The sequence below is a fragment of the Carassius auratus genome, unplaced genomic scaffold, assembly GCF_003368295.1.
Source record: "Carassius auratus strain Wakin unplaced genomic scaffold, ASM336829v1 scaf_tig00004674, whole genome shotgun sequence".
Taxonomy (NCBI): domain Eukaryota; kingdom Metazoa; phylum Chordata; class Actinopteri; order Cypriniformes; family Cyprinidae; genus Carassius; species Carassius auratus.
The window spans coordinates 123-72,211 of record NW_020523614.1 but is presented as its reverse complement, the minus strand read 5'-3'; the positions used below and the strand labels follow the sequence as shown (position 1 = coordinate 72,211).

The following is a 72,089-nucleotide window of genomic DNA, read 5'->3' as shown; positions in this document are numbered from 1 at the left end:
CAACATTTTGCAGGAAAAAAAAAAGCCTAAGTTTGCACAAAGATTTGTGATGCACTCTTTACCGCGATGAGCCTGTTCAAGTGACTATAATACACGGTTTCTACTTCACTGTACAAAAAAAAAAAAATGTCTCAGCTTAAAATGACACCAATTTTATTCCGAAATTCAAAGCTAAATGACATTTTGATACTTTAATGTGGTATGAAAGATCACTGTAGCTGCCACAGTTCAAACACGAGAAAATACTAAAGAGCACACACAAATAAAAATCTGTATTTACATATATATATATATATATCGTTTTTTTATTATTTATGTAAGATTGAATAAATCACCTAACTGTCAAAAACTGTTTTTTTTTACAGCCACCATAATTATATCTCTACTATATTTTAATTATTATTTTTTATTAGAAATATAATTATGCCATTAGAAGGTAGAGTGTTTCCTTTTCAATCGGTGCATAAAACTTCAAATGTGTTTATTTGTAAAAATATATATTTTTTTTTTAAATGAAGGACATTTGGAGGTTAAGAATATGGTCACATTTACTGTGAATAAGAACATTTAATGACCAATACAGTGGATTTCCACTTTACTTGGCATGTTGCATTCACCCAGAAATGTTTATTGATATGTTTACTGTCATTTAAGTATGCAATAAATGTAATTTGATTCAACACTTCACAACCCTCTGGTCACTTTGTGGTCATCCATGTTTAACATTTACAGCATTAACTTAGTGCCAGTGATCATTTACACCCTTAAAACAAAAGTGAAATCATTAATAATCATGTCATGTCCCTATGCCTCAAGTGCTGGACTTTTTCTTTCTTGCTGATGATGGACTGTGGCCAAATGAATACACTGAGCCAATGCCGCCGGTGCTCACCGAGTGTTGTGCAGCCTGTGTTCAGTAACTATTCTGGATATTGACATGCATTATAAATCAGGGAGGATGGATGTCAAGCTACTATTTTTACATGCTGTGACCTCTGACCCGCTTGGATAGCTGCATAGATCCTAGTGGGTTGAAAGGCCTTGGTTTGGAGAGAGGAAAGAGATAATTTGACTGGTTCTGTTGGCTCCAGGCATGAAAAATAATCAGACTGTTTTTCCGACTGACATTACTGTAGTGGAAGTGTGGTTTGGTCATGCTGGGTGCTGCATTGTTTTTGGGTATCGAATTCATAACTCATTCCTCTAAAGAACTGATTTGGTATCATTTAATAAATTAATGAATAAGCATTAACATTATACATTTGATATATATTTATATATTTACTCAAATTTAATTATGGTTTTATTGCTTAAATTTAGCTGAAAACCCATAATAGGCCACTTAGTATAACAATGATTTTTGAAAGTGTAAATAAAACTATAAATACTATAAAATAAAATAAAATATAAACTAACAATTTTATGTTTTATTCAATTTGTTACTTGACACAAAATTATTTTTTTAATTTACTAGCAATTAAAAAAAAAAATACAGAAACTGTCTTGCCAAAATAAACCCACAGTCTCCCATATTTATTTACAGTTAAATTTCATCATTTTATTGTGTTAATAACAGCGAAACCACAGCTAGCCGTAGCGCATAAGTGTCTGTCACACACAAAGAATATTTCTAGAAAAGGATTAAATCTGAGCACATTGAGGATCATTCCTCTCAACCCTCCCTCTCTCTGTCAGTTCACTCCATCAGCTCATTATTCAATGGAAATAAAAAGCAGAACTAAAGTGAGAGAGCTCCCCTCTGTCTGCTGTCATTATGCTCTGCGTTAGCTGCAACGACTTCATTTCCTGAGAAGTGAGCTATGGAACGCGCTGTTGCTCAGTGACAGGAAGAGACAATGGACTGTCACATGTCCAGTCCGATATATGTTATCCACTCATCTATTTTCATTAGGGCCGTCAAGAGATACCCTGAATTTATTTATTTATTTAGTTATTTTTTTGAGCTCTCATTATTTGAACCATATTAACAGAACGAAAAAAAACAGTTAGCAAACAGAATATAGAAATACAGAAAAAAACATAAAACAATATTTCTGTTTTTACCTCCTTCTCTTTGTGATTTCAAATGCTATTTTAATTGCTTAAAATGTTTTTAAATTCTAATTAAAAATTCTTACAAAATTATCCATCTATCTATCTATCTATCTATCTATCTATTTATCTATCTATCTATCTATCTATCTATCTATCTATCTATCTATCTATCTATCTATCTATCTATCATGACTTAACTAAGATAACATTGAAATATCATATAGATTCTTCATAATATTTTCTGATTATAAACATCTGAATTTCTTTCTTTTTTTCTGTTCTTTTTTTATTTTATTTTTACTTTCTTCAAAAAATTATAACATACTTATCTTGCATGTGTATTCTAAGAATCTCTGACTTTTGTAAACAGTCAGAAATATAGTAGAAATCTACTTACAGAATCCAATCCAAAGCTACTACTTCAGGCCATAATTTTTTTTCCCCAGTATGTGTATTCCCTGGGAATTGAACCCACAACCTTTAACACTGCTAACGCAATGCTAATAATAGGTCAGATGAACTTATTAAAATGATCTAAGGAAAAACAAGATGTTTTCTCTGGCACCTCAAACATAACAGCAGCAGTCAATCTCAACAGAGCATGACAGTTAAGCACAACCGTGTGACACAAAATGAACTGTTTTCAACAGACCCCCCCCCCCCTTTTCTTTTCTTTCCCCCCCAAACCCACAGCTTCCTAATCAAATGATATAATGCTTCATTAGTGGCCCAGAACTGTCAGTTTTTAGCCCTCTTCTGCATTTGTCATTATCTCAGCTCTATGAGAGAGTGCAAATTGATCTATTCATCATGGCTGAGAAATACGAGGAAGAAACTAAGGAGAATGTGAATTTCTCCTGAGTGCCGCACTCCTATGCTGGGTCGTAGAAATGTCAAATGATACTCTTCCCTTCTGTCTTATTGTTATTTATCCATATTTCATTCAACTGAGCTGAATTACAATATCATAATAGCAGTCGCTGTACTAGTAGCACAATCATCAGACTTTTTGGAGCACCACTGCATACATGCATACATGCAATCCCTATACTGGCTTTCTGAATTGTTACCATAAAATCCCACCACCATAAAAAAACAGTATAGTGAAAAACAGTATCATGGGGCAAAGACTGTGTGGGCACTCTGGGTTAGACTGATGTATGCATGGCTATTGAAGGAAAAGATATATAACTTGCAAATTCATGAGACTTCTCTGTAAACACAATGAAGAAAGGAATGAGAAATCTTTAGCTATTTCATCCACTGGTCTGTTTCTGTGGATAAAATTGGGATGAGATGAAATAATAAATGACATGCAGCACCAGAGATAATGTTTGTACACTGACAGACAGATGTAAGAAAACTGATATAATCAGATCGTACAGCAAACATTCTCATATGACTAAAAGAAATAAGTGGAGTCTCAGTCTGCCCATTAGATAGAAACTAGCTTACCTGAGACAAAAAGAAAAAGGTACGTATGTACAAGATCAATGTATCATTGTACAAATCATTTTAACTAACTAAATAAATAAAGATCTAAGCATATATTTATGTACTTATTTATGCATTTATACAAAAACTCCTGTAGGATGATAAACGCCCTGATCATTCTGGAATAATCTGTTTCTTTCTAATTTCTTCTCACCTATTCAAATAAGTTAAAAAAATCTATATTTAAGCATATATTTATTCTTTCATACAGACTTATTTGTACACATTAAATATTTTTCCATTTGAATAATTAAGCATACGGGTTATTTATTTATATTTATGTAAACCAATCTTATATATTGTATTATATAATCTTAAATCTTATATATTAAAGTAATTAAACAATTAAGCATATATTTATGTACTTCAGGATCTTTATTAACATCCTGATACTGATCTGTATTTTGTAAAAATTAACAGCTGACTAGCGCACATTATTCAAGTAAATAAGTTCATCAACTTATTTAAGATATTAAAGAGAGAAAGAGAAGGATAGAGTAACATAATTAAATAAAGAAAAGTGTCTGTGTGCATGTGTGCATCTATGTAGAAATTTACTCACATGTGACTCTATCCACATACAGTTCACAAAGCAGAGGGAAAACTATGACCCCTTGTGTGAGGAGCAGGTTTTTTAAAAGTACTCCACCTCAAACCCTCAGGAGACCTATTCAAATTCACAGTTGAGTTTAAAATCAGAAATTACACCGTTTTGATCTGCAGTGAAGACCATTGATCTGATCATGCTAAAGGAATGGTTGAGAAACAGTTGTAGAAGCACTTCTGAATGCAATAGAGGAACAAATGCAGGATATGATGGGGTATATAAGGTATTGCAAGCCAGATTCAACCTGCATAAACTTCACATTTGTGCTAACTGCTGAATCATATTTTCATCAAAAAGGAAAAAAGAAAATGGCATTATCGGGAATATTTCATCATGCATGTGAGGGCCTGTTATATCTTTTATTTGGAGTCTCAAAATGCCACTCAGATAGAAGTTGAAATCGGGAGATCAAATTAAAACCTCAATAGTGGACACAGGAGACAAGAAATTTGTTTATGGGTTAATTTTGTTGGTCAGCATGAGGACAACAAATATCAATACACCAATACGAGTGATGCATAAAGGTACAAAAGTTTTCACATTTTCATAAAATGAAATCCAGTTTCAGCTGTTCTAATGATCTGCAAAAAGTGCTGTGCTAAAAAACAGAGCTTGTTGTTATTGAGATTCCATGGTCAAAATGCATGAAACTTTATGAAAACATCACAGAAAATAGTACTGACAATAATTTCAATTGTCTTCACATTGCAACATTCAGGTCATTATTACAAACACAAAACTGTGTAGTCATGTAATCAAGCTGGCCTCAGGAAGTGGTGACTGATCTGTGCCTGTGACATCTATTGATTTGAAACAAGACATAGTGAGCACAATTATATCTACATTTTTCCTTCATTATCTATAACAAGGAAACTAATTGCTTGATCAATACCCTAAATTAAACAAGCTCAATTTTTGCAGTGTATGCTGTTCTTTTGCTCCTTCCATGTTGACTGATTGACTGAAACATTACTGGTTGAAACTGATTTTTAGCAAGCAAAGAATTAACCTCTTAAATGTTTTTATAGGAATTTATTTAAGGGACAATTAGCAAAGATCTTATGAGATATGTCATTGTGTGCAGCAGAAATATACATTAAGATATCTGACACTCAACTATTATACCTTCTGAAAGTACTTCAAGTAAAATATTGTAAAATGCAACAATTTAAGGCAAGACAATTGGTTCCTGTTCTCAAATCTGTATTCAACAGAGTGATATGGTAAAAAAAATAAAAAAATAATAATAAAACGGTCCCGCGGTTATCACTGTTTTTCTTTATCATTAAATTGACAAATCTCCATAGCTGAAGATAAAGTATTTACTTGACCTGCACAAACCAAAATAAATGGCATTCCAATTTATTTTACAATCAAAATATTCTGAAATTTACACGATCGAACCATAGTTCATAGTCATGATAATCGAACCGATAATCGTTTTGGTGTGATGTGTTCGTTTAGTTTAAATTAGACGTAAAGCATGTCTTTTCAATAGAATAGAATAATACAATATGAATTTTCAAGAATTGCTTGAATAAACTCCAATAATAAAATAAAATCCATATTACGTCAATTTGAAATTGTTCCCAAGTGACAAGATGATTTCATTTAAAATTTTAGTTAATTTACACTACTAGTGGCTAGCATGTATACAGGTTTCCAGTCTTTTTAGCAACATACGGCATTGCATTTGTGTTGTTAAAGTTGCATCATCATTTCATCTCTGTTGGAAATTCTGCAGTTGACTTTCAAATAGTCTCAGTATTGGTCTCTGTAATACTATTTAAATTGTTCAAGAGCCAACACCGTTGGAAAGAAAAAGAAAAACTTGCAATATTACAGTAGCCTCAAGGGATTAAAGCATAATATTATATTTGTTTTTACTGTAGTAATTTTTTTAGCTTACATGAAAATTGACAGAAATCTTGCTCATATTCTAGATGTTTCATGTAAATTATAAACTGTTGCCCTTTAGCTATCTCACAAAAATGTCCATGAGAAAATAGTTTTTTGTCCAGTTTTTATTATCTAGATTTATACACTACAGTAATAAGTTTTAAGTAATATGACTGACTGATTTAACATGTTATTCTCTACTTCCTTCATAGACTAACAAGCAAAAACATTTTCAGAGCAGTTTTATGCTTAAAAGGTGATACTGGAATATTGGAATACATAAGTCGTTGTGTGAAATTATTTACATAAATTGTCATTTGAAATATGCAATACTGATCACAATTACCTCCTCCAAATTACAATTAAATGAACTAGCAAGCACAAAAAAGCAAATATTCTCATCGACTAAAAAGACGATTTGAAGCACACAGAGGAGCAGAGCATGTTTACCACAAGCAATACAATCAGTCAGGAGGCTCAAATCAGTTCTGCTTGGGTAAGACAAGACTTTGGTAATGGAGAAGTAGTATTTTGACATTCCAATCAGGTCTTTGCTTAAATTGTGTGGAACTGTGCAAACCCAAATCAATGTTCTAAGTACAATAAGCCTCTCAGCGATGTTATGAATATTTAATATGGAAGATTACCTTGTGAGGCGAACTCTCTGATTAGCATTAGCAGTATTCACTGAGTAAAACTGGCACTTTTCTAGACAGGAAAGTGGATGGGGATAAACTAGGCTGTCCTTGGTGAGGACGAGGACCTTGAAAAATAACTAAAGTCTATGGAAGCCTGTTTCTGCCAGGGGATAAAAAAGAATTAATAAATCACAATTTTTTTATATCTCGCAATTACTTTTTTCTCACAATTGTGAAACTGTATCTCACAATTCAGACTAAATTTTTTTTTTTCTCAGAATTACGAGTCATAAACTTGCAATCCTGAGAAACAAAAAGTCGTAATAATGAGAAAAACTCGCAAATATGTGGGAAAAAAAGTCAGAATTGTGAGATGTCATAATTAAGATTATTTATTTATTTTTATTGTATTTTACATGATCAAATAAATGCAGCCATGGTGAGCATCAGAAGCTTCTTCAAAAATATAAAATAATAATAATAATATTCATTACAAAAGCATGTTTTAAGATGCTCTCATTTTGCAACATGATCTCATTAGTTATCATGGGTATTCGTACATTAAAAAAATAAATAATTGGGAAGCACCAAAAAGTTATGAAATGTAAACTCAGAAATCACAGTTAATTTCTCACAATTCTGACTTTAAACCTTGCAATTCTGAACGTAAAACACAATTACTCCCCCCATGTGGAAATGAATTTCCATAAGTCCATATTGTAATCCAATTTAAAATAAAATAAAAAAAGAAAAATCATACTTTTATGAGACTATAGATATGCTCATGATGGTTTACAATTTACAGTATATTTTAATGTCAGCTTTACTGGTTTAAAATGTGACATGAAAGGAAAGCATAAGGATATTATATTAAACTTTGTTGTTCGGAAACATAATTATTATATGCTCTTTTTTAATTCATCAAGATCCGTTTTCAAACTGTCACAACTTACATCTAAATCGAGAGTGTTTTCACTCCTTCAACCTCCATGGTGCATTGAAAACCAACCTCACCCACTTTATCTGAGAAACAAGAGAGAGTCGCACTTCTGACAACTCACTGGCGATGACAAGAGTCACCCTGAGGCATCAACAGGAACTCGAGACTTGAGAAGATTAATGTCCTTAAATGCACAGTCTGTTGCTAATGTAAATGCGTTCGCTGTCGATCTCGCTGTCTCACCGCTGAACTTCCCCATGACGTGATGAGGGAGACAAATGCCAAGTATTACAGACAGATTTGATCTTTGACACCCCACGATGACAAAACACCAAACTATACACACGGGACCGGTGCACTATATGACATGCTGTTTTAGCAAACAAAGCAATTTCCTTAAACACACACACTCTTGCTCAGACTGACAGTCTCTTCTCATTTCACTCTCACGGTTTGGATTCCTCAAGAGTGACAGCAGCAGTTCTGGTTGAGATTAAGGATAATAAGAATCAGACCGCATAAGCTGAAGATGAAACTGAACTCTCCGTCAAACGTCAGTAAACGTCTGTGCTACAACAGCTGTCGTGTTATGGAGGATGTTTTGTACAGATATTAACTGATATTAACCCTTCAGTGGACAGATCTTTAGGGAGAGATGTACATGCCACCATTGGTGATTATTTTTGAGCCATTCAATATGTCTGTCCATTCTACACCATTGTGCTTTTAATTTGTGACAATACTGTTCAAAAGTATAGTGTAACTATGATTATTTTATTTTATTTTATTAATACTTTTAATAAATACTAAATTTATAAATACTATTAATACTTTATTCAGGAAAAATGCCTTAAATTAAGAAAAGTGTCAGTAAAAACATTTATAATGTTACAAATGTTACATGAATGTTTGATTAATCACAAATTCATTAATATGAATATATATATATATATATATATATATATATATATATATATATATATAATGGTTTCCACTAAAATATTAAGCAGCACACTGATGATATATGTGTGTGTGTGTGTGTGTGTGTGTGTGTGTGTGTGTGTGTGTGTGTGTGTGTGTGTGTGTGTGTGTGTGTGTGTGTGTGTGTGTGTGTGTGTGTGCGTGACAAAATTCAGCTTTGCCATCATAGGAATAAATAAAAAATAACATTTATTTGTAAATAGAGTACAGTTATTTGAAATTGTAATAATATATCACAATATTAAAGTTTTACTGTATTTTATTGTATATTGTTATTGCATTTTGCATGAATTTTATTGTATTTTTTTACATGATCAAATAAATGCAGCCTTGGTGAGTATAGTAAATTTATTCCAAAATATAAAAACAGTTATAATATTTATTAAACAATTACAAAAGCATGTTTTAGGATGCTCTCATTTTGCAACATCTCATTAGTAATCATGGGTATTCGTGCATTTAAAAAAAAGAAGAAGAGATCTGACTCCCCAAGCTTATTTGAAAGGAGTGCTAGACGTCTAACTGCATGTAACCTTTGCTTGCTATATGATTAACACATTTATCCACACACAAAGAAAGAAGGAGGGTAAAGTTACCCACACAAACAGACACACAAAGACACTCATCATTCACATATGCAAACATACACCCAAATAAACAAATGTAGGTAAAGCTGCGAGTAACTCGTCATATAATGTGCTTCTGAATAACCACAATTGTATGTAGCTTAACAGGAGTCTGAATATCAGTTATGCCCGTGTTATATTGGTTTAAAGGATAACCCCCCCCCCCCCATCCTACAGTAAACATTTTGTAATTCCTCAGCTGATGCAAAGCAAACACATATTTGTCTGAAGTCTCACTCCGACTGTAATGAAAGATATGTGTCAGGGATGAATAGATGAGATTTAGCACTGTTTAAAGAGCGCTGTGAATTCAGTAAAGCCAGTTAAACCTTTCACCAAAATTATACTGCTGGCACTGTGCTCAAAGCTATAGCACGAGCGCTGAATATGTGCCAAAGACAATTTTTTATGTCATACATTCCATCAGACCTGCAGATTACAAAATGTTTTTTTTTTTTTTTTTTTTTTTTATCCCAGCTAAGCCAATTCATTGTAAAACAGAAAAGCACCTTGACACCATTTGTTCACAACGGTGTGTGAACACATCAAAAGACATGAGATATAAAATGTTTCATATGTATTGTATTTTTTATTATTCAAATGCCTTTAAGATTATAAATAATAAAAATTATGAAATTCAAATAGATTTTGTTTTTAATTAAATATATAAAGATGAATTATATATTAGAGTATATCTATCTATCTATCTATGTATCTATCCCCTCTATTTTATACACAGATAGATAGGACACAATTAGAATATTAATTGTAATTGCCTATAAATCTGTGTTTAAACAAATAAAATACTCTTTAAAGTCATTTTTAGCAGTTTTCACTGTATTACACTTCAGTGTTTCAGATTGTGCCTCAAAATCTTTGCCGAACAAACAATCTGTGAATGTGTGTGTGTGTGTGTGTGCGTGCGTGCGTGCGCGCGCGCGTGTGTGTGTGTGTGTGTGTGTGTGGCATGGTTATGAAAGAGCATGGTTATTATTACCCAGCTGTGTTTTAGTCAGATCAGGGCTCAGGAATAGCTCTGCAGGAGAGAGAGATGCATGCTGGGAGCTTCCTTCCTTTCCCATTGACAAATGTTACATAAAGTATTCAGCCTAAAATAAACACCTGGATCATCTCTGCCAGCATCATGAAACAGTTTAGTTTGTGTCTTATCTATTCAGTGTTTTAGAAGCAGAGATCACCAAGAGATATTGCCGAAGGATGGTATTTCCACTGCTGGTAAATTACACCAGTAGGACTGACAAAAGGCTTTTCACATTCAATAAAAACCAGCCGGTTTCATGCATATATAACACACATAACTTATCATGCTGGATTAGGAGAACAAATTCTAGTTGGAATGACTGAACTCATCTTTTATTTCTGATAATGAAGTATATGTTGGGTAAGAACTGAAAAATGAAATTATGTAAAATATAGCTAAATAAATGGGACAATTAAAACTTCTTGTAGGGACACTTAAATATGTATGACAGAATAACTCTCTCAATTAGTTAGTTCCTAAAGGCAAAGCAGAAAAACTCAAACATTTTAAATCCAGAGGCCAGAAAGAAGATGCTAAATTTTATAGGAAGAACTCTGAGAGAGAGAGAGAGAGAGAGAGAGAGAGAGAGAGAGAGAGCACACTTTATCATAAAGTGTACGATTTGAACCTTTTAGATCTACAAATGAAAAAGACAAAAAAAAATGTTTTTTTTAAATATAATACAGTTTGTCCCTAAAAAGTCTGATCACAAAAACAATATGAACATCCTGTACAAGTGATTAATGAGCGAATCACAGTTTGTTGTAAAAGCTTTGAGAGCCTTTGTTGTTACAAAAGCAGATGCATTTTTAATTGTTATGCTTTGATGCTTTAGAGCTTTCCTAAAAAGTCAGCATGACAACTTGCAAATCAAGGTCTGTTTCAATTGGACGGCTGACTTCACGCGCTGGTGGCGTCCAGCTGGTTTTGGTAATGTTTTATTCTCGGGCAAATTTAAAAGCTACTGTATACATGTCAGTCTGAAACCAAAGAGCCTAATTAGTCTGCTTGATTTTTGAAAACAACAATGAAATCACTTTATCTCACCAGCTCGGTCTGATTGGCCAATAATAGTTACAAACCATAAATGTGCATATCACAGCCCAATCATCAAACAAAATAAAAGGAGCCTTATCATACTTCCGTTTACAGCTAATCACCCTCAGTCTTGTGTTTTATGTGTCAGCAGTATTAATGTAGTTTAGTTGCTTATTCCATAGTTTGCTTTGATAATGCTATCAGCAGCCTAATAGGCTAACGTGGGTCGGCCTTTGGGAATGCAATCTTAAATGTCTCTATTAGGAAAATTATTTATTATTATTATTATTATTATTATTCTGCCACTCAACTAAATGCCTCAAACATTCCTTTTGACAACACCCACTATCAAAAAAGACAAAATTTTGTCAGAATATCGAGAATATGTCAGAATACGTATGTTTTTTGAGGTCAAAATTGTGAGATATAAACAGAATAATGAGTTTATACTTTCCAGTTCTGATTTTATTTATCGAAATTGGGAGTTTATATCTCACAGCTCTGAGAAACAAGTCAAATAGTGAGATGTAAACTCAAAGTTTTTTTTATAAATTTCACAATTAACATTTTTTAGTTTTTATTCAGTGGCTTCCATACTATTCCAATTAATTAGCTGCTATAATTAACTATTCAAAGAAAAAGTGTAGTAAACAGTAAAACAGTTTAAAAGAGAAATCAGTTTTTTTATTTTTTATTTCCACAATAATAAATCAAAATAATATAATAAATATCAGTAATCAAGCAGTATAACAGACTATTTTTGTGCAATTAAAATAGCTGGAAGTGAATGACACCAGACTTCTAGTCAAATTCTACATTAAAAATAAGATGCAATTAGGGCTTTTCGATTTAGTACAATTAATGGTAAAAAAATAAAAGTGCAATTCAACATTTCTCTTGACCCGTATGCAGGCAATGTGCCTTGCCAAAGGTTGTTGTTGGCATTGCTGAAATAACTGTGAAACATGTTGTAATGGTCGAAGAAGTCTGTCAACAAATGTTCCACTAGTGTTACACACAATTCAAAACTGAATGTGTGATACGTTTGATTAAATAATCAGTATGTCATAATTTTTTAATTTATGATTAACTGTCACCACTTACATGGTCATGATTCTATGGATTATTATCTTAAGAATATGACCTCAGATAGAACAAACAACATGAGTTTGTCTGCATCAAAATAGATGATTATTTTGGTAATATGTGCATATACCTGACTCCAGAGGTCCTTGAACACAGTGTTCAAAACTTTTGAGTCTCACTTCGGTGTGTCATTTAGAATCAAGCTAAATGACATTCTTTAGCCTAATTTTTCATTGCAAACACCAAGAACCGACAGTGTGAATAACTATTGTCATCTAGGTCATTCAATAACTTTTTAATAAAGTTTTAAGTTAGACATGACACTCTAGCAGACCAATGTTTTTATGCAGCAGAAATGAACATTATGTTTTCACAGTTTGTTATTTTCTTGCTCAAAAGTGACAAACAGATGACTCAAGAGACATGCAACACATAAACACACACTTGCAAATCTGAGTTTATGGGCCACAGTACCCATACAGTGAGATCCCAGATGTATTACACAAATATTATGTTCGTTTCACTAATTAGACTTGGAAAGGCAGTACAGATTATGCAAGCAGAAAATCAAAAATAAATAGTCATTTTTGAACCCACAAATATTTGAGTGTTATGATTCAGTCATGCTTGTGTTCTGTCTGAAACAATTTCTTTTGATTCCTATACAGAATATGACACTCTTTATTCCTTAAAACCCATGATGCTCTGAGCCAGTCAATAGAATTAATTAAACACAAACTGGCACTTGAACTACTATGATCAATATTTCAACTGTAGGGGCACGAGAAACAGATATATAAAAAAAAAAAAAAAAAAAAAAAAAAACTCAATCTAGAAACAAGATTCATAATAATAATTGATTCTTCATACTTGTGATGCCTCCATATTGTTGTTCCACTGTGTGCTATCAGTAATGGATTTCATTGCTAATCAGAAGCTCAGAGACCCTCACTACAATTCCACACTGTCAAAATACCAGTAGCAACACAAAAAAAACACTTATTTACAAAGACAAACTAAATGAAACTCATCAAAACCATTAATCTTGGATTATATCAAATTGCACTTTCATTATCTTTCCTTTGTATACTCAGTCTGTCCTTTGGCCAAAGTAATTATTCCTTGTTTTCTGTGTGTCATCACACTGAGTGAACCAGGGTTGTTGTTTTTTGTTTTTGTTTTAGATGTATTTGCAAGGTTAAGTTTTGCATTTCATTTTAAATAATTTCAAGTAAAATAATCGTGTGTGCCCAAACATCAAAACTTTACCTTTTTTTGCTTTTGCTGCTGGCTGATACAAGACATTCAAATATATAATCAGTGATAGGAATTTTTTGAATATTTAACGCCCATGCAATCCCACAATCCTTTGTATTGTTGTTCTCTAGAACACCAGAAGTTTCCCTTGATAATGTCAAAATCATAATCAGCCAGAATGTTCTTTCCGAGTGTGAAATGATAATTTTCTTGGCTCCGTTCACCGAGAGCATCCTAGAATATGCTTAATATATTATAGGTTATGGCTTGCTATAGCAAGTTCTCTCTGCTGTTTGTCAAAACTGCCCTGTCTCAACACAAATAAAGTGTATCAGCTGTAAATAATATATTTTTTTAAACTGCCAACTAAGGAAATACTTATGAAGATAAATGTCTACCTCAGGAGAAAGAGAAGAAAAAACAGGCAAAATCAAATGATAAATCTCACAATGTAAACTCCAATCCAATTTCCGCCAAATTCTTTAGGGATCTCCCATTGTCTTTCAGAGCAATAAACTTGACTAATTGCCCAAACTTGGTCTCCGTCCCTGGATAGGTGACCTTTAGAGCCTGAAGTATCGTGTGCGAAAGGAGCTTCTTGTTTCTCTGAATTAAGCGCACAAATTCCATCCAGTTATTCTAACAGAGACATTACTCATAGCAAGCACCTCCACTGACCCCTACGCTGAGGTTTTATTTGCAATTCAGTACCAGAATTAGCTGGAATCAGTTAAGATATAAGCGAAAAGTTTTCTCCATTGACAATAGAGGAACAGCAGTAAAAATATGCTTTACCTACAAAGCCTTTTCGATGTTGCTATTCACCCTTGTAATTATGGGCAAATCCACAAATACAAATCTCTCTTTGGAGTAAAAGGAAAGGGGAATGTATTTCCCAATTTCAGTGCGTATTGCTACTATGAGGATTAAGAAACGAAGCAAGAAAGCAAGCAGGACATCCCATTGACTGGCCAGAAGAAAAGTGCCCTTAAAGCTGAACTCCAAAAACTCGTCATATTGGGTCCCGGTCTTGCATACCTCCTGTAAGCCAGTCACAATAGGGTGTGCACCCTCTCCCAACCCCTGGACCTGTCAGAGTTTTGTTGTTTTGCATAGGGAGAGTGGGAGATCAGTGCTAAATCCAGTGTAATCTCTCTCTAAGCTACAGAGCAGGCTCAAAAACGCCCTCATGAGCCTGAGAAGCAGGGCCCTGCTTGAGTCTTTGATCCCAGAGAAACAGATTACATCTGAGGAATGAACCTCCTTTGTAACTGTCTCAGAGTGCTGATACCCCAATTTCATTCAAGTCACATCGGCATAGAAACATCTGCAGGACCCCGGTAACAAAGTGGCATAACCTCAAGGCAAATCAGGAAAACCAGACTTTGCTGTGACTATGTGCATGGTTTTGCCTTTGGCCCACAAGGAGCCTGAGATCATCTACACTGAACAAAATTATAAACGCAACATTTTTGTTTTTGACCCCATTTTTCATGAGCTGAACTCAAAGATCTAAGACTTTTTCTATGTACACAAGAGGCCTATTTCTCTCTAATTTTGTTCACAAATCTGTCTAAATCTGTGTTAGTGAGCACTTCTCCTTTGCCGAGATATTTGGCATGTCAAGATGCTGATTAGACAGCATGAATATTGCACAGGTGTGCCTTAGGCTGGCCACAATAAAGGCCACTCTAAAATGTGCAGTTTTACTGTAAGGGGGGGGGGGGGGTCCAAAGTCGGTTGACATCCCTCAGTGTCAACAGATTGTACTTTGAATGGCTTACACACAAAAATCTGTGCTGGTATAATACAGCACTACAATGAAGGATACAAAATATTAACATACACAATTAGCATACAACATTTTTTTTTTATTCTGTTATTGTTTACTCTCATCTTGTTGCAAAACTCTATGACTCTATGTGTGTGTAAAAAATAAAAAGTCATATGATAGCTCTGTTTGAAAAACTGTAATTTTCTAGTTATTTACTAAAAATGTTGACATTTTCTAACTCTTCTTGACATATTCATGTGATGCCTTATTCACAAACAATCATACATGTGAATCAGATTTATTTTTTTCAGTGAATCAGATAATTAGTTTCACAACATGATTCATTCACAAATCAAGCTGATCCCAGTGTCAAGTTTGACTCTCTCACTTAACAGACTGATTTGTAAAATTACTTTAATGATTTAGAGCTCTGTAAACCTCCACTCCTCATTCACTGTTCAAGCACAATTTCAAAACCTCTTTTTTGTGTGTGTGTCATACAGAAGGGGGAAAAAAGATATCAATTGAAACAACATGAAGGTGAGTCAATTATAAATAATAATAATTATAATAACAAAAAGTTATAGAAAATTTAATGTATGTTTGTGTACACAATGTGAGTGAAAATCGAGCTGACTTTAGGAAAATGCAGAGCAAGAATGGTTGTTCATTTGACCTGAGAGAACCTTTTTCTGTCCTTAAAGGGGGGTGAAATGCTATTTCATGCATACTGAGTTTTTTACACTGTTAAAGAGTTGGATTCCCATGCTAAACATGGACAAAGTTTCAAAAATTAAGTTGTACGTTTGAAGGAGTATTTCTGTTCCAATAATAATCCTTCCGGTTTGTCACAAGTTTCGGAAAGTTTTTTTCGAGTATGGCTCTGTGTGATGTTAGATGGAGCGGAATTTCCTTATATGGGTCCAAAGGGCACTTCTGCTGGATATAATTGTATATCGTTTATTTCTTAAGGAAGATGCCATCCCAACGAAAAAGGGTCACGATCGTGTGTTGGAACCGCGGGTGGTGAGTAAAACTGCTTCAAATATCTCTGCCTCCTTGTTAGTGCATCCGCCTCCCATGCCGGAGACCCGGGATCGAGCCCTGCTCGGAGCGAGTCGTTGCTGCTGCTGCTCTCGTTCAGTTTCAGCCTCGGGATCTGATTCTGGATCATAAATAAACGGCTGAATCTGACTGTAAGCCATGGTTTGTTTTGGATGATGGTTTTTCCCTCACGGTAATGTCACAGCTTCCACATGCTCTCAACGCAAAAGCCTACTGGCGCTCGTGATTCTTTAGCTCCGCCCACACGTCACGCCTCCAGGCGCTCGTGTTTTTCCTGGAAAAATCGGTACAGACTATCTTTCTCTTATGAATATAATAAAACTAAAGACTTTTTGGAGTTATGAAGGATGCAGTACTACTCTATAGGTACTCAAGATTAACAGGATATTGAGTGAAAACGAGCATTTCACCCCCCCCCCCCCCCCCTTTAAAAGATAAATACAAATAACAAATGCAGGTTGGGGTCGGTGCCCTCACTACTGGTCAGAAAAACAAAAGTTATGAAAAAAAAAAAATAGAACTAAGATTAAAATGAATCCATAAACTTCCTGCAAAAATAATACAAAATTAATCTACAAATACATGTATTATTCTGAAAGTGCATACAGAGGCAAATGCTATGAATTATATCTTACTGTGCATTGGACTTGCTCTAGTAGTCACTCCAGTGTAACTCAAAGCTGTATGAGCTGTGTGACTGATATACTGCAATATTTATTTTATTTTTATTTTTGACATATCTAGATGATAAAATTTAATGAACTTGTTTTTACCAGAGGGCCCACAGCCAAAGTCTGAGAGGAGCATAACACTACATCCTGTCAGCTTTTCTCTGTGTGTGTAACAGTTTGTGAGGTTTTGAAGTCTCTCGTGATTGAGTGGACTCATCACACAGCACAACAGCTGTTCAAATGCCAGTGAATTGTGTATAAACATCACATCTCAACATTTATAACCATTCACAATAACTGACAAATAAACAAGTTTCAACCCAAACACACACACACATAGGCCAACACTCCTCGGGACTCTTGTGTGAACTTTGCAGCTACCCAACACTGTGTTACAATTACTGTCACTCACTCCAACAACACTTTGGTGGTAACAATTACCCTGTTGTGTCCAATTAATCCTGTAATCAGGCCTTGGTAATTGCGGCTGCAATTGCAGTTCGTATTATAAAAGCACATCCGTCACAACACCCTGATTTTCTTCAGGCTCATTGGGCTTCATCTTTAATCTCTATGGAGAAATCCTGCTCCCCCCTCCTTTTGCAATAACACTTCCCTATCCCATACTAAGACTACCATTTGTCTTTTGGATACAATGCATATGTTGCACCAAGGGCAGGTGCACAGTTACTAAAATTAAATACCGGGTATGAATAATACCTGATAAAAAAAAAAAAAAGCCCAGTTTTGCATGCAGCACATCTGGTTAGCTGACAAGCTAATGCAATGGTAACACTAAGCAAACATGACAAATGAAATATTGTATAAAATATTGTTCAGGCATCTCTATGTAGATTTTCAAGCATCTTGGAAAGTAATACTATTTCTTAGTTTGACTAGATACTAGTTTTAGTTTTATCCCCCGTGATAAGTGAGTTTTGAAGCACTGAGCGTGTTTATGTGGATGATCTTACCCAACAAAATTTAAGGCCATATGCCTTGTCTTAAACTGTGTTGTTTTATCAAGGAAAGGTCCTTAACATAAATATTAGTTTGTCTTGATCATGTCTGTTTACCTTTTAGTGTAAAAAAAAAAAGAAAATATAGAAATATAGAAAAAAGAAATATCTTGATTTGGACGAATAATGTCTTCAAAACTAATAATGAATAAAAAACTTTATTTGGTTTATCCAAAAAGGACAAGAGTGAAGGAATATTTTTTACATTTACAATAATGATTCTAAATTTACAATATAATGTTTCATCTCTGATGCAAATATGACTGAAGACAAACTAATAGTGGACTTAAATTAAAATACAAACAATGTGATTTCAGGTTCAAATCAGATGGCTGCTCAAATAGTGAGCATCTCGGAAATCTGAACTTGTCTAGAGCAAAATGGAAAGACTTTTGTAAAAACCAAGAAACTATATTATACATATTTGCACTTTTTTCAAATTTTCAGCTAATACTTATAAAAAAAAAAAAAAAAATATATATATATATATATATATATATATATATATATATATATATATATATATATATACGTATATATATATATATATACGTATATATATATATATATATATATATATATATATATATATATATATATATATATATATATATATATATATACGTATATATATATATATATACGTATATATATATATATATATATATATATACGTATATATATATATATATATATATACGTATATATATATATATATATATATACGTATATATATATATATATATATATATATATATATAAACTGTATATGGTATAAACACTATAAATGTAATACAATTCATTACACTAACGTCTGGTTTAAGCACCTTACACATCTGTTTCTATTTGAATACAGCTGTATATACAGATAATTGCACATGCCAAGTGTTTTGATGTACACTCAATTGATTTTCTAGAGGGATCTTTATAAAAGGTATGAAACTGTGAGACAGCTGTCCACTCTGCTGTCCTTGGCCCGGGGGATGTGCAACAAAGGGGTTACTGACTGGTAACTGGCCAAGATGTGTGAACACTATAGAGCGAACGCTTGTGTGTGTGTGTGTGTGCTACAGTGAAGCCCAATGAACTGGCAGCCAGGAAGTTCTATTTTGTCTAGTGCCAAACTCAAGCATGCCAGAAAGAAAATGGCAGAGTAGATATGTCTCACTGTGTCTTCAAATGACTGTGTAATATCTATGAATACCTTCCCATGGGTTTGAATAGAGCCAATAGGACACCTGCCTCAAATGCTTACCGAAATGGTGGGAATCCAAAAATGCACTTGAGCTCTCACTATTGAGCTAAACCATGTAGCTCGAGTAAAAATACCTGAGGAGAATGAGGTTTGGTTCCTTTCATTGTTCTCAAATCATATTCTACCACTTATGTGAAGAGATCACCACACTAATATACTACAACAGAGTTTATTCCAAATTAAGCCCAACCATGCAGTGAGATGACAAAACAAATGACTCTCATGAGTCAGGTCTTTTCTAATGAATCAAAAATATATAGTCTGAGTCACAAAATAATTAAACATAAGGTTATTTTCTAGTAAATCAAAAACATACAACACTACCATTGTAGTCCAACTTCCAAACAAATGGCTCCTATGAATCGTTTTTGTTTTTCATCACATTTTTGTATATTAGTCAATAGTCGTTTAGGCCTGGATATTCATTTATGGTGCCTCTAAAATGCAACAATGCAAATCACTAAAAGGTATATCTAAACAATTTAGTATTTCAGTTATTTTTATCAAGGAACTGCCTTTTTCCTTAAGTTCATCCAAAAATTATGTCATCATATACTCTCTCCAATGTCATTCCAAACCTTTTTCTTTTTCTTCTTCTTCTTCTTTCTACAGAAACACACATACACAAAAATATTTTTCAGTTATTGGTAAACAATCAATTTTGCTATTTTGGCTACAATTGTCTTCCACAGTATGAAAAAAAAACAGAAAACATTGTAAAAAGTTTCACAGATTAAATATAGGTTTGTAACCACATGAGAGGAAGTAACTGATGACAACTTTCATTTTCGCTTAAACTGTCTCTTTATTGGAACAGTCAAGTAACCAGATTCCTTACCATTCCCCTCCAAATCTATTCCCCCTCTGGTTTGCATATGTCACTCTGTGTCTTTCCCTTCCTTATTTGTTTTCTCTTTGTACCTCTTCCTTTCTCTTTATTCACTTTGCTACACATAGCAGGCTCTCAAAAGAAGAATCATTGTTGACATTCATCGCCCATTTACAAATTTGCAGTGGGATATCATAGCAATTTGCACCCATATGACTCCCCCTCACACTTACTTTATTCCTCTTTTATCAGCTTCTCCTAGCAGGAAGTTTTAGTTCTCTTTCTGTCTCTTTCCAGGATGTCATGCAAAGGCCAGATATTTAAAGAGATGAGAGCTGCTTTCTGAAGTAGTGCTTGAGAGAGACGGCAACCTCATTCCACCCGCTAGATGAATGGGAGCTTTTAGTCTACGTCCCTGTCAATCCGCGAGCTTTGAAGTGTGCCAACTTCACAGGGAAATGCAACAAAAAGATGGGGGGAAGGCGGGTGAGGGAGTAAAGAATGGGGGTGTAAAGTGAAAGAGAGAAAGCTGATGTCTCTATTGAACATGGGAACACGTTGCAGCTACACGCCACCCTCTCTCAAGCATTGAAAGAGAACAAACTGTGTGTCGGATTTGGAGCAAAAAGATAATAAGGGAGACCGATTAAATATTCCCCATCCACTCTCACAGGGAAATTAGTGAGCAAATGAAACTGTAATTCTGATTAGTGCTTTTTCACATTTCGACAGCTGTTAGCCTACAGAGCACTGACTCACTCTCTGATCTGAGCAGGAACATTAAGATTTCTACTAGTAATCGCTAAACCATGATGTGTTTCAGCCTCAGGATTATGAGCAGCCAAAGAGACACCCCAGGCCTGACAATGTATAAATCTGCAAATAACTGCATCTATCCTTATGCATTTTTGTGTTTAAAAAATGGAGCAAGTCACTATGGAAACTCTCTTTCACTTTAAACAACATGGCAGTTCTACATCCTCAATGCATAATGATTTCACTTTCCATATCAGTACTGCAAAAGTTTTAAAAAAGTGCCATGACTTACTGACTAAATTGACATTTGTTCAAAGCGGTGGCGGCTGAAGTAGCGCTACAGGACACTGGTCTAAATCTACTCTGGTAATAGCAGTAGGATTTCTGTAAGGCAGGTGTGTCCTGCTGAGCATTTGCATGCTTAGTGTTCAAAATAATTGCCCCTCTGGGACTGTTTTATGTCTGATTGTGAAGAATGTTCCCATTTCACAAAAAAGGAGCACAAGAGGGCTATTATCTGAATCAGGTCCCTTAACTGATTTAAAATTAGGTTTAGTCTTTTGAGGTGCTTTTTATACATACATTTTTTTAATATATATATATATAAATATTTATATTTTTATGTAGAAAGCAATTTTTTTTCTTTTTTCCATTCATCTCAAAAGCAGTGTACTGAGCAGGACATTTGGACACATGCTATCTTGGTTTATGGGTGCTAAGTTCAGCATCCAGGATGTTTTCTGCCAATAACCTTGAACTGTAAATGGCATGTGAAAATACTAATGTTCAAAAGTTTGTGGTCAGTAAGATGTTTTTAAGATGCAGTTAATCAATCAAAATTGACATTTTAATATTGTAAAAAAAAATTTTTAAATTATCCCCCCCCCCCAAAAAAAAAAAAAAAGAATCCTAAAAAAAATTTTTTTGAAGGATTGTGTGACACTGAAGACTGGACTAATGACTGCTGAAAATTCAGCTTCGCCATCACAGGAATAAATTACCTTTTAAACTATATATAAAATCTTACTGAACCCACACATTTGATCAGTACTGTACACATTTATAACAATTTAGGTTTAAAATATTATATTGTATATGATGTACTGGCCATTTGTCCAGGGTGTTCTCTACCCGCGACACAGGTTTATCATGTCAAGTCAAGTCAAGTCACCTTTATTTATATAATGCTTTTAACAATACAGATTGTGTCAAAGTAACTTTACAGTATTCAAAAGGAAAATAGTGTATCAATGCAAAAGAACAATAGCAAACATTCATTTTTCAGTCAAAAGCACGTTCATCATTGAATTCAGTGATGTCATCATCCAGCTCAGTTCAGTTTAAAAAGTGTCTGTGAAATCAAGTCGATGATATCGCTGCACATTAAGTGTTCCCAACTAAGCAGGCTAGACTCGACAGTGGCAAGGAACCAAAATCTCTCCTCTGGCCAGATAAAACCAGCAGTTCAATTCCAGGCTGCAGAGAAGTCACATTGTGCAGAGGACTCATCTGGTGTCTTCCATTAATTTCATGTGATCAGTAATCTCTGTGTTCTACTAGTGGAAACAAATGGAATTGCATCAAGCTGATTGTTCGCTAACAGTTTCCTAAACATATTTTGCTTAAACAGGTAGTTTGGCTGAGCTAAAATTTGACTGCACAATCAAAAAGAGCAATATTTTAAGAGTGTCGCAGAGCTGCAGCATTAACACTTTTCAGTAAGTCAACTTACAAATGGCTTACGTAAATTTGTCTCCGCACATTAAACTAGGATAAAAGTATTTTAACTTAGAAGTAAATGACATATTTCACAAGTGCCAGACTATGTTTAAGACAAGATCTGCAGGGGAAATCATCTTTAATCAGAATGATCTGCCTCAGTCAGATGGGTATGAGTCAGTTGGAGACTGACAGAGCTGGTAGTGGTTTTCCTTCAGCAGAGGGATGCTGAGTGACAGTGGGGGGACTCAGGCAGGCAGCCTGGCCCGCAGGTAGACCCGAAGGCCATCTGATGATCAACCGACTGTGTGTGTTTAGCTACTGGGTTAGGCACTGTTCACCTTGCAGTCATGGTTTAAATCACTGCAGACAGGCAGCCCATTAGTGGTATTTATGTCTTCATTTTTCTGTGCTGATTCAGCATGCCTAACACATTTTGTCTTATTCAAGAACTGTGTATATACACCATCTAAAAGTTTGAGGTCATAAAGTTATTTTTCAAATTTCAAATAAATGCTATCTTTCTCTTCATTGTAGAATCCTGCAAAAAAAAATGTATTGTAGTGTTTACGAAAACATGAAGCAGCACAACTGTTTTACACTTTGACAATAATATTATGAACAAATTATTGATCAGAAAATTTGCATATTAGAATGATTTCTGTAGGATCACATGACACTTAAGACGGGATTAAGGTCTGCTGAAAATGCTGAAAAGCCTTGCCATCATTGGAATAAATTGTGTTTTTTAAATATGTTATCAAAACTAAATCTTTCTGGAGAAAAATATTTTCTTTCTGTAGTGAACACACATAATATTTATAATAATTTAGATTTAATTAAATATATTAATATGCAATTATACAAATAAAAATAATGCAAACACACTGATTAAGTGTTTGGATTAATTAAGACTTTTTAAAAATTCTCTTATGTCCAAGACTGCATTTATTTGATTAAAAATGCAGTAAAAAAAAAAAAAACTGTAATATTATTACAATTGAAAAGAATGCTTTTCTGTTTAAGGGTTTAAAATGATTCAGTTCGATTTGGTGAACTGGTTCTAAAAGATCTGGTAACATCGAATGATTCGTTCACAAACCGGATATTACAAACTACTTTGTTTTGAACTGTTTCTCACAACAGACATGGGAGAGAAGACAATGCTGAATAAATTTGTAGGTTTTGCTATTTTTGGACCAAAATGTATTTTTCAATGCTTCAAAAAATTCTAACTGACTCTCTGATGTCACATGGACTACTTTGATGTTTTTCTTACCTTTCTGGACATGGACAGTAGACCGTACACACAGCTTCAATGGAGAGACTGAGATCTCTCGGAATAAATCTAAAATATCTTTAACTGTGTTCCAAAGATAAACGGAGGTCTTACGGGTTTGGAACAACATGAGGGTAAGTTATTAATTACATATATATATATACTTTATTTTCTGCGTCTAAGTAAAAACTCAGTTAGGAAAACATTTTTTGTAAATGAACCTTATTTAATTTTAAAACCTTTCAGCACACATTTGAGCAAAATCGATTATTTAACACCCCTGGACAGTTTAGGGGGGGTTGTAATGATTAAAATGAGGTCCAAACTTCATCTGATCTCACCACAGACCCATCTTCGAATCCATTTAAAGGTGCCATATGCAAAAGTTGAGGTAAAAATATCCATAACACGACCTACACGCATCAAAAGAATGAGAAGAAATAAGGTCGATGATGTCATTAAAAAAATGTCAAGTTATAGTGCTGTAGAGATATCAACCTTAAGTAGCATTAGCATTACTTGCCCCGGCACGACAGGTGTCGTAATACCAGTTTCGGCCATGGGAGGCGGTATGCGGGCAACATAACCACCAGCCAACCTGCAATACAGGAATAACTTGCACGGCTTGTGGGCCTGATGTCAATCATGTGGAAAGTACAGCGCAGAACTTCATTTCAGTTCAGGGAAGAGAGAGAAAGGATGTCTAAAGCCCTTGGCAAGAGATCACCACCCGCTACAGGGAAACAACCGCGCTCGGAATCACAAATCAAATCCGATAAGAAAAGGAGCCGAACCAGAGTAAACATCGGCACTGCTTTCAATCGCTGGATTGATGGACCTGAAAGAAACTTAAGTACTTAAGTACTAAAGTAACTTAACGTTACCCATTTTATTATAACTAACCTGCTCTGTCTAGTCTGTTGGTCAAATCTTTCTGCAGCGTCGTGAGCAGAGCGTCAAGAGCGATTTTTGATGCTCTAGACGCCGGCGGTGTGAACGCACAGTTAGGTAGGCTTCGGCTATGGCTGTAGTGTTGTTGTGAAAGTAGGGGCGGAGCATAGAGACTGCCGTTTCTCGTTTGTTACTCTAGAGTAGACCAATTCACTTTATTGAGGCATACTGCCCACATCTGTTATGGAATGTGGAGTATGACTTGATTTTTTTTGCCAGACATTACAGATGGCACCTTTAAAGACAGAAAGGAGGGTCAAAACATTTGGCTATCCACATATGATGCCCCTAGAGCAGATAGAGTCTGACTATGGTCCAAGGGCCTCAAAAGAAGGAAAATACAGACTAATGCCAGCTCACAATAAAAGGAAAAAGGAGTGAGAATGAATATAGTGTGATTTTTCTCTATTAGTCACAGGATTAAATGAGTTTACATAAGAGAATGCCAGTCTATTTTAATGTACATACATTAGGCAATAAAAGTAGCTGCAATGACTGCAACATGACAGGGAAGATATTTAAATGCTTAGAACAAATAAAGAAAAAACAGCAGTACTCAAACAAAAATATAATTTGTAAAATCAGGTTCCTTTGTTGTCTAATGAAATAATGTGTTTGGGTTGTATCCAAAGACGCCATTAAACCAACAAATAAATAGCAGATTTGTCAAGTGAAGAGTGTAGTGCATTTGAGCAGCATAAACAGCTGAAACTACATATTCCATTTGTGCAGGCCCTTCACATTTATTTCTGGATGTTTCGTTTTGTTGATCAAAGATGGTATTCTGCAAATGACACTAAAGTAATTGGAGATAATAGATGGAGGAATAGCTCAATGGCTTGATTTCCATCAATACAGTCAAACAGTTAAGAGATTGCTCCAGTGGTTTGTTTGGAATGTAATGCATTGAATCTTTATGCCTTTGTCTTTAAATGTCTAAATATGAATTATTGTGTGTCATCTTCAGTTGAGTGGCCTAGTGGGAATCCTTGACATTAGAGAGGAGTCCTAGAACCTCTGCAGAGTTTGGCAAGGGGAAAATTATATACTTGAAATGTTCTGTAATAAAGTTAAGCCTGAGAAAGTGCTGTCTTGGGAGCACTAAAATATACCTTCTGAACTTCTAAGCTGTCATTCCACTCTGAATAAGAATTAAGATCCGTTTTCCCAACTGAGGTTAAATACTGACAGAGAGGTTGAAAGGAAGGGAGGGAAAATCAACAATGCTCCGCCTCTTCCATACAAATAACTTTAAAAGAGAGGCCGTACAGCTGCAATGGACAGCGCTATTGTTTAATGCATGGACACCCCTCGCCACGCAAATGAAGGCAGAGGGTTGCTGGATGTTTCTTTGATTGTGTGTGTGTGTGTCTACTTAGCCCCTTTCACACTGCCATTCCGGCAAATACAGGGGTAAAGTGTTCCTGTAATTGCTCCCTGGTCGCTAGATTTGGCACTTTCACACTGCCAGTGATGACCCGGTATATGTGCGTGCTTTCACACACAACCCTTGAAGATCCCGTAACGACACGTGACATCAGCGCGTGACGTGTAATGTACGAGTCGACAAAGCTTGGCACGTTATACTTTAACTGAAGCAAGCAAACGATCTCGGCGTCAGCGCGGAAAGTGAGGAACTAACTGATCTCTGCTTCATTACAGTTTGCACATATGTTTTCGTCGCGAATGTTGATCTTCCTTCAAAACAGCCGGTAAAAAAGTCGTGCGATAACGCGCGTCATCGCTTCAATACCGAATTAGATCTGGCTTTTGTTCACACAGCGCTCGTTCCGGATCGATTACCGCAATGTTACTATGTCCCCGACCTGGGTTCGATTCGGTAATCAATTCCGGGACGTGGTTGCTTTCACACAGAAGGCGACCAGGCAATGTTACGGGAATATTGCGGGTCCGACGTGCAGTGTGAAAGGGGCTCTTGTCAATCATACTTGTAATCATAGAGTGGCCAGCAGCATTTTCCAAAAACAAAATTCTTGTGGTCTACCTACAACATTTAAGTTTATTGCGCAACATATGCATTATTCATTTTCCATAATGGGATTGTGTATTTATTTCCTTTAGAGGACGGACAGACTGACTGACTGACTCTCTGTCTCTGTCTATCTGTCTGTATGTATGTCTGTAGAGGGATTATTTTTTACCTTATTTTTTATTTTTGGCTCGCTTCCTTTTGCCAAAAACCTCAACACCCATAATGCACTTTTGATTTTGGTGCTGCCCCTCCATTGACCCGACTGTCTGTTGGCAAGAAAAACAAAAATGCAAAAGCTTGCTCTGTACAAAAGCCCTGGATTTGTTAAAAGTCCGCTGTATCATTCAGGAGACTTTTGCTGGGAAATAAAAGGGGATATCTGGGCGCAGGTCACATTGAGAAAAAGTACACATTGTTCATTTACACATACATTTAGTGAACTTATCCTTTAAATCCTGTAGGTAAAAGCGTCATGTTTATAAGCAACAGCCATACAGCCAGCACCTCTTTACATTGTACTCAAGCTGAACAAACATGTCAGGCTGTGCTTCACCGATTCTGAAGGACAGACCTTGCAACTCCCGACAGGGAGAGAGTTATTAACCATGCAGTATCTTTGCTAAAGCCTTTTGATACCTGGTAGTATGGAATTAGACTGAATGCCTTAAAATTCCAGTCAGTTGGACAGACGGGTTAGTGACTTGATTTTCTCTCCCACTGACTTTTCTCCTCAGTTCAGTTGTAGTTTATGGGGACAATAAATGGGTTCGATACAGCAAATGAAATAATATTGCTTCAGTCAATTGTACACTCTCTCTGCTCGACTAATTATTCTCCTGGTGGATCAGTGTGAGGAGACTCTCATGGCCATTCGTCAGCGGTGAACCCAATCTCACTTCAGTTTCTATACCCCAAAAGTTTCTGTGATAAGCACGCATGTGCTTATGCAAAGTGTTTTTGTGCTTAGTGCTAGAATATCTGGCACCAGATTAGCCATAATAGGGTCATTTTGTGATTCTGGGTTTGTAATGGTTCCATTAAGAATTTATTTTTTTCTTTTTTTTCTTTTTTTAACAGGTGTTTATATAGACATTGGTAAAATATTACTTACAAAGTGCTTAATGTGTATCATTCACAACTTATTAAAGCAACCACACTGAAATGTTTCACATGCACCTTTTAACTTCTTTTCACATCTTTGACAAATGACAGACTAGATGTCATACATTTCTGATCATATGTGTATTTATATTTGGAAAATAGCACGTGTGTATGTGGAAAACATTGAGATTAGTAAGGTACAAAGTGAGAATTAATCATATTTTCCCACTAAAACCAAAAAAAGATATTTAAACACAAAAAGTCCAGAATAATTATTTGATATTTTTATTATAATTTGTATTATAAATATTATTATTAGTATCATATTATACATTTATTAGCTATAGAAAACGTGGTGTTTGGCCATATTGGGGACCAATTATTTTCATACATTCGTTTTTCATTCATTTTACAATGGTGAATAAGTAGAGAAGGTAACTGGAACACGGGCAATTTGAAAGTTCTTTGTGAATGCCACTAGGGGACAAACTGTTACAATCTCATGTGAATGTCGGAGATAGCGGAAAGGTAACTTTAGTGTAGAGAGTAATGTTTTTGATTTACTAAAAAAGAGCTGTCTCTTGAGAACCATTTGATTGTTGAATTGGACTACACTGATGTTAGGGATTCACTAAAAAGAACAGGCACTCTGTTTCACAATGTAGAATCAGTAGTGGTGTTACAGCAGGAAACGCTTGTATTTTAGTATGTAACCAACCCTAATGACACCCCGGTCACACCACTCATTCAACTTTCAGTGAACGTTAAATATGAGAAACGTCAGTTTATTAATTTATAGCATTCAGTGGTGTACCTTCCAAAAACAGAGAATGGTTACCATATGGAGAGCACTCTTTATGTGTTAGTCTTTTCCGTTATTACTGATAGAATGACTCAGAATAGCATTTGGAGTGGCACTCAGCTCTTAATCACTTCCGATCCCAGAAGCCTCTCTGAGAGTGACAGGAGGGCTCGGAGATGATGTGAGATCTGAAGAAGGGCAAGTGAGTAAGAGATTTCTGCTTGTTTTTGTACAAAAACAATTTGTGTTAGGTTAGAGTACAGAAAAGACACAATATTTTCTGATAAATACAAGATGAGTGTGCTGCTTAATGAGGAATATTATTTTTGTAAGCGTGACCTGAATGGCTGGTGCTTGTTTAGTGAAAAATAGAAATCTGAGGTCATTTAATCAGGCAGGCTACAAGCAGGTCAATCTTTTCATTCAGTCAGCATTTTTAGGTGGAAAAATAAATGGCGCTAATTGAGGACAAATGTCTAAGTACTGCTTATAACACAAAGTTGGTACAGAACTCATAATCTTTTTTTTTTACAAATAAAAACCGGGGTGCCTTTGTGGCAATGTTCTCTTCATGAAAATGCTAGAAATCAATAGATTTGCCCATTGCAAAAATGTAAAGTGAAATAATATGTTCCCTCTAACTAGACAATTAAGAGTGGACATGTTCATAATTGAAACACTGGAAAGGTGTTATTGAGGGGGAAATCATATCTGCGGAAAGACCCTTGAGCATAACACCTTATCTCCTGAGATAATGAAGGGGTGGGGGATTATGCTACATTCTTTCAACTACCCAATTGGGTCAGATGCATGTTAAAAAGATTCAGAGCTGAAATGTAGCTGTGGTAAGCCTGGCATCCATTTAGAAACACTTATAAAGAGTGTGTTAATTTAAACCATGGTATTTTTGCTTTTAATCTGGCGATCAGCATTCTGGCAGCACTCTATATGACCCCAGCCTTGAAGCTACTAGATTATTGCATAGGAAATGAAGACTGTAATGCAGTACAAATGTATAGTACAGTTTAAAAGGCTTTTATAGAGTACACGTCTGAGGTAAGTTGAAAACAGCACTTTGCATGATAATTATGGTTATCTAAACACAATATATGGCTTTAATTAAATGTTTTTTTAGATAAACACATGGTACAGGTAGGCATGATAAGCTTGATGAGTGGGTCACAAACATAACCAAAATTAATTATTCATAAAGATTTCTTTCGGAAGACAAATTCCACACCTATATCTCCTAACATCCACTTTCTGGAGTTTGAGACAGTGTAATCACCATCAACAGCCCATATTCTCTTTTCCATTCTCTCTTCTCTTGGGCAACTGTCTCTATAATTATATAATTATACTTATCATTTAGTTTTTCCTCTAATGAGAACCTTTCATCTCCAAAGCGTAAAAATCAGTAGATATAGAGGCGTCTCAGACAGTACCCCATGGCTCGTCTGATGGAAGCCTTTGAACAATGCAAAGGGGAAGGCGACAGATTATTGCCAAAGGTAGCACCAAAGCAGTTATCATGCATTTCAAATTAACAAACAAAACACTTTTTTTTCGTAACATGCCAAAGTTCATCCAGAGGTCAAGTAAATATTTGTTTTCCATTTCTGATAGAAGGACATTTAGATTTGGTTTTAAATATACAAGACCTCATACCCTCTATATAAGTAGTATATAAATAATACAATTTAATAAGTATAAATTATACATGGGTCTAAGACAACAAGTGTTTTTTACCTGTTTGTCAGCAAGAGGTATTTAATCATTAATAATTTAATACAATTTAACATGATCACATTTTCTTTTATATATTTTAATAAACACTGGTCAGAATATGTATATTGTTTCATTTTTACATTACACTAAATGACAATGGAACATTATTTCATCCATATTTTGACATTTTCACAAAAGTTTTAATGCATTTTATGCTTTCTATGAGTAAAAAATAATTAAAAAAAAATTAATTTTAAATGTCTTGTCTTTGACCCACATGCACTATATTTGTGTTATGCAAAATGTCTCTAGGTTACGTCCTGTTCTATTGCTCGGGGCCCACCACAGTTGGAAATTACCCTGTTGAATTGAGGCGGATGAGAATCAAACTGTATAATGTAGCCTCTTCCAACAGTCAGCAGGACCCATTGAGACACATTTGGCAGAACTCCTCCACCAGATCCATTTGTGATCTCCATAACCACAGCCGCAGCATCGCTCTGCCAAGGCAGACGTGGGACCCAATCCCTGATGATTGCTCACTAGGATGCCCTCCTCGAAGAGCACCCTGCATGAACAGAGCGTACATAGCAAGAGACAATCACAATGTGCACAGTCAGCCCCCTCAAAAACTAACTGAGTGTGCTCTGCTCCCAGACAAGCAACGCACTCATAATAAAGAGCAGGCAGGGAGGTGCACACAATCAAAAAGTTGCTTGTCACTCTTCTTGCCAACACTCACCATTTAGAATGTGCACTGTCTGGAGTCTCCATGAGTTGGTGCGTATGCAGGTTTAAGTCCCCACTAGTCTAGAAAAACCTGTAAACACACACACACACATTCTCGAGACAAATAAAGAAACGGAGCGAAGAAGAAGCAGCTAAGGCTGTTTCCACCTCACATGCTTTTAAGATTCTTGGTCACTACATCATCCCGCCTTTGATATCTCGCCATTCCATTGGACTGATTTCACGCGTGCTTCAGAGTGAGGTTAATTGGGTTTGAGGTGTTCCCCAAATACTATGGTGGTCTTCATTTTACCACCAACATATAAAGGATCTGTTGTTGTGATTATATAAGCTTCATTGCATCAGGACAGAATGCCTTGGTCAGGACAAAAGTCTTGAAAAAGCTTGAAAGAGATTAGAACTGAAAGAAGGGAGATTTTAATCAACGATGTCCCCTGAGCTCACATTTATCAGCTCTTAACATCTTCATTTTGTGAGCCAGTGGAACTAAATGAATTGGTGCTAAGCTGTGACCCTTCTGCCTTTAGTCAACTTTTTTGTGCCCCATAAGTCAGCATGTGCGTCCATGATGCTTAGTGTCCCCCATTTGGATTTTAAATATAAGTTAAACTTTCTTCATCCTCCCCAACAATTATCTATAAAGAATGGAATTGATATTGAATTTGGACATCAAACATTTATTTAGTACAGTGTTCTGTAAGGACACAAAAATACATTTAAACGATGTCTCGCTTTGGATGTGCAACTTCAACTTTGATGTGAACACTGTGATTAAAACAAGAAAAGGTTTAGCAGCCCGGAGGAGCAAGTAGAAAGTGCTTTCCATTTGAATAAGTATGCACATTTTTCAGTGAGTCATAATTACAAATTAGTCTAATAATGGATAGAATAACAGCAAATGAGCTTCTGGCTATATGAAATTCTCTTCAGCAAAATTTCATACACTGAAGGCTGCTGGGATTCACAGCATATTTTATAAATTTGATATGGCATATAAAGCTGCATATTTCAAAGTTTGTGTGCATGAATTAAGATTGCAAAAAAAAAACCCTGTTTACCTTTAATTAAATTTCAATTTTGATACATAAACATAATTCAATATTAGTAAAGTTATCTTTTTTTAACTAAGAAATCTTGAGAATTTTTTTTCATGCTTAATGAGTATGGAACAGCACATACTTCTTATTAACATCATGATCATCTCTCATAGTCACAACGTATATAAAATTATAATATATATATTTGTGTTCTTAAGTTGGATGTCTTTAGATCAGTTTTCAAAATATGGCCGCAACAGTGCATTACACATTCTCTTTGATTTAAAAATGCTGATAGATTTACAAACAGGTTTATTCATGATATCTCAATATGTTCACTCAGAATTTGTAAGGACACAACAAAATTTGTGCATATTGTTGATTAAAAGATTAGCCTACATCTGTTTGCTGATGGCTGCAGCCGTCAAATGAAGATGCTCTAATTTGCAAATTAAGATGTATGAAAATATCTCTGACAGTCCGATCGGTGGCTTGCTCTGGCAGTGAAGCAAAAGCAATGACAGAAAGTTTGGCAGGAGGAGCAATCCTCAGAGGAACAACCATAATCTCTTTTTCTGCCTCCCAGCCTAAAAGACGACTAAATAAATATGACATCAGTAAGAGAGAAAGTAAAACAGAAAAAAAACTGCATAGCCCATGTAAATGAAAACTGAAAATAGCTGTTTTCTCAGTGTTGACACAAACGCTAAGCAGATATTATGCAGGAATTGTTTTGTATGGGAGCTTACATTATATTGCCCATCCACCTCCTGTATGTGAGAACAGAGCCCACACAACAACCCAAATAAAACACAACATGTTTCAAAATCAGTTAGCATTGAAACCAGGTTTTTCGTCAGTGTGTGAGAGAGTGTGAGAGAGGATTAGCTGATGACTTGCATGAGTGCAGTTCCCCTCTTGAATCTCTCAGCTCACAGTGGCTACAACAAGCAGTCAGCTGGTGATAGACACAAGAACAGATGGCAGTAAACTGCAGTTAAGAAAGTGCACACATTTCTTCTGCCACATTTGCCCATGTAATTACAGATCATTTTCAATATTAAAAAACTATGATCATATTAAAAGGTCAGACAGACAGAAAGACAGATAAAAATGAATAATAGAACAATATAATGACAGACAGACAGACAGACAGTCTTGCATAGCCAGACCTTCAGACTAACGGCAGAAAGTCTGGGAACCTTGATCTATGGTGGTGCAATATGCATCAGATGTTCAGCCAACTGTCTGTGAGACTAACAGGTAGATAACTCGTTACTTTAAGGATAGCGTATAGATAAACGTTTCGCTTTATGCTGTGGTTTGGGGTATTTTTTTGTTTTGAATGATTCCTTGCATAGGGATTAAAGGATTAAAGCACAACTGACAGACCTATCCAGGACAAGCACGGGTCAGAAGTTCAGCGCTGCCCAGGGGTGTGAGGTTTACACACAGACAGGCCCAAAACAGGGCTATGATGGGCTGCCAGGGACGGCCGCCTGGTCTTCCTCACTGCCAGAGACAGCACTCACTGCATAGCAGGAGATTAAGACATCCTGCTGTCTGATGATAATGGCAGAGGATACTGGTTATGATGCGAGGGCCAAATGTCAGCACATCATCGCTGGAGATGCTTAAGTTAAGAATGCAGCCTCAGTGTGAGCACCATCTGCAGAAGCCTGCCCAGGACAGGACAGGACATGAGACATCTGCAGTCACCTCATAAATGCACCAAACTGCTGTTTAAGACTAAGCACTTTCTTCAAACTCAGCCACTAGAATAACTGCAGGTTTTAGATAAATCTGGTAATCAATTTAGCTGCTTTAAATGATGATAACAAGTTCCCAAAGTGTAGTGTCTGTTCTATCATTTGTTGGACCTGCCACAGCACTCTAGTAACTCCTCTGTCAGTGATATGATTGTCAGCGTCCATCTGTCTCCTTTTCTCTTTTTTTCTGCTCTAATTTCCTGTCATATGACCTGCAGAGCCACAGAGTGGCAGTGAAAAAGAAATCATGGTATCATTTAATAGACCTGTTATTTTACCAGTAAATGCAAGTAAAACGATATTTATGAACATCCGAGAATAATAGGCAGTTTTATTACAATTTCTTTACTACTGATATGTATGATATGTATTAATGTAATACTTTAAATATCTACAGAGCTGTTCAAAAGTTTGGGGTCAGTAGTTTTCAAATTGATAATACAATTTTTTTTCTTGAGCAACAAGGAATATGTGAGACTGAAGACTGAAGTAATGATGCTGAAAATTAAAGTTTGCTATCACGAGAGAAAAATGCATTTTAAAATCTATTAAAACTTTAAACTTTCTGAATTGCAATAATATTTCACGAAATATGGATTTTAATATATTTTTGATTAAATAAATTCAGCCTTCGTGAGACTTTCAGAAACAACAACTAATAAACTTACCAAACCCAGATAGTTTTGCATAATTTTAAATATCATCATGTTATTTTTAGTTCACATTTTGTAAAATTTCAAACAAGACTCTCATATTCTGACCCATTATTTCTCAACAGTGAGGTGCTAGCATTGCTATTTTCAAAATCAAGTTGCTTTTCAATAACAAAGCTATTTATAGAGCTAATAGCATTGTACAACCAGAGCTGTTGTTGTCTGAGTGATGCCTCTGAAATAATCAGTACTTATTAGTTTTGGATGTACAGAAATTCAGAAAGCCTACATATATTTTCTGCTGAAGTGCACTCTTTATCAGAGACTTGTGTGCCATTATGAGTTATTTCAGTGCCAGCATATTAATGTGATGTTATCGATTTCAGTTAGACATGCCCCTAAATAGCATATTAAAGACATTAAGACAAAAAAGTGTGATTTCTAGCTTTAAATAACAGTCAGACAGCCTTGTCCTGGCTATATGAGTGGTTCTTGGCCAGAATAAGCTGCAAAGCAGATTTTATGATGATAGTCAAAAGTATGCCACTAATGATTTAAGAGGTCTATTGGGTTTATATACAATAAGCATATCCGCATTGTTGTTATTATTTTCCCTAGTGGGAACATATACAGATTGAACAGGAGATATGCAGGGATTGAGCCCTGGGGGACTCCACAATAATGCCTAAATAATGCAGAACGGCCATTTCACACCTCATGAGGGATGTAACAATAACTCAACCAAATGGGATGTTTAGAAGGCCATGACCTAATAAAAGTCATTGAAAACTATATCAAGAGCAGCTATGGTTAATGCCAGGCTCTATGGGCATCAAAGCTTCACGCATAATCAAAGACAAGCTATGGTGCCAGCTGACAGTACTCAGGCTGACCAGGTGGAATTGCTCATGCCATGCTCTACAGCATCTGACCTCCATGCTGGCAAGGCAACGAGAGCTACATGACAGCCCAGTGAACAGCTCCAGGTGGCTGGACCCCTAGCCAGAGAATTCACCTTTGTCCTACAGTATGTTAAGGTAAATGTGTGTCACACAGCTGTCAAAGCATCACTGCCAACTATCTCAGCTCTTTTTGAGAAACATTACTGAATCTTATTGTTAGTTGTGTGAAGCAGAGTTCATGTAGCTCACCTGTGGTTGTTCTTACATTTGTTTTTGACATTTTTTCCACAGGGACTTAAGTTAACAGTAAATTAGTGACTACAGGAACAAGAGCTCATATAGTATGAAGATCAACAGCATGTTTGCAACAGTTCAAAAAACGAGAATCTAATATTAATTTACTTACAGTTTAGATATTATCAGCTGTCTTTTTTACTCTGCCAGTGAAAATGAAGTTTTTGAAAGAAACCTTTTTGATGGAAGATGATGGAAGAGTAGTATACTGTCCCCAAAATAGTGAATCAAAATGGTTGAATGATTCAACCGATGACTGATCATAGAGACTTCATAGAGACTTGTGGCTTATTGCCACCTACTGGCACATCAGATAGGAGGACTCGAACTAAAATTTGTGCAATATATTTCTCTATAATAACTTGATATTTACAGATATATTTTCTTTTTAACAAATAGATCTAAAATAATTTTTTGTCATCTGGTATAAATGCTGTTTCCATATCATAAAATCATAAAAGCTAGTGTAGATAGTACAGCTTTTCTGTGAAATCTAGCTTTTATGTGGGTACTTTTGTCACTGGTTTGAGTAGCTTGGCCAGCACTGTCACTAAGCTCCTAACTGCTCATGAATTGCTTAACTACTTACAGTAGTTATAGAGTAAGGATTAGAAACAGTGTTATGGGATTCGAGTCTTTTCCTAGACCAGGCTTTATTTGGTTCTGTAGAGGTAACAAAAAAGGTGCTTCTGGGCTTATTGACATGGACATCGACATTGCAGTCCTGATAGATTATTCCATTTGAGGCATTATTGATTAAATCTCATAGTAACTTTTCAATAATCCACTGTTTGACCTCTTACAACAAAGCATGACACATGAGTAAGATTGTGAATGATTCTGCAGAATTGAGAGAAGGAGCACATTGTTTAGTTTGAATGCAGCCTGAATTCACGTCTTAGAAAATTCGAAAACAGGTCAAGGGATAGATTATGTCACCCTGGACCTCCCATGTCAAATTAAGTTTCCTGGAAAACAAGAATAATGTTAAGGTGATGTAATACTTTAAAACATGACCATGACAAAAAATATTTTCTTTCAACTAATGTACCATAAATCCCCAGATCAAATCACCTCAGCCAAGCTTACTCTAGAGAGACACAATTACTTCATGGCTCAATCGCTATTTCTACTTTTTAAGATTTGATTTGTCACATTCAGGCTCAAACAATAAGAAATTCAGCTTTTCTAAGCCTCCTTTTGAGCCTATCAAAAGCAGACCGAATCTTACCATTCATCACAGCCAGAGAGGTTATTGAGTTAAGTAGCTGTTTTGACTCGAGAAGGAAGACAGTTAAACCTCTAAAAAACAGAAGTCACCTGCTAGCTAGTGCAACCCCAGGGCAAGCTCAGGGAGACTTTTTAAACCCCAACAGCCAAAGAGAAAATGTCTTCACATGGTGAATCATAAAAAAGTGTCATAGGAATCAAGCATATAATGTTAATGCTCTAAAGCAAATTGTAAACGGTACTGTATTTTATTATGTACCCACTGTTACCTCATGCTGAGCGCAAGCACTCGCTTAATTAAAAAAGTATTTATTTTTTATGTTTAACTGGAAAACAAAACTGTGGTGGTCTTTGGTCATTTTTACGCTTCCTTCTCCATATTTATTTTTTATTTTTTATTTTTTTTAATTATCAGAATGGTATTTTTTACTGGCAAACAAAACAAAAATACTCAATAGCCCTCTGGTGTTAAATTCTAACATTCTGACTCCCGTGCTGACAGTAGCATCTCACTCCTTGTGCTTGGCGGCTTCCAGAAAATGCATTTCATTTGTTAACAGATCATTTACAAGGACTAAACTGTCGTGCTCGGTGCTTATGAATAAGTGCACGAGAACAAATATATATAATCCACAATAATCTTTTAATAATAAATCCACAAGGAATATGGGAATCACCAGAGCCAACGTAGCACAAAACATAGACAAATCAACAACCAGAACAGAACAGGGAGTATAAATGCCAAAGCAAGCAAGGGACTAATGACTTAATAAATAAAACACAAATGAAATAGCTAATTGAACACAAAGGGAAAACTAGGTCAACTGACTAAGATATAACTAAAGCAAAACAGACACGTGACATTAAGTATGTGGCACCTGATTAGCACTAGCAGCCCAGCATGCACTCAAGAGGGTCATATCATGTAATGCAATCAAGGAGCTTTCACTGTCAGTCTGTTTGATTTAGATCACTTTTATAATACCATGAGCTGTCTGGGGTGTCTCGATAAGAACTACTGTCACAGCTAATCTGGATTCTGAGTGGCAATCAGTGCTTGCAATACTCATTGTTTTTTGTTAGAAATATTTAAAATCACATAAATAAATTCACATTACCATCTTTATTTGATGTCTTAGTGCTACCCTACAAAAAGGTTCAATTTGTTGAACTAACAATGAAAAATACTTCTAAAGCATTGATTAGCTTAGTTCATATTAATTTCAACATTTACATATGTTATTAAAATGAAAATGTTATTAAATGGACACGAGCATGAACTAACAATGAACAATTTTGATTTCAGAACAAATTTTATGAACGCAATTCATGAAATGTGTAAAACACATATGAGAACATTAACAATTTGCACATTGATGTGACAACTTGACATGAAAAACAAACTCACAAAAAAAGCCCTAATTTAAAACCGAGATAACCACAGCTAAAGAAAACAAACTCAAAACCTTACAGTTGCTGAGTTAAAATCCTTGTGACAGCTTCTCCATGTGACAACTAGCCCCAGTTTCCCCTATATTGACCAGTGTTGCCATACACCATGTTATACAGCTCTCCATCTGATAAAAGTGGATCTGATTAATTAGGTTAAAAAACATGTTGAAGTTGAGTCCAAAGTTGGATATGTACCCTCCGCTCCATCACTTGCTAATGAGTGGGTGCTTCTCGTAAACATCCAATCTGCTAGTCATAGAGAGCTAAACAGCAGGAGGCTGTTTCTAATGTGTGATACTGGCATGCGTGTCTTATGGAGAGAGAGATCTAAATATAGATGCAGGCTGGGCAGGGGGTGCTCAGTTACTCTTTCTGGCAAGACTATGACAGAAAATAGGTATCATTTAATTCCTCTGAGGAAGCAGGCCCTTCAAATGTCAGGGTCACAGGATTTTTTTTTTTACACTTTTATGGAGAGGCAGAGTGGGACAGTTGGTTTCGATACATACCTGTGTGGTTTGTCTCACTCACTAAGAGTCGTTCTCTCTTTCTTCAGCCTTAGTGTGATGATAAAAACTGTTAGCGGACCCTCAAAAACATCCATAAAATACTATAAGAGTCTTTACTTGTCATCCCTGCAGTGTACAAAAGACACAGACTGTCTGGTTTCTGACAGCCAGAGTTGTCACAAAGTTGTGAAAAATGCCTCATAATATTCGTTCAACTTCTAGAGCAGTGGTCAGCAACAGGCGGCCTGCGGGCCAGATTATTTTGATAGTGGCTGGTTCTGAAATAGATCTGTCATGACAGCAACAGTTAAGAACAATCAGAGTATGTGAGCGGCGCGGAGTGGGAGCGTAGTGCGGAGTGGAGCGGTGTGATTTTGACTGGAGCGAGCAGATTTTTTAAAAGTCAGATCGTGGTTTTTACTCTCTCCAAAAGCCCTCCACCACCGCTCCATCATAAGTCCAACTCATACGAACAGCCCATGATATAACTGCATATTTAGCAAGAATTCACATGTTAAAAATATTTAGCTAGCTTAATAGAGAAGGATCACTCAAATCATAAAGAATGTGAATGCTATGATGACGTCAATGGACATGAGCAGAAAGTTATAGTTCTCAAGGACTATCTTTGTTTATTCCTTGTAGATACTGAATATTTTCAGCTGAAAGCAAGATTTAAACAAGTACTACAACACTTATTCAACACTTAAATCGCTCTCTCAATAATGCATTCAAACAAATAGAATCTTACCAGGCCACTTCATTTGTATCCGATTTCGAATGAGCAGAAATCTTTAAGAAATGCATCGTTCCATAGGTAAAATTAAAAAAAAACAAATACTGTTATTTTCACCACAAAGCATTGTTGAATCTCCACTCCACTCACATACTCTTCCAAACTGTCCTTCTGGATTTAACACAGAGTAACAGATCACTACCAGTTACAATAGACACTGTAACAGTATGTCACAGGCAATTCTAGTTTCATTTTTCATCAATTAATTTCTTAAATTATCTTTGACTATGTTCTGGCCCGCCACCTAGTGGCAAAAAACGTTTTAGCCTGATGCCAAACTTACTGTACTTGCCGACCCCTGTTCTAGAGGTTACCTGGAGTTCACCCGAGTTCAAAAAGTCAGGAGAATTTTACCCCTGTATCTCTTTTCATCAATTTGCTCTCATTAATGTCAGTTTCACAGAAGTGGCCTAAGAGTTCAAGTACAACACACATTAAAGATACAAGATGAGAGAGGCAATGTGCAGCTGTGCAACACAGGATAACTTCCTTTGAGTTATGTTGAACATGCCATTCTCACCCTCTCTCAGTTTGGCATTGCTATTCTGAATATGAGCAGTGTGTATTTTATAAAGTCTATGTGAAAATATATTGTCTATTAATTTAAATTAAATGCTTAATATTATTTGAATACATTGAATACCAATTACAGTTGGTTGAATTAATGATTCAATAACTCAATTAAACGAATGATCCATTCATAAAGACACTTGTTTTTGATCAAATCATTTGTATTTATGATTCAGTGAGCTACTCACTTGTTTTGTGACTGAATGAATCAGCGTTCTGAATGACTGAATGACTAAAATGAGATATCATGGCATTGACCTCATTTCCTCTGAATGGAATCAGTAAACCCTGGGTTGAGTTCAGGACATGAATTGATTTGTACTCGTGAAAGAGGGTGAAGGTCTATGTTTTAGAAAAAGCTGACGTTAACCTTACAGTGTCCTTTTTCTGTTTCATTATTGCTCTACTTATTCTTTACACATTTTTATCCCAAGAGCTTTCAGCTGTACCCCATATTTTTAGTTTAGAACCTGCTGTGCAATAACACTTGGTTACCATGGACACAGTAAATTAGAAGAATGGTACGTTGGGCTGTCTAGCTCTCATTTTTCCTGAAAAAAGTCAAATTAAACTTGTCACTCCACAGGGCTAGGGCATCCTGACTGCAGCTGCTCAAATGTGCTCTCTGCCTGAAAGAAAAACACTATGGGGTGAGCTGGTGTTTGTGTGTCATTGTGCGCTGGTGGCCATTTTAGTGCATGGCATTGCGTCCACAGCAGGGTTCTTGTGTTCCTCGATGTGGCTGATTGATCTTATGAGTTTTGATCTCATTTTTTGCAAATGAAAGTTTCCCCTAAGCACTGTTGTGTTGCACAACAACTTCAATGAATATGCACACACTGAGCGTGTTTGAGCAACTGCACTTCTCTATTGTTTCCTCGTCCAGTGTTGATTTTCACAGTTTTTTCTCTCATAGTTTTTGTATTTTGATGAAAATATCATCTATATTTAATCATATTGAGTAATTTAAAAAAAAGAAGAAGAAGAAAGTAACATTTTAGTTAAGAGTGTCTGTCCTAAAATGTCCTTTTCAGGTCTGCACCTAAAAGGAAGCATCCAGTTAAAGGGTTAATTCACCTAAAAATGACAAATTTATCATTTACTCACCATTACATCATTCCAGGCCCATGGGGCCCAGTTTTTTCATAAAATATAAAAAATGTTCCAAAATTGAAGCTGTATTCCATAAAATGAGAGGAGATAGTGAACAGGGATTGTAAAGCTCCAAAAAGAACAAATATTATAATAAATAGAAAGGCACCATAAAGACTGTTATATAGACTGATTTTATGTTAATGATAAAAATAAAATAAAAATTATATATATATACTTTTTTTAAATAGCATTCACTGTATATTTCTGTATTGTTTTTATATACACATATACTTAATATATTTAATAAAAGGTTAGTATATTGCTATTAGGGTCAGCAGTATGGTTTATTTAAAATAATTAAAATATCATCATCATTATGAATTAGCAAAAAAAAAATTGTCCAGTCTTCATTGCCAAAAAAAAAAAAATCTTTGTTAATGAACTTTTTCATCAGTATTACACTAACAGGATTTACAATGAACTATAGGAAGTTTATCCAATGCGATGCAAATTTAAACAAGCTGATTTTTTTACGTAAATGACGAGATCGATGAATGATGGCTTCCTTTTTCTTGTTTTTATTTAATTATTTCCCTCTTTTAAATTTAGGTAGGTTCTAATAGCCCTAATCTAATTCAACTGTGTTTACCCTCTGCCCTCAAAGCAATACCTTCAAGCCCAAGTCATTGTTATGGCTGTATTTACATCACTTTGGATCTAATTGCTTCCTCATGAAGTCCCAGGAAGGGCCTGTGTCCAAGCAGGAAATGCTGTAAATTGCATCCAATATCCAAAGCTTTAAAGTGGAAACCTTGGTGGATCCTGTCATGATAGATTGGGAGGAAATCATCTGGAATGGAGTTGAATGGCATGGACTGAAAGCTAATGTAGTCCCTATGTTGATTGATGAGGAAAGAAGTATAAAACAGGCTTTTTAATTGACATCAGAATGAGCAGGAGACAGGGTTATAATGAACTCCACCAAGCACTGCTGGTAATCACAGAGCCAGCAAAACTCTCTGATTACACAAACTGCAGGGTTTTTCAATGGTATATGCCACAGACATTTTGTGATCAAAGACATAAAAAATAAAACATCTGTCCAGCAGCGTTTTAGTCTTTAAATATGCTGACATCTTCAGTGGGACTTATATCTGCATGCAGTGGAAGAATGGAAAGACATCCGAATCTCCTTTCCTCACAATATCACTGTGTCTCAAAACGCTGCAGTGTTTTTACGTTTACATAAATATATGCAGAGCAGAATGGGCTCATAACAAGCCATACTGGGACTTTCTGCAAAGAAAGCACTCAGTCTGCAATGAATGTGATTGCCGTGGTGCTATGGGTTTCGTTCTGTTAAATTCTGCTTTGCATTTACTGACCCTGATTCCTGGGTTTGCAGCTATGATTAGGAGCCTCAGGGGGACTGGCTGGGAAACAGACTGCAGCTAGCAGAACAGGCTTGGGTTTGCTGCTCCTCCCAGGGGCTTTGGAACCTTCTGGGTGTGGAAATAGATTCAAGTCTGGCACAAGTCTGAGTGCTGCTCAAGGTCTTGCACATGTGAGAGTGCCCAATGCACTAGGATCAGAACATTCTCCCTGATCGGCGAGGTACGGCTACGGAGAAACTTTTTGTTTAACGCATATAGTTTAGAGCTAACTTAAGGAAAGGCAACACTAGCGAAGGACCATACATCCCAGCATCTTACTGGTTGCACTGCCCAAACTTCAGAATTATTTAAAAGCTGTATATTGTGAAATTAACTGTCAAACCTGAAACAAACAAACAAAAAAATCACCTAAGCACACAGGTAATTAGGCAGGCTGACAAAGTAAAGTTTTTCATTTTGCCGTTTGTGTCCCGAAGCACAGCTAAAACTTTATTGAAAAAGGGCGGTAAATCAAACAAAGATTACATTACCTAAACTTGCTGAAGTGATGCAGTTCATGAACACTATAGACAAGGGCCACTGAGTGCCCAGTGTAGGAGATGAACTCAGGAGCTGAAGTTGTATATTTCTTTGCACCTACTTTTGCTGTGTTTTCTACACTTTTCCTGCCAGAGAACTCATATAAAAGAGTTAAATATTGAGAACTACCTTTGAGAATCAGGCTGAGGGCTCAGTAAACAAGCCTTTGCTCAGCGTTTCACACCGGTTCTGTGACACAGCCCCTGTTTCTTTTTATTAGTAGCAGATGGAGGCGAGCTTAACTAATTATGCTGAGATATTAAAGCTGGTTATGCGACTATACAGCCGCATGAAGCAAAATATAATTATTGAGTAGTGTTGTATTTATAGAGTAGAAAGTAAATGAATGAGGACGCACAGTGCTCAATGTCTCTGAGCGGGTAACATTTGGGAAGATTCACAGGGTTTTGTGTGCTCTGTAATATTGTTAGCCGTTTTTGGAAATAGGCCAATTCAGACAATTATTCAATTTAATGAGGTAGACCTCCATACACACCGTTGTTTATCAGACCACTGCACAGACTACAATAAAATATGATAAATGGCTAAGGTAATGTGATGAAAAATGAAGCAGAAATGACTTTGGGGAGGACCACTGGGAAGAAATTACTTTTTAATTTGATTTATTGCTATTCCCTCTGAGCATACACCAAAAATAACAATCACGTGTGATGTGTAAGGACACAACAGTACTTGCCCACCAACACAAATCCTCTCATGTCCTGTCTTTAAAGCCTAAGGATATTGAAACAGCTGTGTGTGTGTGTGTGTGTGTGTGTGTATGTGTGTGTGTGTGTGTGTGTGTGTGTGTGTGTGTGTGTGCGTGTGTGTGTGTGTGTGCGCGCGCGCGTGTGTGTGTGTGTGTGTGTGTGTGTGTCACTGTGTGTTTTATTTTCTGTTTGTCAGAGAGAGTGAACATCAAGAGCAATGTCCCATCAAAAAAAACTGCAAATTGAACTTGTTTTACCTCCACTGCAAAAGACAAAGCCGCTTTCTATTCATACTGTGCTCAAAGAAATGTGAAGGTGCTGTGTGTAACAACAAACAAAAATAAAGATTTATAACTAGAAACATGTTGATGATGTGCTGCACAGAACATAAATACTATAAGGAATGATACATGTTACCACAGTTACTGCCAGAGAGCTTGTGTACTGTCGGGCGGTTTGATTAAAGGGATAGATCACTTAAAATGAACATTCTGGCATCATTTTCTCAATTTCCAAACCTGTGTGACACTTTTCTTCGTGGAATACAAAAGAAGAATTTTTGAAGAATAGTATAGTATCGTTATTTCAGTGTCTGGCCAATTTCAAGGTTTCATTCAAACCTCTTACACTATAGATCACTGAATCAGTGGGTTGAACCAATGCTTTTGATTCTTTTGGCATCTCATGAATCAAACAGCGCTTCTATCATGAACTTTCATTTTCAGTTAGTTACAATTTTAATTTTAGTCTGTTGTCCATTGTATGACTTCAGAAGAGCTTGAATAATGGGCATGAGTAACATTTTCATACTTTAAGGCCTTTCAAAAAAAAAAACTTTCGGTGAAGATTCACCTTAATATTCATATTAAAAAGAGTGGCCAGTATATTCCTCATAAACTCACCTTCTGTGTTACATTGAAGAACGACAGGAGGGTGTGTAAATAATTACTGTATTTTCTATTTTTAATTAGCTACTCCTTCAGCAACAAATAAATGTTTATAATTTTCCCCTGCCGTGGTGCCTCTTGGGTCAGAAACGACTCAAACTTTCTCAAAGTGAGGAAGCGCAGTGACTCATCAGTGCTCCCAGACAGACTGCTCTATGAAACTGCAGTGACTGCGTTTTTCATAGCTTATGTAGACAAGTGACATCTTCACCCTGTTCCTATATAACAACAACCCGTCCAATGCATTCATGCTTGCGTTAACTCCATTTTAAACCAGACTAGACTGTTTCATTTTCTTCCAGAGAGATAAGCGAAATGGCTGCTGTCTAAGTGACAATGAAAGCCACACAGAGTAGCTGCCAAGCCAGCCAGCGAAAATTATGATGGAAAATGGGCCAAAACTGAAAGAACACTAAACACAGATGTACCCAAACAGACAGAAACACACACACAGTATTCCCTGCCCTCTCCCTTTTTCACACACAGCCTTTGATAGAGGGTGCTACAAAGCAATGAGGGAGAGAGAGACTAGCTGTGCATTAATATTTTAAAAAGGGCATCCGCTACTTCTGATGCACAGACCTTTATGTAAATTAGGAGGAAGATACAGGTCCCTGAGGAGCATGTGCAGCTTTATACTTTGTTCTGATTTATCTTTTTTTTCTTGATGAGTCTAAACAAACTTTTCACACTCCCTCTGCAACCTTAAAAGGCAAAGTTAAACTCTTTTGCCCACCAGCCCTGTAAGTGTGTAGGAGCACATGACTGTATGTGTTCGAGCAGTCATGAATCATGTGGGCAGATGTCCCGGTAAATTTTGGACCACGTGGCTCAGCAAAAATATGCATTTGTTTCCTGTTAATATTAATTAAGTTGATGAGAGCTCTGAACTAATTGGAAATAAATGGAAACAGATTGCAGCATTGAGAAAAATGGGTTAGAACCCAGCTATGCCATTGATCAAATTTGACACAGAGGATCTCAGTTTTAGTGTAAAAATTAGATGCTATTATGAGGCCAAATTGTTTTAAAAGGTCTGATTGATAGCCAAAATTTCTCATTTGATATCTCTTTATGAAATGTCAACAATCTATCATTAACATCATGATTTATCTTAGTTTTTTTTCATTATTATTACTATTGTAAAACACAGTTTATTATTTTTATTATTACTATTACTGTTATTTTTATTATTAGCCCAATATTCTTGCTTAGGGGTTTTCAAACTGGAGTACAGGTGGCCAGAAAGAGGGCTTTGGTCAATTTAATAAAAATAAAAAAAATAAAAAAATTTAGGGCTGTCAATGTTAATGTTTATTTACGATATATCAATTTAATTTTGATATATCATCACAATATTTGTAAATAATTTTGCACACAAACACACATCTATGTTACATTTATAAATGTATTTCAAATTGTAATTTGTAAAGTCATTCTAACTTTGGGGGGAAACATGCTGTCTTTATAATATTGCAGTTCAGCACGGGTCTTCAAGCTGAAAATGCTGCCTTTATATTTTATTCTAGCACAATTATTTTGCTGTATTAGATTTGCATAGAGCTTAACATTAAACTAATGCTGTGTTAATTATGCTTAAATTAAAACATCATACTGCTTAAATGCCTGCAATGGGTCCAATAATTTGAAAGTGACTCTCAGCTGGCTTCTGAATCTTCATTTCGGCTAATATACCCCTCCTGAGTTTTAAAGGAGATCTCACAGATTAAATATGTGGACAACCACAGATAATGGGATATAATGTAAATCAGATGTACTGCGTTTTTCAGCATAGCAGTCATTCAGCCTTGCAGTCATTCCAGCATATTTCTCAAATCTTTCCAGCCACTGAAGGTAAGACTTGTCTTAGAAGGTTTTTTTGCTTTTGAACTCCTAGATCTTTAGACCTAGTTATTTTTTTTACCACAGAATATGACTTCATAGATGAAATCTAATGCTTGTTTATGCATAAACACGTTTTCATTTTTTTTTACAAAAAATACTTTAGCACTTTACCTTTCTGTGTGTGTTAAAGCCATGAAACCTCCCCATCGGTTTCTGAGGAAGTGTCTGCACTCTATAGAAGTTGTCAAAGTTTTAAAAGCTAAAATGAGGGATAGTGCTATGCGAAGATGTTTGCATAGTTGGTTTGCAGTCTTCAAAGAAAATCAGCCTTCCCACACATATCGAGTTTTGCTTTCCTTTCTCTTTACTTATGTAAGATTTTTGTGTAAGATCTCATTTGAATAATCGACAGAAAAGATTATTTTCTGTTGCCTACAATACAATTTGAGCAATCATTTCTACTTCTATCACAATGCAACTGCATCGCCAAAAGCTTTGTCAATCAAACAGAAAATTATATGTTCTTCTGACTCTGTCCAGCATGTGATAGCAATACAGTATGTTGCAGCAGACAGAGGTAAAGGCAAAAATAGATATGCTGTTCTGTGCGGTATTGATACGATTCTGCTGCTGTGTGTAAGTGACAGCGATTAATGATGTCATAAAAACCTCACATATTCCAATCTCCTATGTTTTCAAGACCACAGCTCTTCTGACAGCCCAAGATGACACTGGGTCAACATAAAGGGAAGGAGTGTGCAAGTGCTTTCGCTATACTGACCATGTGGATGATCCAAATCCTTTTTACAGTATTTAGGCACGGGTTCACCCTGAGGTAGAATGGAAAAGGTGAGCTTCTGCACACAGCAGAGCACTGAAGAAAAAAAGTGCCTTGTTCAAAATTATATTAAATTGCTTCTTGCATGTTTTGCAGTACTTTCAAAGTGAAATGTCCAGTGAGAGGTGTTGTAACAGAGACAGTGGTGTGCCAACTGCTACAAGGTGTTCAAGCAGTGGCGGCACCCCTGCTCTGGTTGTACCGGCCCATGGGGGCGTGAAAAAATGAAGTGACGTGCTGATGAAGTCAAAAAGTTTGTGTTTATTCCAAAATGTGAAAAACAAAGATTTTCCAAAAGAATGCAAATTATATTTACAGTGTAACTCAAAAAATTGAAGAAAAAAAATAGAAAAAAAACTGTACAAAGTTTAAATGTACAAACAAAACTTTTGGCTATGTCAATAATTTGACCCAAAAATCAAGCAAGCAACTTTCCCCGACTCACTCTACGAGCTCCTTTACCAGACTGAGAGAAACACTTAAAAAGTATAAGCCCCTCCCACTAGGACTAAACCATTAAATAATTGATGGTAACAAATAAGTTCAAGAAAGACAAAACAATTAAATAGGGACTTAATTGTAACAAAGGCATAACTATTAGAACTAAAAAATATGCAGAAATATACAACCATTTCAAACAACACAAACTAAATTCATAATTATGGTTTACCAAAGCATCAAACAAACACCTCCGGCATGAGACCAATTAAGTGTGCCTTCTATTGGCGGGAAACAGGTATTTAAAAATGGTGGCAATGTGGTCCCCGGGTTTCTTCTGTTTTTTATGAGAAAATGTTCCAGTACGTAAGTATGACTGTTCACTTTATGTAAGTGGATGATTGAAAACAATAAACATTTAACATGCCAACCGGTCTTGTTTGTATTCTCAACAATACCCAAATTAACATAATAAAATTATTGACTCACAAAGTGTTAACCTAAACAAAAATGGTGAGAACAGAATCAACACCTAAACAATACACAATCAGTTACACACACACACACACATACCTAATGTTAACTGGTGTAACATTGCGCAAAACAAATATGTGTCGTTGTATGAAAAGTCTATGCATGCCTAATGTGTTGTGTTCTAAGTCCAGTGCCAGTCTCTAGTCACAGTGCCCCACTGTGACAGGTGCTAAAAGCAAGTTCAGCTAGATGAACAAGATTCTGGCTATGTTTTATAATGATGATTATTGTGTGTATCATAGCAGTCTGGAAATAATAACTCCGGTGAGTGGCACTTATAGGTTAATGCTCTGTTGTGTGAAAATAAAATACAACCTACTAAACTCAAATCTAAAACAAAATGATAGTGTTAGCAAAAGAAACACACACAAAAAAAACACACAAACATGCCAATTTAGCTTACTTCTATAAGTAACTTTTTGAGATCTCATATTCCTGTTTCATGAAACTCATACACAAGAGCTCTGCATTGCAAGTGCACGGATGTACCACAGGTGCAAGCAAGTTTACCATAGATATGGAGCTGGTTTTGTGATTCAAATGCCAGAATGTATTGTACAAAACGGTTTAATCTCAGTTGTCAGTTGCTTTAGAATTAATGAAATCACTGTTTTCACTTTTCCTCACACAAGGCAGCTAAAACACCCCGCATCAAGCCCACTGTCCTACTGAGGTGCACATTTGGGCTGTGTAATGGCTGATAAAGGTGTCCAGCCATGGGCATAAAACAGATCCTAAATGCTGCATGCTACTAGAGAACAGACTGCCACTCAGACTTAAGTGGAGTCTTATTAATTTGGTGTTGGAGTTAATTTTCTTCTCAGAGTGGAAACAGAATGTAAATGACTCACACATGTCAGCTTTGGTCATCTCTTTTTTTCTCTCTGTCTCTCTCACTTTCTATTACTTTCTATCACTCCTCTATTCACTCTTTTACCATTTTTTTTCTGAAATCAAGTCTAATTCAGCAACTTGATTGGGAAAGTGAATATGATTTAAGATTACACAATAAGATGGCATTTCAGAAAATAAATTGCGGTGTCCTTAGAAGTATGAACCTTTCAGTCATTTCATTTGAGTGAAATAATTATTCCATGACCTTGTTGCAGGAACAAAACTAGAGAGTGAGTCATTTTAATTATTCACTCAACTGGTTTGTTCAAAAACATGATGCAAGCATCTAAAATCAATACTAAGTAGATACATATTTTGAATTATATCTACTTTGATAATTAAAAATATATGTTCTATATAGGTCTAGAATAGAGGTGTAGTATCAATCCAGATTTACTACAATTTTTCATGTTGTCATTGTCATGTTCCTTCAGTTGCATCATTTCACTGCCATTTACCAATTATCTCCTGTGGCCTCATGGGATAGTAAAGCATCCACTGGTTGCGCACTTCAAAATCTTGCCAAGAGTAGTAGAAAGGCGTTTCAGAAAGGCAGGGCATAGAGGAGAAAAAAATAATGTACATAAAATGGAAAATAATGTGTTTTTTTAACCTTAAACCACATTAACACATTGGATTACTCCAAATTCACAAAATAATGTTCTTTTTAGCCTTCGTCATATGACCCCTTTAATAATAAAGGTAAAAGCAGTACATTGTTGGTTTATAATCTTAATTGCTGTGGGATTCATAAACAATAAATAAAAATGGAAAAATACTGAGCTACAAAATCAGATTCACACATTATCATCCAGACCCCACGACATGTATTCACATAAATCATTTCCCTCATATTGTGTGTGGCAATATACTATATGCAGTAAAATAAGTAAAATAAATATTTAAATCCTTTTCATGGCTTAACCTCATTTTTAGATATTAGGATTTCTACCACTGAAAATCCCAGCTATCTGTCAAGTTGGCTTGAGCAGGCAGCAAGTTCCCTGTGGATTCAGATGGCCAGTCAAGAAGATCTCTCAGCAGAGAACCCCTCGGACTGACTGTTGCATGCTGGGACATCACTATAAATCAACCCTCACCAATACTTTGATGCCACCAAAACACGAAAGAAACTCTTGTTCATGATAAATTGCTTTAAAAAAAAAAAAAAAAAAGAAAACTTTTGACAAGTTGTGGAGAAAGAAAAGTCATAGGAAGAAAAATTACCGCTGTAGCATATTATGTTTTACTATTTTTTGCCTTCATGGTCCTGTCAGAAGTTTGACAGATGTGCTTTTAAACTTGCAAAATTACATTTTGATGTGTTTCTCTCCACATACTGTGGAAGTAAACTCATAACTATGATGTAATTTCTTATTAAATTAGGCATATTTGATTGTTAAGTCCAAGTCTTCCACTGGTCAAATATACTATTTGTAATTTCATCTGTTCTCAAAACAATTCTTAAACTGTATGTAATCTGTGCCATGGTCTCTACAGGACAGTGTCAGAGAGGCTGGTCTATGTGTGGAACTGACCAGACAGTGTTCCCTAGAGCTCTTTTGGTGTAACGGAGCTGATATCTGTTGCTGTGGGCTTCTCTCGCTGTCAGTTAACGGACAGATAAGCTATGGCACGCTGTCCCTGCTGAGGGCAATCAAACCCTGAGTGGCTTCTCAGAACACTTTTGAACCAAACCTGGTTGACAGTTTCAGGGGGGAAGAAAAGGAGGAAAGAGATGAAATAAGCTTACATAAAAGAATGGGGAAAATGTACTCTTGCCAGACATGTCGGCTTTGTTGAACCTGAGAGCCCTGTCATAAACGGACTATAGCCAGTCCCTATAGAAAACCTGCTGAAGGATAACATAGTTCTCTCAGCTACTGCACTACAACGGAGATAGTGTATGGCATACTGACTGTTTTGTGTTCACTTCAACTTGATATGTTTATTCTCAGAAGGATTTTAAAAAAAAAAACTTCCTAAGAGACATGATATTTTTTTTTATCTCAGAACACCTCAAACCAGTCTGTGGTCCTATAATGTTTCCAGTATAGGGACACATTGCACTCGATTCATAATTATGTGCATTTCTATGTGTAATGAGAAGAAACTTATTGCTAAGGGACACTAATGTTCAATCCAAAGAACATTGTGTATTTTTTGTCCAAGTAAAAACAGTAACAACAAATACAGCCAGGAAATATGTATTAGATTCTCTGATTTCAGATAAATGCAGATGCTTGCTAAAATGTTTCCAAAAAGTGGCTCAGTGTTATCATAAAATAGAAGAGTTTTTGAGCCAGTCATTTCATAAAACCTAGTTGTGATTATGCTTCCTTATCACAGCTACTGTGACAAATTGATGTTGATTTTCACCAACTGCAACTTTTGACATTGCATTGTATTTTTCATTGCATTGTGGTGTGATGTGAGGAATTCAGAACAGGCCGACGATTTCAGCTTTGTGCAGTAGATTATATATTCTTTATGATTTTTTGTTTCTTTTATGTAAAGTCACTATCTGAGAATCACAACTGGCTCTCTATCCCATTTTATATCCATGGAAAATTGTTTACTGACTTCAAAAGGAAAAGTTTTGCTGTATCAAGGATTGTATAAATGCTGTGATATTTTCTACCAGACCAGAGTTATATAAGGTAAGAATTACACTATAAAACACATTTGAGATTTGTCAGCCTAAGTGGGCAAATAATAGTTACACAAAGGGATAGTGTGGGTCAATTTGCTAATTACATTAGCAGATGCTAAGTGTGCTTTAGCTAGCTGGAAGTAAATTGCAAAAGATTTGAGTTAATACAATGTTTCTGCATGATTATTCATTCATTTATTCATTCAAGTTTATGAGTTATCTTAATCAACATTTCAGTTTAATTGTGATTAACATACTTGTAGAAAATCAATATTTAAAGTTATACTGATTTAATCTTTCAGTTTACGATTACCTCAAATTTTGTGAGTTCTGCCAACTTATTAGGGTTTACAGTTTAATATGCATTATAAAAACTCTAAATTATTAGTTTGCAGAAACACCTGTCTTTTTTGTAGTTAATGACTTATGTATCCACAGTTCTTTTTTATACAAGTTGTGGATTTTGTGTGGATGACACTTGAAGATCATATATAAAGATACAAATCACTTTTAATACCCGGCTTCTGATGAGTCTGTGCTGTGGGTGTGCATATAACAAGAAAGAAATGCTGGACCAGACATACCGACAGACGTTCATGGTCAAGTGGAGGAATATCAAATGAAAGGTTATTCATGACTTTAGACACAGTAAATTACAGCAGCTTTCTCTTTGAGCTTTAAAGGTTAAAAAATTAAAAACTTCAATTAATTCCTGCTATGTTATTGAGAAAATTCCAGGTATCCTCACATAATGCAGCAGCTTCAGTCCTTCATAACGAAGCTGTGTTAATGGCTACAGAACAAAATTAATGACTCCAGAAATCAGATTCCCACGCAGACAACCAGGGACAGTTTAAGTCATTTTCTCCCGCAGCCATTCACTGCATCTTTCTTGTGACAGGAAAAATTGTGGTGTTTCTGACCTTAATTTCATCTCCTCATCATGTTGCAATAGATCTCTGTGGAGCGCTTCACCGTGCTAAACAACGACTTCTCCTGCATAACTTATCTCCCTCCCACACGCACACACACCTCGAGAACACCAGCGTCGGCCTAGCTGCACATTTCAACAACTCAATGCCTGCCATCAGCATCACTCACAATGAGTTCTACAGTGGATGACTAGTAATAAAAAGCAGAAAGCTTGACTTCTGGGTAGATGTGGGAGGATGGTAAGCTAAATGGAAATTCAGATGTGCAACAAATAACCATTTTAACTTCAGTAATCATTTTAGCAACATTTGATTTGTTAAATTTAACATCTATCTATAAAACTATATTATAAAGAAAAAAATTATATGTTCAGTTGGCATGATTGGATAAATGCATTTAACAGATTAATATATTCATACTAAATTTATTATTATTATTATTATTATTATTATTGTTGTTGTTTTTGGCTTGATGTGCAAATTAAAGAACAAAACTATGAAAGTGTATGTATATTTGTAAATGTTTGTGTGAATCTCAAGATAAAGTGGCATTACTAGATACAATCCTGTATTTATAATACATTTATATTATTAAAGAGGACACATTAGACTTTTCTATTCACTTTGGCGCTATTTTCACAAGCAACTTACATTTTCAAAACTACTAAAACTACTACTAATATCACAACAGATCATCAAAAGTTCAGAGGGGGTTTTTTTTTCAAACATTTCGGCATTTTTAGTTGTCTTAGTACAACGCACACAATCACAAAGTATCCTTTTCACTACACAAAATAAGTATCTTTCATAAAGCTCTGTCTGTACTATCAAACTTTTCATTTGCATGTATTCTCATTTAGTTTACTATAGGCCTACATTTGTGTATTTTTTAATCTAACTAAACTTAAAGGGGTCATAGTATGCCCATTTCCACCAGTTTATATGATTTTTTTAAGGTCTTAATGAAAAGTCTGTAACATAGTTTATTTAAATTTATCAATGGTAATGTAAAAAACACATTTCTTACCCTGTCAAAAACAGCTCTTTCCAGAGCACACATTTTTGTAGCATTTTCCTTTAAATGTTAATGAGCTCCTCTGACCCCGCCCCTCTCTGAGGGACTGTTTACTTTATTAGGAAAGGCGATTGGGAAAGATTCATTAAAAAACCTTACAATCACTTCTTCTGTAGGTGAGGCTGGATCACTAATGATCTATAGGCACATTCCCTTCAAAAACAAACATAATCCACAGCGTCTTCAGCAGATCAGATGTCAGGAGTAAATGATGACTGCTATTTTCATTATTACATCCAACAACAGAACACCTCAATCGCTTAGGAGGCATTCTTGTCTACATCTGCTCCGGCGGTGAAACAATAACAGACTGCTGACAGCTCACTAAGCGAGGGTCTAAGGTAATTATTATTATTATTAGCGTTAGCATTAGCATCATCTAATATGCTAATTAAAGAGCAAAACTAATGAAAGTTTTTTATATATATAATAATTAAATACATTATTAAAATAATATCTAAAGTTAAACAGAATTCATTATTGATTATTATTACTGAGTGCATTTCTGGTTTTTATTCTCTGTTATTAGAGACACCATTGGTCTAGTCCAGATTAGTTAACTCCGTAGACCTAATATGCAACTGAATGAGCAAAAACCAATGAAAGTTATGTGTTTCTATGCTCTCCTCTGCGATTATATTTCAAAGAGGCACTCTCTTAATTTCGAAATCACTGAGAAAACCCGACCTAATTTCTAGAAAGACTGTGTACACATGAAAAAGGCACGACGGTCTTTGAAGTGTAGAATTAGACACATGAACTCTTGCTCCTCCTTTAGGGCAATGACGCCTTTATCAGTTCTGCTTCTTATTTATTCATAATCTGACTTAATGCTTTTGAAGCATTCAAACATTGAAACATCAAAATTGATCCACAGCAAAACACTCCATATACAGCCGTCTGTAAATGGTAGGACACATATTCAAAGGCAGCGATTAATATTTCATATCAGCCTTCAGGATTAGAAAAAGGGTAACGCAGATGAATTGCCCCTAGACAAAGGTTTCTCAATTTAATGCTGCCATAGCGTTCCTTTAAATATTTTAAGGTAATAAAGTGACGTTTATTTTCTCAGTCTAGAACAATGGGTTTAGCAGAATAATGAACATTTGAAACAACTTCACAGAATGTAAATCAGTCACACTCAATGGCCACTTTGCTGCCTAACCATACTAGAGAAATAATGTGAAAGCAACCAGTTGTGCTTCCTCTGTAGTATCTGGTAGGAACGTGCAGACTATAAAAGCATTTATTCTTCTACTCAGCTCGTGCTCCCATCTCCTCAGAGGAGACAGCGGGCAGCTGGAGGACTGTAATTAGCACCTGAAGGCTAATTCTCACCCGGAGTTTATTTTTCGATTAAGGCACCATGGTGGTCTTACTGGGTCACAGTGTCCATTCAGTGGAAACAGCCCAGATTAGATTCATGCACTTGTCTGTACGCAATCATATACGTGTATGCAGTATGCAAATTCATTCTCAGACACAAGCTATCAGTGACAAAGTAACACAAGCTGAAGGCTACAGAACGAAGGTGTCAGAGAGAAGGGAATGGGAAACATTTGTGCTGATGTTGGCTCTGTGTTAACACCAATTACATAATTATCTCTAAATGGAGAAAGCTGGGAACACCTAGTAACAGTTTTGCATGGGGTGTTAATGTTCCTTCCCTCTCCAGCTGTTGTTCTCTCACCTGCTATTGTGCTGCTTGTAGTGTTAAAATGTGCCTGCAGAGGCGGACAGAGAAGAATTGTTTGCTGTACAGATTATATTTATGAATTTACAGAATACTCATAAAACACAGGCGATTTTAAAAGTATATAGAAGGTAAACATAAGTTATTCTTTCAGCACAACCATAAACTTGATTATGCATCAAGTTATAGTTTTGGTATAGTGTTCTCCCATAGCAAACTATAGTAGTAGCAAGCTATTGAATAATTTAAGCAATGTTTGTTGTAATAGACAGTTATTAGAAATATTGTGTGTGTGTGTGTGTGTGTGTGTGTGTGTGTGTGTGTGTGTGTTTGTGTGCAATATTGTGTGTTTATGTCCCTATACATACATACATATATATATATATATATATATATATATATATATATATATATATATATATATATATATATATATATATATATATATATATATATATTAGCTATTTAACTAAACATACCATTTTAGCATATTATAGTAAAATGTCTTGGTAACGAGTTTCAAAAATGTTAAATATTATAGTTTTTGCTTTGTCCAGTTGTGAGACACTTCCTCAAGATCTAAATTTGTGTTTAATTTTCTCACATATTTTCACACAAGAAGTTGCTGTTGCCAAATCGTGCATAGATTAATTTTTTTAAGTCCCGTTCACAAAATAAATAAATAAATAAGGAATATGCTAAATATAATGATAACTTAAACAGTGACCATGTTAGCACCCACACCAACAAACGATTACATTCTGTTTATTATAAGCACAAGCTACAGTTTTGAAGTCTGCTATTTTAAATCATCGAGCTTTAAAGCAGAATGGATCCTGATTGGCTGTCAATGTTCCAGCTAAAAATAACAATAATAATAATAATAATAATAAATAATTTTGAAAGTGATTCCAATGATACTGTCCCTCTATGCTGTTATCGTTATAGTTGTAGTGTGGACTTTAAATTAAGTATAATTTTTAAAACTATATTTTTATAATTATAGTTATATCCTTAATGTGAACAGACTCTTAAAATTTAGGATTCTAATGACCATCTTTTGATAGATATTGTGGTAAGACATCGAAGCACTAGGTGATTAGTGGATCTCTAGGTGGGGAAATCAACATACAATTGTTGGTTTCTAGGTCTGGTAAAGGGTGATGGGAGTGAACTAACAGGCAGAGGTATACTGAGCTCTTCCTGCACTTAACCCCACATCTGCAGCTGACTGTTACCTCCTCAGTGTTTGTGTGCTTCCTGAAGGACAAGCAGGACTTTGCTTGTGCTTTCAGTACAATGGACAAATCGTTGTTGGTCTCTAATGCACATAAACATTTAATTTTCAATTGCACAATAAAATAAAATTGTATTGTCTTTTTATTCACCAAAAAAAAAACAGCACTGTCAGTGTGTAAACAAGTGCAACACTTTTGTCAGATTAATGCTGCGAAAAATATAAACCCCATTATTTTAGACCTGGCTGATCTTGCTAGGCAGACGCAGTGATAAAACCTCATAGCACAAGATGTACAATAGTAAACAGTTATACACACTCACTGAGCAGCCCAAACTAACCTGCCAGAAAGCCATTGTTTAGACGTTTCAGTGTGTGAATGGGCCAAATGAAGGAACTCATAGATGAAAAATGAATGTTTTGTGTCATTTTTTATCAAATGTTTCTTTAGCGTAACTGAAACAAAAGTTTATTTCTTTTATCACTTTTCTTTTGTTCACATCACACACCTTTATGAGAGTCTCATGGGGTAGGAGAGTCTGAAATGCATGTGCAAGTATTTCCAATTATACTTGGAAGAACAGATGGTAAATGAAGCTGATTGAACATTAAAACAACAGTAGCTCATGGTGACACGGTATAAAAGACGTCAGAAATTAAAAAGTTCATACATAACTCACATTTCATGTTCGAAAGCTGCGCAACCGAGTCTCCTCTAGCAGAGAGAGTGTCCCTTGAAAGCTGCTCGTATTTTATCCACTCTGAGGTGATGGAGGGATATGCCTGGAGGAGAGAAATGAAAAGGATCCGAGTGAAATTAAATGGCTCTGTCTGGCAGTCCGCTCAGCGGGGGCCTAGGGTTAATCAGAGGGGGTGCGAGAGAGAGAGGACAACAGTAAAGCAGACAGACTGCAAAACATCAGAGAGACAGAAACAGATCAAGAGGAGAGACTAAGAGAGCAGCGAGTGTGAGACACAGAGTCAAAAACAGACAGAAAGATTCATCAGGATGGAAACTCACAGGGACAGGAGGCATGTTTAGAGAGGCTCGGCTGCCCTTGGAGACCTTTTGAACCCTCTGCAGTGGGTCTGTCTGTGAGTCTCTGCTACAGGAGGTGCTTTATCTGTGTGATGTGCATCAGTGAAAATGCAGGTGTTCGGTGGTGAGGTGTGGTATTGCTTCAGTCTCGCTCTGCGTGGAACCATGCTGATGCAAGTATAGGAAGGAACTCATAAAATCCTGATTTAAACTCAGATACATAAAATGTTGAAACTTATTTAGACAGCAGAATTTACATGCCAAACAACTTTTCATTAATAATAAATACAGAAATAGACTATTGAATAAAATAGGCAATAGTACATACTGTATTTTGCACTTACACACACACACATTTAAAAAAATATTTACAAAATTTTAAATCATACATTTTTATGAACTATAACATATTTTTTCAATAATTTATTTAAAGTATTCTGTAAAGTATTGGAATAAACACTATTACACATTAAGACTTTAAAACTTTGTTAGAACATTAAAACCACTTAATTATCTGTATAACACACCATGTTAACAACATTCAAACGAGTTTATTTATAAACGTGTAAATATGGATATATGAATTTGTGAAGAAATGCCCAGAAAGTTATATAAACATACTTGCTCAGCCTTTTTGAAGTAAATAATACAAATGTTTCATAAAGTAAAAATTTTGATACAAACTTTGAAATATCATGGAATATATATATATATATATATATATATACACTCTCACACCCACACCCACAAACAAACATCATATACTGTAAAAACATTGGTTATAGAAAGATTACTTTTTAAATACTCCAAATGGTTCAAAAACATTACTTTTCAGGTAAATTGTACAAGAATGCTAAGGGGTTAATACTGTCAGCACCACTGATTTTTCTCAAGATGCACAGCAGTAGTGTTTTTATCTAAGGCACGTTTATAAAAACTATATAATTGTCCTAATTGAACTATGGCCTAATTCTGGCTTGACCCAAGCCCTGTCTGTGAAACCAGGCCTCGATGTTTTTTGTAACTGATATGATTCACGCCATTCCATTAATCGCTGTCCTCTACTGCCCTCTAGTGTCTGTAAATGTAACTATGTAACTATAAAGCAGATACCATGAACGTCTATGAAATTAGATGGTCCTGCAGTTGTGGATTTATGGTTGCCTATTAATTAGAGGGGCACAACAAACACATGAGCCTCAGGTGTTTCAAAAAATGGTTCAACAAAATACAGTTTCTGATATTATGCCTAAAGAAAAATCGTTCGTAGTTTCGACCACCTCGATCTTTCTCCAAGACAGCATTCCAAAACATCCAAAGCAAGCCATTGAGCTAACACACACCATTTTTCTGTTTACCAATTGATGTCAAAGACAATTTACATCCATTAAACTAGCCTAGCTATCTATTTACTGAAATCATTGATACTTTTTACTGTCTAATATTTCTAAGATTCAGACCAGAAATTATTAAACAATAAATTACTTAAATTAAAATAAAATAAAAAAAGTCTAAACGTTCTTTTTAAAGTCTGAAACAGCACAGAATGTGTTTTGTCATGACCCTGAATATGATTTGATTGATGGATAAATGGACATGTGACGGACACATACCTGTCAAGTATCCCGTTTTGGCCGGGAAAGTCACGTATTTTACCCTTCTTTCCCGCCGTCCTCCCGTATTAGTATTTTCCCGTAAATCTCCCGTATTTTTTTTTTTTTTTTACCTGCGTTATTAATAAAATAATAATAATAAAAACATTCCCAATCTGAGCTCTGTCACTAGTCTCGCGATTACTCCCACCTGTAGTAGCCTGTCGCGAGGGGTGTGTGAGGTCAGATGACATGAGTTATAACGTGGGAAAAACAACAACAACAAAAGAAAAAACAGAGACGGATGATGGATGCTACAATAGAGAGTGAAGGCACACCTGCCAAAAAACCAAAACCCATGTGTAAATACCGTGATAAATGGGACAGCGAATTTACTTTTTTTAAAGAATGCAAAGTCTGCAACAAATTGGTACAACAACTCACTAAAAGAGTAAAAGAAAAGTTATGTGAAATGAAAAGAAAAACTGTTAAAGAAAAGCAATATGAAATGAAAAGAATGTGTGGAATTAAAATAAAATGTAAATGTAAAGACATCAATGTTAAATTAACAGAAAATATGCAAATAAGCCTTTAAATAAATGCTCTTCATATATACCCTTTTGTGTTTTAATTTGGGCTATAACACCTGTCTTAAAATGTAAGGGATACTGGAGCTTTGTTGGGGTGGTGGGACTGCTCGCAATGGGCGCTGGAAAATTTCCCTTATTTTCAAATCCAAAACTTGACAGGTATGTACGGACATTCTCATTAAAAATGTGCTATTACAACATATTATTGTCACCAGTAGATGGCAGTCATCACTCACAAATGTAAACCTCAGAATTACAGCTGTATTATTGAAATTATTGGTACTTGTCACTGGTAGGCTTAATCAGCGAGGATCTTAAAACCCTTCAGATACAAACTTCTTTATTTCTTTCTTTCTTTTTCTCCATAACTTGGAAAATCCAAAAGTATTTAGGAGCTTAATGTCTTTGAACTTTACCAATAAAAATGATCATTTAAATTAAGAACATCTCTCATCTCCATGTCTATATCATACCTAGAACCTGCTTGCCAAAACTAGCAAAACTTGATTTACTTTTGCACCTTCTACTCACAAAAAAATGGTCCAGTAATAAAGATTAATTAAGATGAGTCACTGTTTCCAGTGTTGTTGTCCTAAAGCAACATGTAAAAAATAGACTCTCACTGGATGCATAAAGCAATCAACCATTTCGACTACAAGGCCCCCTACTGTCCACAACAATATTTGAAGCTCCCAGTACTTTTTCAGTTGTTTGTGATTTACTGGATAACAGATCATTTTTATTTTTGAAAAAAAAAAATGAAATAATTTCAATTAAATATTCAAAGCTTGACATATCTATTATAAAAATGCCCATCGAGTAATAGCAGTTTAATTTCAAGACTTATCCAGGTCAAGAAAAGTCACCTTTATTAATATAGCGCTTTAAACAAAAAAGATTGTGTCAAAGCAACTGAACAACATTAATTAGGAAAACAGTGTGTCAATAATGCAAAATGACAGTTAAAGGCAGTTCATTTTAAATAGTATCTGTGCAATCATTCACAATCAAGTCAACAATATCGCTGTAGATGAAGTGTCCCCAACTAAGCAAGCCACAGGCAAAAGCGGCAAGGAACCGAAACTCCATCTGTGACAGAATGGAGAAAAAGCCTTGGGAGAAACCAGGCCCAGTTTGGGGGCCAGTTTTCCTCTTACCAGATGAAACCAGCAGTTCAATTCCATGCTGCAGAAAAGTCAGATTGTGCAGAAGAATCATCTGTTTCCTGTGGTCTTGTCCCGCTGGTTGTCTGAGAAAAGGTCTTCACTGGGTATTTGTCTCTGCGGCTCATCTAGTTGTCCTGGTCTCCGCTGTCTTTCAGGGCTGTAGAGGTCCTTTCTAGGTTCTGATCCAGCATCTGGGCTGGATACGTTCTGGATCCGGGTGACTGCAGTGACCCTCTGATCTGGATACAGACTGGATCTGGTGTCTACGGTGACCTCAGAATAAGAGAGAAACAGACTAATATCAGCATTTACCTAATTAATGCAGCCTAAAAATCCTTTAAAGGATTTGGATATTAGAAGCGTATTAGTGTGTTATGTGTAAACCAGGTTAAAGTCTTTAATCTACAGTAGATTTAAACTGCAAGAGTGTGTCTGCCTCCCGAACAATGTTAGGTAGGTTATTCCAGAGTTTTGGTGCTAAATAGGAGAAGGATCTGCCGCCCACAGTTGATTTTGATATTCCAGGTATTATCAAATTGCCTGAGTTTTGAGAACACATCGGACGTGGAGGACTATAACCAGGGGTGCACATAATTTTTTCAGCCTGGTTCTCATAAGAGAACCTGGAGATTTGGTTTTGGTCCTCACACTGCATATAGCATGACCCATTAAATGCAACTATAAAAAATTAATTAATAATAGTAATAATATTATAACTATTATCACTGTAGCAGCCCTTCAACTTTGAATAAACAGGCTTGGGAGTGTTTCCATACGGGTGTACTTTAATTCAGACGAGTGTGCATAGCACCAACACCGTGAAAACTTAAAAGAAAAATAACAAAGGCAATTTAGACAGACACAAAATAATCCTTTGACAAATGCACTTTAGCAAGCTAGAATCACATTTATAACAGCACAACAGGCAATAACCATCATGTGAAATGAATCTTATTACCATTTACATGAACGTATGAAATGAATACATATGAATATATTACAATCAACGACATACCTCGCTCCGCATATCAAAGGGTGCTAGAGAGTGGTGATCCAGGGAAGGATGCAGCCATTAACTTAACATGAACGAGATAGCTAGCAACTTCATGAATTATTCTCAAGTCATTACTGCCAAAACAAATCAAGCACAGTGGTATAACACTTCAAGGAACACTTTAGTTGAAGATTACAGTAATATTTTAGATCTCTGACTTTAAACATGCATCGTCTTGCAACGTACCTTCTCATGCCTTCCTGTGTTTCTTTTAATTTGAACGAGTGAGAGCGCAGAGAAATTAGTCCCCCATGCAGATAGTATGATGTCAAAATAAAAGTCCCATGAAATAAAAGTATGAAAACAGGATACTCATAATAAAACACTGCTAGTGGTCATTTACACTCCCACCACTCATGTTATGAGAGTGAAGACAAGGATTAACCTGGCTGAACGGCTCATACGTGAGTCCTATGTCTGTATCAGTGTTTCTAGATATGTGCAGGTGAGTACAACTTAACTAAGAGAGAGTAGCCCATGTCAAAGGGGGTATGAAGGTGTAGACAACTAAGACTGATCATTCACTCTCTAGGAGAACTAGTTTCTGAATGGGCCTTTCTATAATCAAAGGTTTGGTAGGGCGATCTTGTTTCACTGACGTCCTTTCTCCTACTAACACCTTGACGCGACGCACTAGTCCATCTCTCTCCTTTGTGGTTTCAACCACTCGTCCCAGGTGCCACTGATTTCTGGGGGTGTCTTCCTTTATAATGACCAAGTCATCTACCTTAAGGTTGCGTCGAGTCGTATGCCACTTTTGGCGTGTGGAGATGTTCATGAGATATTCTCTTTTCCACCGGCTCCAGAACTGTTCGACGAGGTACTGAACTCTTCGCCACCTTTTAGTTGCATAGACATCCTCCTTCTCAAATTTGCCAGGTGGTGGAAGGGCAATCTTGGACTTCATCAGTATGAGATGGTTTGGAGTTAATGGCTCGAGTGAGGTAGGATCATTTACCCCGTTTACGGTTAACGGACGGCTGTTCACAATGGCCATTGCCTCATAGAACAGAGTTCGAAGGGAAGAGTCATCGAGTCTGCCCGAGTATTGACAGAGTGTGGCATTTAAAACATTACGGACAGTCCGAATCTGACGCTCCCAGACGCCACCAGCGTGACTTGCTGAGGGAGCATTGAAGATGAACTCACATTGCCTCTCTGCGAGGAAGCTCTTGATTGTTTTGGTGTCAAATTGCTTCAGTGCTTCTCTGAACTCATTTTTAGCTCCCACAAAATTGGTTCCTTGATCGCAATGGAGTTGACGAACGGCTCCTCTGAGACTGATGAAGCATCTTAAGGCATTGATAAATGCATCTGTGGATAGGTCGTCAAGCATCTCAATGTGAACAGATCGAGAAGCAAGGCAAGTGAAGATTAAGCCATAGCGCTTTTGCTCTTTGCGGGCTTTCTTAGTAATGAATGGACCAAAGCAATCGGTGCCGCAGTATGTGAAGGGAGCAGAGACTTCTACACGCTCCTTAGGAAGCTCTGCCATGCGTTGTTCTTCTGAAGGCCGTCTGAGTCTTCTGCACTTCACACATCTGTGTATCAGCTTAGCAACTGACTTACTTCCTCCGATGACCCAAAACCCGTTGGCTCGGAGTTCTGTTAGAGTTTGATTGCGTCCTTGGTGACAGATCCTCTCGTGGCAGTGGGTCAATATCAGCTTGGTAATATGTCCTCCTTTGGGTAGAATCAAAGGGTGTTTGACTTCTAGGCTTAAGGAAGACTGATCTAGTCTCCCACCGACACGAAGTACTCCTCCTTCTAAGATGGGATCCAAGCGAAACAGAGGACTGGAGTTTTGAAGACCTTTTCCCTTTTTAAGTATTTTCATCTCTTGGAAGAATGCTTCTTCTTGTGCAAGCCTCATTATGGATTCGGCAGCTCTCTCTCGTTCTTCCACGCTCACAGTTTTGCCAGGATGGGTTTGCTTTGAATTCAACCTCTTGATTCTTGCAATGACTTTCAGGAGTTTTGACCAGGAGGAAAATCGATTTAGACGGGTAAGAATATCTGACTTGGAAGGTTCAACTTTTGTTGTAAACACCTGCATTGACCTGACCTCAGGATCACCAACAAGCAACTCAAGAGTTAGGTGAGACTCTGGATGTATTTCTCGTTCCCACAGGAATTTGGGTCCCGGTAGCCAGTTTGATGAAGAAATGTCTACTGCACTGAGACCTCTCGACGCATGGTCAGCAGGGTTTTCTGTTGTGTCTATGTAGTGCCACTGGCTGGGTCTGGTGTGTTCTCTGATCATTTGCACACGATTGGCAACGAAAACATGAAACCTTCTTGCTTCATTGTTGATATAAGCCAGGACAACTTGGGAATCAGTCCAGAAAAATTCTGCATGGATCGGCATTTCTAGCTCGTTTCTCAACATGACACTTGATCTTGCAGCAACCACTGCTGCTGAAAGTTCCAATCTTGGAATGCTTGTGAGTTTTGTAGGCGCAACTCTAGCCTTTGCCATCACGAGGCTGCAGTGAACTTGACCATCTTCATTCTTGCTTCTCAGATAGGAACACGAGCCATATCCTATATTGCTGGCATCCGAGAAGTGGTGTAGTTCCCTCATGACAGTTTTGCGGAAGCCTTGTGGTTGATAGCATCTCGGTATTGAGACTTCCTTCAGCCTTTTTAGGTCGCTTTTCCATCTCTCCCACCGTGGACTTACGTCTTCGGGAAGTGGGTCATCCCATCCAATGCCTCGACGGCACAGCTCCTGGAGGATACACTTTCCGGTTAAGATAAACGGAGCCACAAATCCGACTGGATCGTACAAAGAAGCAATGACAGATAGGATGCCGCGACGTGTGGAGGGCCTGGTCTGTGGGTTTACATTGAAACAGAAGGTGTCATGCTCAAGGGACCACTGGATACCGAGAGCACGTTCTGCTGGAGCTGCATTTAGGTCCAGATTGAGAGGTTCAGATGTGACTGCTCTCTCAGTTGGGTCCACAGAGTCCAGAACTGACCTTTCATTTGAATTGAACTTGTGTAGACGCAAGCCACCTCTCTTGCACAACTCTCGTGCTTCAGCAATCAACTCCTTTGCTTCTTCTATTGAGGGGACGCTGATAAGCCCATCATCGACGTAAAAATTATTTTCAACGAAGGCTGACGCTGATGGATACTCTTCCTTGTGTTGACGTGCCAAGTACTTCAGACCGAAGTTGGCACATCCAGGTGATGAAGCGGCGCCAAATAGGTGGACAGCCATTTGATACTCTTGAGGCTCTGCTTCGAGGTCTCCATCCTCCCACCAGAGAAACCGTAAGTAGTTACGTAGTTCAGGAGGAACGTAAAACTGATGGAACATTTTCTCAATGTCGCATATGATGGCTACAGCCTCTTTCCTGAAACGACAGAGCACTCCAAGGAGAGAGTTGATCAGGTCAGGACCTGTTTAGCAATGTATCATTTAGTGAGACACCGCGGAACTTTGCTGAACAGTCAAAGACAACCCTTAGCTTCTCTGGCTTCTTGGGGTGGAACACCCCATGGTGTGGTATGTACCACGTAGTCTGCTGTCCTGTTGCAGGAGAGGCTGGCTCTGCGTTGCCTTCCTTTATCATATCTTTCATGAAGGCCTTGTACTGTTCTTTATATCGCTCGTTATGTTTCAACCTTTTCTTAAGGTGCTGCAATCGAATTGTTGCCAGCTTCTTGTTGTCTGGTAGCAAAGGAGGCTCTATGCTCTTGAAAGGGAGGGGCATTTCATAGTGTCCATCTTTCCTTTGAGTTATGTTGTCACTCAGAAGCTGAATGAAGCGAACATCATCTTGTGACACATACTTGTCTTTGTCTGCATACTTCCTTTCATTTGAAGTCTGATTCCAAGACCTTTAGCACGTCATTGGGTGATGGCACTGGTATTTCTTTCACGGTCACTCGATGGACGAACCTCTGGTTTCCCTGGCGATCCAGATGTGGATTGGATGAGCCTACAATGCTCCAGCCGAGTTCCGTTCTCTGGGCGAATGGATCATTTTCGCCTCCTGTGATGACTTCCTGGGGGGCTAACGCCAATGGGCAATCACTTCCAATTAACAGTCCCACCTCACAGTCCTTCAGCAGCGGGAGTTTGTTTGCTAGATGCTTTAGATGAGGCCAGAGCAGCGCCGTTTTGGAAGTCGGGATGTAGGACTTGTCGACCGGGATGAAGCCACGTGTGTAGGCTTGGCGTAGCTGAATCTGTTTTTCAGACTGTAGTCCTCGAACTTGTAGACCGTATACACTTTTGCTTGCTATGGGTGTGTCAACAGCTGTCATGGTGCTCAGTTTGAGCTGCACTGGTTTGGTCTCCACATTCAGCTCTTCGAGTAGGTCTTCTAAAACGAATGTCGAATCACTCTGCGTGTCCAGAAGAGCATAAGTTATAATTTCTTTCTGTGGTTCGTTTGCAGATGACATGAAAACAGGGACGATGCTTGATGTGGCAAAGACACGCTGCGTCACTGCATGGGACGTCACTTTGATCTCCTCCTGACTAGTACCTTTGTCTGTGAAAGTGGACTGTTTCTCCTTTGTTTCAACAGATTGGTTCTCTCTTTCTTCATGTAGACAGGTGGGGTGACGTCTGTTGCATATGCCACAAGAGTGTCGCGTTCTGCAATCCTTACTGTTATGTCCCTTTCTCAAACATCCGTAGCACAATTTGTTTTCCCGTATGAAAGCCTTCTTATCTTCCAGAGATTTTGCTGCAAAGATAGGGCACTTTATGACCCCGTGCATCTCATCTTTGCAGATAGGACAAGGTGGCTTTGACTTGGTGATGAACACTTTCTCAACCTTTTCCGTGGGATTGTTCCTTTTAATGTTTGTGTGAAGTGCTCTAGCTCTCTTGGGCTGCCTGTCATCTGTGGCCTTGATTAGAAGTGGAGAGGCGACAGGGTTACAGGCTATCCGAGCCTCCTTCTGGATGAACCTTGTGAAACAGGAAAAGCTTGGGTAATCCCCGGATTCGGAACCTTTCCGTGACGACTCTGCTCCATCTTCGTGTGATCCAGTCTGGTAACTTCTTCAGCAACTTGTGGTTCTCTTCACAGTCATCCAAGATGGCCAATCCTTTTACATGAGGCATTGCTTCAACGCATCCTTGCAGGAAGTCAGCAAACTCTCGAAGTGCAACAGGATCATTGGTACTAACCTTGGGCCACTTCATGAGCTTGTCTCTATAGGCCTTTTGCACAATGAAGTGGTTTCCGTACCTTTCTTCCAGGACCTTTAAGGCCCCCTGATATGCTGCTTCTGAGTTTCTGTAGAAGAATCCCTCTACAGCTTTACGCGCTTCTCCACTCAGATAGTTCTTTAAATAGAACATTTTTTCATGAGCTGGGAGAGGCTGGTGGTCTATGAGGGCCATGAAGGACATCTTCCAGTCTACATACTTTAGGGCTTCACCAGAGAATTTTGGTGGCTCAGGAGCAGGCAGGCGATTCAAACTAAGTGAGTTAATGAGTGCTTGGGTAAGGACATCTTTCTCAGGAGATGCTAGTGCATTTGCGTGTGCTTGTGGAGGCTGGTATGCATTGGCCATTGGATTTAGCTGGCTTTTGAATTCAACTGTGAGATCAGTCTCTTTTGGCAAATCTGTGGAGTCATGTTCAAAGCTCTCGTATACATTTACTCTCGCCTCTGCTATTCTAACTCCTGACTCTGCTTGAATTTGCTGTAGTCTTTTTCTCTCCTGACGCATGTTTGCCTCTATCCTTTTAAGAGCTACTTGCTTTTCATCTTCTAACCTTTTAAGAACTAGCTGCTTCTCTTCTTCTAATTTGCTAAGAACGTCTTCTTGAGCTTGTATTTGATATACTGCTTTAACCTTTTCTTGCTGAGCTGCAAGTTCTGCTCCCGCATCTACATGTTTGCTTGAGCACTGTGACTGGATTGAATTTTCTGTGTGGGAGAGTACGGTATCTGTCTTGGTGTGTCCGAAGATGGATCCATAATCATCCTTCTTAAGAGCCATCCTCACTCGTAGTTTCTCAAGTTCTGGATTGAAGACATCATCTACAGTTTCTAGCCGCATCTCTATTATTTCGCTTATCTCTGCAGTGAGTGCTATACAAGCATCCATTTTCGGTACAATGTCTGGGGTGGCATTGTGATTGCGTTGAATGGGCTCATAACATTCACTTACTGCATTGTGTCGAATTTTTATTTCTTCTCTGATTTTATTTAGTTCATCTTGAGAACAGAATGATTTTAGTGTGGTCCTAACCTTTCCTGCCACCTCTTTCCAGGAGCCATAGGCTCTCATGAATTCTTTCTTGTGTTTAATGGCTTCCTGTTTGTGCATCTCTAATCCCTTTTCTGTAAATGTTCTTTCACGTGAACTAGACCTGACTGGCTGTGGATTATCTGTTTCATGGGTGAGTCATGTGTGTTAGCTACTTCTCCATTAAGTGACATTTTTGAAGTTGTGTTGCTGTATTGTGTTGGTTATATGAACTACAGAACTATAGTTTTATAATTGCTGACATATAGCTTAATAACTCAGCAAATACTTAATATCAAACATGCAATGGGCAATTATCATCAACAAAATTAAATGTAGGCTAACACACAAACAGCTTTGTAACGAATGTTATCACACAGATTTACCAATGATTGAATTTACCTTTAACGGGTTTCAATTAGTTCCGGTTTTTTTTTTTTTTTTTTTTTTTTTTAACCTTTCAAATGTATGATTAAATCAGAGCATCAGACATGTACAGTATATTGTTTATAAAGGTGACTTCAGTCCATTACATAAATATCACCTTTAGCAATCAAAAGGTCCCTGTTGATTTTATGCAGCAATTAGCATAAACGAAATAGACCGATCTTGCCTGGGTGCCGGTTGAATTGAGGGCGTTTGAACAGCAGGTGGCAGTCTTGAACACAGAATGGCGGATGGCAGTCCTTCTAACGTCGAGTTGAGTTTCACTCCACAGCGAGCGTCGAGTTTTCACTGTAGCAGCCCTTCAACTTTGAATAAACAGGCTTGGGAGTGTTTCCATACGGGTGTACTTTAATTCAGACGAGTGTGCATAGCACCAACACCGTGAAAACTTAAAAGAAAAATAACAAAGGCAATTTAGACAGACACAAAATAATCCTTTGACAAATGCACTTTAGCAAGCTAGAATCACATTTATAACAGCACAACAGGCAATAACCATCATGTGAAATGAATCTTATTACCATTTACATGAACGTATGAAATGAATACATATTAATATATTACAATCAACGACATACCTCGCTCCGCATATCAAAGGGTGCTAGAGAGTGGTGATCCAGGGAAGGATGCAGCCATTAACTTAACATGAACGAGATAGCTAGCAACTTCATGAATTATTCTCAAGTCATTACTGCCAAAACAAATCAAGCACAGTGGTATAACACTTCAAGGAACACTTTAGTTGAAGATTACAGTAATATTTTAGATCTCTGACTTTAAACATGCATCGTCTTGCAACGTACCTTCTCATGCCTTTCCTGTGTTTCTTTTAATTTGAACGAGTGAGAGCGCAGAGAAATTAGTCCCCCATGCAGATAGTATGATGTCAAAATAAAAGTCCCAGTGAAATAAAAGTATGAAAACAGGATACTCATAATAAAACACTGCTAGTGGTCATTTACAATCACCTTATTTATTTAGTTTTTTTATATAATAGTAAATAAACTAAATAATAGTGTCTGATAATATTATTAAAAAATAAAAAGCAGCCCTAGTATTAAATACAAATGCATTTATTTTAAAGTAAATAAACTTACAAATAAAATGCTAATATTTATAACTCCTTTGTTTGTTTGTCTCTTAAAGAAGAATAGCTTTATGTATTCCCCAATTTTAAGTCGCTTACGAAAAAAGCATCTAAAAATAAATAAAACTAAATCGCTTTCATCATATTCAAACTTAAAATCAGCAGTCTTTTATTTTGTCGGGTTGCCGGCAAGTAAGTATATGTGCTTCCAGATTTAGCGCTGCTAGAGTGTCAGTGGATGAATGTCACAGTTTTGTATTGTGCTTTGAAACGGTAGACATAGCCTAGATTTATGCTTTCAGGTTGAAAATAAAACTTATATAGTACAGTTTGTGATCTAAAATGGTAATTTTGCATTAAATGCTGTCAACCATGTCTGTACGCAAATGCGCTGTCAGAACATATTTATATTATGCATTTTTTATTTTGGTCGCGCATGCGGACCTCTTATGTGCACCCCTGACTATAACGTGGCAAGAGCTCATTCAAATATTGAGGTGCTAAACCATTCAGGGCTTTATAAGTAATAAGCAAGATTTATGGTCATACTTCCTGGTTCTAGTAAGAACTCTAGCTGCTGCATTTTGGACTAGCTGGCGTTTGTTTATTAAGCTTCCAGAACAACTACCCAATAAAGCATTAAAATAATCTAATCTTGAGGTCATAAATGCATGGATTAACATTTCTGCATTTTACATTGAGAGAATAGGCCATAATTAGATATTTATTTAGATGGAAAAATGCAGTTTCACAAATGCTAGAAACGTGGCTTTCTAGGTTATTACATGCATAGATTTTAGGTCCTATAATTAACAATAATTATAATAATTAACAGGGTTTTTTTTTTTTCAGAATTAAGCAGTAAGAAATCACTCGTCATCCAGTTTTTTATATTGACTATGCATTCCATTAGTTTTTCAAATTGGTATGTTACCTGGGCCGCAAAGAAATATTGAGCTGAGTATTATCAGCATAACAGTGAACACTATACCATGATTCCTGACATGCATGTAAATCGTGAAGAATAATGGCCCTAGTACTGAGCCTTGAGGTACTCCATACTGCAATTGTGATCAATATGATATCTCTTCATTCACTGTTACGTATTAATGGCAGTCATATACGTACTATTTGAACCATGCTAATGCATTTCCATTAATGCCAACAAAGTTTTCAATAGTGTCGAACGCAGCACTAAGATCCAATAGCACTAAAAGAGAGATACAACCACAATCAGATGATAACAGCAGGTCATTTGTAACTCTAAGGAGAGCAGTCTCAGTACTATGATATGGTCTAAATCCTGACTGGAAATCCTCACAGATACCATTTTTATCTAAGAATAATTGTGAGGATATTACCTTTTCTAGTATCTTGGACAAGAAAAGGGAGATTCAAGACCGGTCTATAATTAACTAGTTCTTTGGGTTCAAGTTGTGTTTATTGGATGA

At 36.5% G+C, this 72,089-nt stretch overlaps 2 protein-coding genes across 2 annotated transcripts; both read right to left on the bottom strand.

Annotated features, from left to right (window-relative positions):
• Positions 1-62,496: 62,496 nt before the first annotated feature.
• LOC113070607 (uncharacterized) lies at positions 62,497-67,618 on the bottom strand. Its single transcript, XM_026244009.1, has 4 exons — positions 66,728-67,618; positions 66,336-66,645; positions 62,837-66,286; positions 62,497-62,646 (listed from the first exon to the last, which is right to left on the bottom strand). Exons 1-3 carry the CDS (start codon positions 67,616-67,618, stop codon positions 63,393-63,395), a joined length of 4,095 nt encoding a protein of 1,364 aa, XP_026099794.1. The 3' UTR covers positions 62,497-62,646; positions 62,837-63,392.
• LOC113070608 (uncharacterized) lies at positions 66,309-70,359 on the bottom strand. The gene is made up of 2 exons (XM_026244010.1): positions 70,130-70,359; positions 66,309-69,939 (listed from the first exon to the last, which is right to left on the bottom strand). Exon 2 carries the CDS (start codon positions 69,183-69,185, stop codon positions 67,779-67,781), a length of 1,407 nt encoding a protein of 468 aa, XP_026099795.1. The 5' UTR covers positions 69,186-69,939; positions 70,130-70,359; the 3' UTR covers positions 66,309-67,778.
• Between the last annotated feature and the right edge of the window lie 1,730 nt (positions 70,360-72,089).

Excerpts from the sequence above, each read along its gene's own strand:
- LOC113070607 (XM_026244009.1), bottom strand. The coding sequence starts at position 67,618 with ATGCACGGGGTCATAAAGTGCCCTATCTTTGCAGCAAAATCTCTGGAA. Across the intron at positions 66,646-66,727 it reads CACCCAATGACGTGCTAAAG|CTTCTGAGTGACAACATAAC; the intron begins GTCTTGGAATCA and ends CGCTTCATTCAG. Across the intron at positions 66,287-66,335 it reads GCTAAGGGTTGTCTTTGACT|GTCCTGACCTGATCAACTCT; the intron begins GTTCAGCAAAGT and ends ATTGCTAAACAG.
- LOC113070608 (XM_026244010.1), bottom strand. The coding sequence starts at position 69,185 with ATGCACAAACAGGAAGCCATTAAACACAAGAAAGAATTCATGAGAGCC.